The 72,089-nt window shown below is 34.4% G+C and overlaps 5 protein-coding genes across 7 annotated transcripts; 2 read left to right on the forward strand and 3 right to left on the reverse strand.

Annotated features, from left to right (window-relative positions):
• Nucleotides 1–21,180: 21,180 nt before the first annotated feature.
• LOC132270989 (receptor-like protein kinase THESEUS 1) lies at nt 21,181–27,150 on the reverse strand. Of its 2 annotated transcripts, XR_009469622.1 has the most exons (3): nt 24,306–27,150; nt 22,801–22,925; nt 21,181–21,840 (listed from the first exon to the last, which is right to left on the reverse strand). XR_009469622.1 is itself a non-coding variant. In XM_059772207.1 (2 exons), exon 1 carries the CDS (start codon nt 26,881–26,883, stop codon nt 24,316–24,318), a length of 2,568 nt encoding a protein of 855 aa, XP_059628190.1. In that variant the 5' UTR covers nt 26,884–27,150; the 3' UTR covers nt 21,181–21,840; nt 24,306–24,315. The 2 variants fall into 2 exon arrangements, 1 of the variants encoding a protein (XP_059628190.1); XM_059772207.1 differs by lacking the exon at nt 22,801–22,925.
• A 1,738-nt stretch (nt 27,151–28,888) lies between these two features.
• LOC132270990 (photosynthetic NDH subunit of lumenal location 1, chloroplastic) lies at nt 28,889–31,955 on the forward strand. Of its 2 annotated transcripts, none has more exons than XM_059772208.1 (8): nt 28,889–29,085; nt 29,193–29,289; nt 29,938–30,021; nt 30,346–30,419; nt 30,508–30,630; nt 30,737–30,808; nt 31,041–31,137; nt 31,591–31,955. In XM_059772208.1, exons 1-8 carry the CDS (start codon nt 29,032–29,034, stop codon nt 31,692–31,694), a joined length of 705 nt encoding a protein of 234 aa, XP_059628191.1. In that variant the 5' UTR covers nt 28,889–29,031; the 3' UTR covers nt 31,695–31,955. The 2 variants fall into 2 exon arrangements, with proteins under 2 accessions (XP_059628191.1, XP_059628192.1); XM_059772209.1 differs by having other exon boundaries at nt 29,211–29,289.
• A 758-nt stretch (nt 31,956–32,713) lies between these two features.
• On the reverse strand, nt 32,714–48,024 carry LOC132270988 (ABC transporter B family member 6-like). Its single transcript, XM_059772206.1, has 11 exons — nt 47,364–48,024; nt 41,784–41,838; nt 41,506–41,681; nt 41,178–41,378; nt 38,801–39,060; nt 38,408–38,718; nt 38,060–38,283; nt 37,608–37,948; nt 36,490–37,280; nt 36,057–36,298; nt 32,714–34,503 (listed from the first exon to the last, which is right to left on the reverse strand). The coding sequence occupies exons 1-11, from the start codon at nt 47,733–47,735 to the stop codon at nt 33,277–33,279; spliced, it is 4,200 nt and encodes a 1,399-aa protein (XP_059628189.1). The 5' UTR covers nt 47,736–48,024; the 3' UTR covers nt 32,714–33,276.
• Nucleotides 48,025–51,492: 3,468 nt separating this feature from the next.
• Nucleotides 51,493–54,363, reverse strand: LOC132270992 (large ribosomal subunit protein uL23-like). The gene is made up of 4 exons (XM_059772210.1): nt 54,304–54,363; nt 53,989–54,026; nt 52,224–52,590; nt 51,493–51,796 (listed from the first exon to the last, which is right to left on the reverse strand). Exons 2-4 carry the CDS (start codon nt 53,999–54,001, stop codon nt 51,712–51,714), a joined length of 465 nt encoding a protein of 154 aa, XP_059628193.1. The 5' UTR covers nt 54,002–54,026; nt 54,304–54,363; the 3' UTR covers nt 51,493–51,711.
• An 11,393-nt stretch (nt 54,364–65,756) lies between these two features.
• LOC132270993 (metal tolerance protein 11) lies at nt 65,757–71,135 on the forward strand. Its single transcript, XM_059772211.1, has 6 exons — nt 65,757–66,093; nt 67,065–67,174; nt 67,295–67,540; nt 69,515–69,595; nt 69,816–70,049; nt 70,671–71,135. Exons 1-6 carry the CDS (start codon nt 65,922–65,924, stop codon nt 71,016–71,018), a joined length of 1,191 nt encoding a protein of 396 aa, XP_059628194.1. The 5' UTR covers nt 65,757–65,921; the 3' UTR covers nt 71,019–71,135.
• Nucleotides 71,136–72,089: the final 954 nt, after the last annotated feature.

Genomic DNA, 72,089 nt, shown 5'->3' on the forward strand with positions numbered 1-72,089 from the left:
CTGACGTTGAACATTTTTTTTGGGTGGTAAAAGGAGAACAGCTTATTAGCCTTTAATACTTTCACCGACCCAACAAGGACCGTCTGATAATGGTTGTTTGGTTTGGAAGAAAAATCATTTTCCTGACAAGGACTGTCTGATAATGGTTGTTTGGTCTGGAAGAAAAATCATTTTCCTGAAGGAAAATGCGAATCATTATGAGAAAAAAGTTAAAATGAATGAATTGAGGAGCGAGAAGTCTCTCGTACCATCTTTTTGATGGTGGCCCTTTTGTCGTAACGTTAGACAGGGTCGATTTTATGTGGAATTTAGTCAAAAAAATATCTACTTTTAATCCAATGTTGATTCGATTTCAAAAACCATTTTTGTAATTCGAATTATGGACAAATGTACAATCATTGGAGCTAAATTTGAGTTTTAGTTTATTATATTGAAATTCAGATTCACCTCTGTGGTGATTTTAGTGTTATATGAATATGACAAATATATATATATTCCGGTTCAATTTGGATTGATCCAATTTTATAGAATTCTAAAGATTCTGCAAAGTGAATCTGAATAGTGGACTCCGGTTAAGCTTTCACTTTTTTACTTTTACTTTCTTTAAACTTAAAATCATAATTTTCATTCTTAAAGTTAAAATATGAAATAGAATTATCTTCATCAACTTTTCATGCTTTCAATATTTTCAAAGCAAGAAATTAAAAACCAAGTTCATTAATTATAATTTTGATTTTGTATGTACAAAATTTCTTTAATCCTTCTCTCTCATTTCTGTGAGTCACCAGAATTGAACTCAAATTCACTATCAATATGGCCCCTGCCCACCACCACCCAAAACCTCCATTACCAACACTTAAACCAATTTGTACCAAACAAATCACAAAAACACTGCAACCCTTAAAAAATAATAATAAAAAAAATAAAAAATAAAAAATCAGTAGCAGAGAGCTACCGTCGCCGACCGCCAAGTGCAAACACTACCACCTCTACCCAAAACCTCCATCACCACCACCCATCTCCGCCTACTACAAAACTCAAACCATCAACACCCTAGCCGCCACTACCCAAGTCCTAATCCAAGGAACAAAAACCAAACCCACCACCGGAATTACATAGTCACAACATCTCCGTCCTCGAAATTGTTGGTTGTTGTCACCAGAATTGTGAATCCTTCGTCGCTAGAATCTGTATAATCGTGGTCATCGGAGCCTGAAATCACCATCTTCATAAATTAAACCAATGAAGAACAAGTCTTTATGTTGATTTTAAACAGAGAGAAAAGAAGGGTGGGTGACTGATGGGGTAGAGAGAGATAGGAGGAGGGGTGAAAATTGATGGTCTGCGACGAGTTTTTTTTTTTTTTTGTGATAAATGATGCAACAGTAAAGAAAGTAATTTCAGTCAACAGTGTATAAAATGGAGAAAGTAAGGATTTCTTACCTTCTCTTCTCTTCACAAAATTAGAAAATACTTTCTTAAAATTAAAAAGTAAAAATATTTTATTAAACATAATTTTTAATTTTAATTCTCAATTTTATGAATTGATAGTTGTTACTAAACCGGCCCTAAAACTGAACCAAATTGTAACTTGTGATATGATATGATGTGGACTCTGATTTTGAAGAGACCCATTCTTCTTGAGAGACATGTGAAGAATTACGTAGTACATAAAAAGATAGGGCCCAAAAATGATGAGCAGACTCATGGGTGTTAGGAGCTATATTATAGGTGCAATGATAAAGTTTTTTTTTTTTTTTTTCATAAATTAAAGCAATTTTCATTAAGTAAAAAACTGTACAAAAGTTGGGCTTGGCCCATAAGAAAAAACAAGCCCAAGGCTGCAATACAGGTCCAAACTAGGACATACATAAATCAAGATAACCACCACTAACTGCCGTTAATGGAGCATCAATACAATCCGGTGAAAACAAAGGAGGGCTACGTCTTGATGTCTCAATCCGGCGGCCGAGGAGGAGGCCTACAGCATGAAGGAGATAAATTCTAATCCATGAGAATCAATTTCGCCGAAGCGCATTCTCTCAGACAACCTAACTTCAGAATACCTGCTATTGTGGAGCAAAATTTCGCACAAACGACTCTCTGGGATGATTTGTGTCCTTTGAAAATTCGAGCATTTCTCTCTTCCCAGGTATGGTATACCAAAGCCGATATGCATAATTTCTTATGCAGGTTAGTTGGGGTATTTGCTTTCCATTTAGTGCTGATCCACATTATAAGATTCTCCCAATTTGTAATTGTTGTGTGAACGTTACTCTTGTATTTGATAAAACGCCATAGAGAGGAGGTGAAGTTGCAATTAAAAAATAGATGATCATGAGACTCACTTGATATGTTGCAGAGGGAGCAAATGTTATGGTGTTTAGCCATAGATTTACTGTCAAGTGTTGATAGTTTGCATTGAGCAGCCAGCCAAAGATTGAATTTCATTCTTGGTATGGTTGGAGAATGCCAAACAAGGTTGTGCCATGGGACAATAGGAAGGTCACCTACCATGTGTGCCACAGTGTGTCTGAATGAGTAATTGCCATTAGGTGAGACTGTCTACTTCTTACTGTCACTTCTAAAAGGGCATGAAGGTGGTAGGGCGAGCAATTCAGGGATTGCACTAATAAGAGAGGGGGGGAATGACCAGTTGTTGTCGACAATGAATGTATCTATAGTTGTTGTACCATTGAAACCAGCTGCAGTGAGTAGATGAAGTGGAAATCTTGAACTTAAAGGACCCCCTGGAGCCCAATTGTCCCACCAGAAGGAAGTGTTAACACCATTGCCTATAGAGTACTTTATGAGTTGTCTAGCATGGTGCCTTAGTTGGAGGATTTTCCTCCAACTCCAAGAGCATGGCTGAGGGTAGTTCAATGACCATAGGTTTCTGGACTTCAGTAAATAAGAGTGGCACCACCTTACCCACAATCTATTTGTATCTTCTTTGAGAATGTCCCAAATGAATCTGATTATTCCAGCCTTGTTTGCAATCTCCAAATTGGGGATCCCCAAACCACCTGTAGATTTAGGATTACACACCATACTCCAAGCTACCTTTGAACCTAAAGACTTCATTTCTGGCCCTGACCACAGAAATCTCCTAAAAATCTTGTTGAGTTCATCAATTACTCCCTTAGGCAGAATGAAGATGTTGCACCAGTAGTTTTGAGTTGACACCAATACTGAATTTATCAATTGGAGTCTACCTGCATATGAGAGAGATCTGGAAGTCCAGTTAGTGATTCTGTGAGTGATTCCGCATACCAATAAACTGTAATGCTGAGACTTCAAATTTGTAGAGATCAATGGCACTCCAAGGTATCTCACTGGTAGTGTGCCTGATTGAATACCTAGCAATGTAGAAATTTGATGTTGTGTGTGGTCATTTACACCAGAAAATAAACCTCACTCTTTGATAGGTTGATGTCTAGGCCTGACATAGAGCAGAAAAGATCAAGAGCTGATTTGAGGACTAAGACTGATGTAATATCTCCATGGAAAAATAGTAACAGGTCATCTGCATAAGACAAATGAGTGATTTTATGTTCTCTGTGTGATACCCCTCGATTCTAGAGCCACAGGTGATCAAGTCCGAGCACAGATCCGAGGGATATCAGACAATTAATATGTAACCAAGCAAGAATAAAACTAAATTAAGAATAAAATAATAATGCGCTGAAAGAAACTAAAATGAAAATCCTCGAACCTTAAATAATAAATTAATATAATTTAAATCCGTACAACTCGGGAATCCACCTAGTGGACCCCTAATTCCAAAACTTTAAATAAATTTACAAAATTAAAATCCAAAACCAAAATAGAAAGGAAATCCTATGTAACCGGAAGAGTGAGTGACTGTATCTGCATCAACACGATCAAACTCTAAGCCTGGTACTGGCGAATACCTGAAAAATAGAAGTGGGTCAGGCCCACATGCAAATTCCAATCTACTACAATCCGTACATAAACCCGATACGTAGATACATCCTTGATAGCTCGGCAATATCTACAATAGTCCATATATATATACACACTATAGGATGCTCACTAGCCTATAACATAGTTCAGCCTGGGTAGAAGGTGACATATAAAACACGCTTTTCAGCAGCCAAGTGCCTAGACCTACCAGGGAACATTAGTTATATCTAGCTACCCAACCTTTACAATATATGCACCCTAACCGTGGTCAAGAGACTCAAGCTCATATCACGGTACCATAAATATATATATAAATTCCTTCCTAATGCAGAAAGATAAAACAAACATCCGTTATGTCGTTCAACTGTTTTAGTTGACAGGATATGCATCCATGTAGGATTTAACTGTTTTAGTTAATCCATTCCATATGTATAAAGGGGTAGGACTTAACTTTTTGATCTAATCCATCCTTGATATGTCACCGTCCCATATCGGTACATATAATGCAAATGATCCACCAGTGATGCACATTCATTAGAACATCAAGTATATCCATGAACCAGCATAATAGAAAACAGGTATTATTAAGATCCTATTATGCATCCAGTATATGATTATAATCATAAAACTCCTGTTAAATTGTTATAGTACTGTTAAACAATTTAAATTATCCACATCCATTCAATTGACAAAACAGAAACTAAATCAGTTCATCAATTAACAACCATAGCAGGGTATAATGATTATCAGACTTATGAACTGAGCACAAAATACCATTCAACCCAAACCATACCCTCATACAAGTTCATAAAAATCATTAAAACAAAGACTAGTAATGCAAACCTCCTTAACCCCCTGACGGCATAAAAATTTATGTTTGCATCATATGACGTCTTTTTAATCCTCCAACTTAAAACCTGTGCTTGATATAGTATAACACAGAGAAGTCAAACTGTACCTCATATAAGTCCCCAGTGGTACAATATACTAGCCCATTTAACTAGTGACAACAACCCAGTAGTTAGAACTTCCTCCGCTCCTCACAGCATGCAACTATATATATTTAAAATTACATGTCAACCACAACCACAACCCAACCAACCCTCTTGAGATTCATATATATCCTAGATATAATTGCTATAAAATCCCAACAATATCCGTTATATCAGTTCATTGAATTTGCGGAAACAACTAGCCTTTCCGTCTCCCTTCATTTCTTCCGGACATCATACACATTAATAATGTTTATGTTCATGATGCCCCTTAGAATTAAACCCTAGCATAAATGCAGAACAAACCTTGGCAGAATGTGAAAAACTGCGTTTTTCCTTCTCCACTTCCACAAAACGTGTGCTTTGTTTAAAAAAACCCTACACAGACGTCTACCTTATACTTATAGAGTTTTCCTAAACCCTAGGTTCATTCAAGTCCAACTCACAATTCTAACTGGCCCATCCAATTAACGCAGAAACCTACGACGGTTATAATATAAAACCCTAATTTATACTGTAATTAAAACCCTAGTTAGATGTATTTACCTAATTACCCTATTCACCATTAAATACTTAACAAATAATCTAATTGAACAAAATAATAATTAGTAAACCCAATTAAACCAAATAAGACACACATAAAATAAGACACACATAGAATAATTAAACCAATTACACTTAAACCATTAATGCCAATTAAATAATTAAAACACTAACAAGTAATTCCAATCAAATAACTAAATCAATTACACTTAAACCATTAATGCCAATTAAATAATTAAAACACTAACAAGTAATTCCAATCAAATAACTAAAAATAAATATCATTTAAATAAATTAAATCATCACAAAAGAAAACAATTAAGTACCTAATAAAAAAAATAATGACACATAATCAAATAAAATGCACTTAAATAATAAATTAAATACCATTAAATACCAGAAATATCCTTTTTAAAATTAGGGGTATTACATGCCCCTTGATACCAACTGTGATACCCCTCGGATCCGAGACACGGGTTGATCAGGCCCAGGCCCAAACCCGAGGCAATATCAAACAATTAATATTTTATAATGAACACGGAATACAAAATAAACTAAGAAATGAAATTAAAGCTGGAAGGAACTAAAAATAGAATTCGCAAAATATTATAATTATTAAAATCCATCAAACTCAAACTCCAACACTCCATTAGTTTACAACTTGGGAATCCATCTCTAGTGGACCCCTATTAAACATCCAAACGGAAGATAGAACAACTGTAATAAACGTCCAGAAATAAAACTATAGAGAGAGCCCTACATCGTCGGAAGAGTGAATAGAGACCTCTGCTCAGCACGAACACGTCTAAGCCTGGAACTGTCGTGTACCTAAAAAATAGAAGTGGGTCAGGCCCACGCGCAAGTTCTATACTACTACAATCCAAACAGAGGCCCGATACGCATGTACATCCTAAACAATTCAACAATAGCTAATAGTCCGTAAATATATATATAGTCACACTAAAGGACTCCCACTGGACTACAGGCCGGTCTCAATCTGAATAGAGATAACATGCTAAAACGCACACGAAGTGGGCATATGTACCTATACCTAAACAGGGTACACCTCCAACCATCGTAGCCAGCTACACATCCCGATGCATATACGCTCCCTAGCCATCGGTCCTGAGGCTCAACCTCATACCGAGGCACCATAACAGTACATATATAAAATCCATCCAAAATCCCTGGTATTGCCGCTCAACAAGTAGTTGCCATGACAATACAAATCCACGGGACTTAACTTTTAGTTAATCCCATCCTTATTCCAAGTAGGTGGGTAATGGTATTGTTTTAAAAACCAAACCCATCCTTAGTATGCCACCATCCCATACCGGTGCCTACTTTCCAATCCTCCAGTAGTCAAAAATACCAATAAATCAAGTATATATCAACTAAATTCCAACATCCAACATTCAATGTTAGCAATGATAAAATAAGCATTGATAAACAGGGTCACAACAACAACATATACTTGCCCAGTTTAAGTTGTTCCCTTTAGTCTGATATAAAGACAGAATTAATTAAAACTTCTATTTAACACCTCACAAATGACATACAGATATGTAGGGTAGGTATCACAAAATCCTAACCTCCACAGTTGATACTAACTGTGATAATGTAAGCATCAAAACAATATTCACAGTATGTATGTAGACATACTCGAATTATAGTGTTCCACAAAACCGATCTACTATTAAACTCAAATCCTCCTAGTATTTAAGTTCCAACAGTTGCTATTGCAGAAGTTAAGATAGCTATCATCTAGACCCATCCTTCCAATAATTTATATTAGCAGTGGTAAGGAAAAACGTGAACCACAGAACCACAATGCATCCACAAACATGCTTAGTCGAGGTTGAACAAGCATACAACACTACTGTAACTACCAGTTTCATAGCAAAACAGATATCATTTTAGTTTGGTTTAATCTTCATTAATCCTGGAATCATTTAAGAGTGCAAAGAGTATGAAGCCTAAGGGAAAGAGTAAGGATAGAATCTTGCCTCAGAAACTTTTGTTCAAAGTTTCAACGTCGTCTTCTTAAAAAATCCCGGCGAGTTCCAAAACCAGGTTACTATTCACGGGTACGAAACACTATTCCCGAACTCAAAATCTGATCTGCACCGTTCAGATTGTGTCACACTGAGTCATAAACCTATCCTCCAAATTTCAACTCGATCGGACCACGGACAAAGCGGGATCGGATGTTTGATGAAATCTGGGCATAATGGAAAAAACCTGTGCGACCCAGTTACTGTTCACGAGTACGAATCACTGTTCCCGAGGTCAAACTCTGATCTCCACCGTTCAGATTGTGCGTCCCTGAGTCGTGAACCTTTCCTCCAAAATTCAGCTCGATCGGACCACGGACGAAGCGGGATCGAATGTTTGATGAAATCTGGACAGAATGGAAAACAAACCTGTGCGACCCAGTTACTGTTCACGAGTACGAATCACTGTTCCCGAGGTCAAACTCTGAGCTTCACCGTTAAGATTGTGCGTCACTGAGTCGTGAACCTCTCCTCCAAAATTCAGTTCGATCGGACCACGGACGAAGCGGGATCGAAGCTTTGATCAAACCTTGGCAGAATGTGAAAAACTGCGTTTTTCCTTCTCCACTTCCACAAAACGTGTGCTTTGTTTAAAAAAAAACCCTACACAAACGTCTACCTTATACTTATAGAGTTTTCCTAAACCCTAGGTTCATTTAAGTCCAACTCACAATCCTAACCGGCCCATCCAATTAACGTAGAAACCTACGACGGCTATAATATAAAACCCTAAGTTATACTGTAATTAAAACCCTAATTAGATGTATTTACCTAATTACCCTATTCACCATTAAATACTTAACAAATAATCTAATTGAACAAAATAATAATTAGTAAACCCAATTAAACCAAATAAGACACACATACAATAAGACACATATAGAATAATTAAACCAATTACACTTAAACCATTAATGCCAATTAAATAATTAAAACACTAACAAGTAATTCCAATCAAATAACTAAACCAATTACACTTAAACCATTAATGCCAATTAAATAATTAAAACACTAACAAGTAATTCCAATCAAATAACTAAAAATAAATATCATTTAAATAAATTAAATCACCACAAAAGAAATAAATCAAATCACCACAAAAGAAAACAATTAAGCACCTAATAAAACAAATAATGACACATAATCAAATAAAATGCACTTAAATAATAAAGTAACTAAAAATTAAATCACCACAAAAGAAAACAATTAAGCACCTGATAAAAAAAATAATGACACATAATCAAATAAAATGCACTTAAATAATAAATTAAATACCATTAAATACCAGGAATATCCTTTTTAAAATTAGGGGTATTACATTCTTCCCCCCTAACAAAAGGAATTCCGTCCTCGGAATTTACTCTTACCTTCGTCCAATATTTCAGGAAACCGTGAGCGAATGACATCCTCTCGTTCCCAAGTGGACTCAGACTCATTGTGATGACTCCACTGAACACGAACCAAAGGAATAACCTTATTACGAAGAATCTGATCTCGTCGGTCGACAATACGACACGGTGGCTCTAAATAAGTTGCATCCGGCTGCAACGCAATCTCCCCAACATCGATATGCTGATACCGATCCTCATCTCGAAGAAATTTCCGCAATATGGAAACATGAAACACGTTGTGGACGCGATCCAAAGTATCCGAAAGTGCCAACCGATAAGCAACAACTCCAATGCGATCCGTAATCATGAATGGACCAACAAATCGCGGTAACAACTTCCCTTTCTTCCCAAAGCGCATAACACCCTTCATAGGAGACACTTTGAGTAGAACCTGATCCCCAACCTGAAACTCCAAAGCCTGAGTACGACGATCAGCATAGCTCTTCTGCCTACTTTGGGCAGTACGCATGCGATCTCGAATAAGAGCAATCTTTTCAGAGGTATCCTTGATGAACTCAGGACCTAAGAATCGATTCTCTCCAACCTCCATCCAACAAACAGGTGACCGACACGGTCGACCGTACAATGCCTCAAATGGTGCCATACCAATAGTCTTCTGGAAACTATTGTTATAAGCAAACTCCACAAGTGGCAAATATTCCTCCCAGTGGCCTTTGAAATCCAGAACACACGACCGAAGCATATCTTCCATAATCTGATTCACCCTCTCAGTCTGTCCGTCAATCTGAGGATGATAAACAGTACTAAGGTGTAACTCCGTACCTAAAGCCTGCTGAAAACTCTTCCAAAATCCAAATACAAAGCTCGAATCCCTGTCCGATATAGTAGACAATGGAATGCCATGTAGCTTCACAATCTCTGAAATGTAAAGCCTCGCCAACTGCTCCGAAGTGTAGTCAGTGCAAATAGGTAAGAAATGAGCTGACTTGGTCAACCTATCCACAATGACCCATATGGAATTATGCCCCTTGAAAGAATTTGGCAACCCTTCCACAAAATCCATAGATATGCTCTCCCATTTCCACTCCGGAATTGGTAGTGGCTATAGAGCTCCTGGCGGCCTCTGATGATCAATCTTAACCATCTGACAAGTACTACATTGAGAAACAAAAAGAGCAATGTCCCTCTTCATACCTGCCTACCAAAACTGCCGCTTCATATCTTGATACATCTTATCGCCTCCTGGATGAACAGAGAACTCAGAGTGATGAGTCTCAGTCATCACATCCTTCCTCAAATTATCAGCAGAAGGTACCACTAACCGTCCCTTGTACCTTAAACCTCCATCAGCCCCAACATAGTAGAATGGAACCTCTCCGGAAGCTATCTCTGCGACCTTGTCGACACACTACTGATCGGTGAGTTGTGCTTGTAAAACCTTGCGAATGATGGAAGGTGTAACCACCATGCAAGCCATAAAAGCATCCGATAACTCATCCACACTCTTTAAAGCATTCCACTCAGTAGTGAATAGAGCAGAAAGACTACCAACAGGTCGGCGACTGAGTGCATCCGCCACTACATTCGCTTTCCCTGGATGGTACTGTATAGAAAAATGATAGTCTTTTACAAACTCCAACCACCTGCGCTGTCTCATATTTAGCTCCTGCTGAGTGAACAAGTACTGCAGACTCTTGTGATCACTGAATAATCTGAAGGACTCACCCAACAGATAATGCTTCAAAATACGCAAGGCGAAGACCACTGCTGCCAACTCCAAATCATGTGTTGTATAATTAAGCTCATGAGGCTTAAGTTTCCGAGATCCATAAGAAATCGGTCGCTCCTCCTGCATCAATACACATCCAAGACCTTGCAACGAAGCATCCGTGTAAACAAGATACTCTATCCCGCTCTGCGGAATAGCCAGAACCGGTGCAGAAGTCAGCTTCCTTTTCAGCTCATCAAAAGCTCGCTGACAGTGTTCATCCCACACGAACCGTACACCCTTCTTGGTCAGATGAGTGAGTGGTCCTACTATCTTGGAGAACTCCTGGATGAATCTCCTGTAATATCCTGCCAGACCGAGAACACTCCGAATCTCAGTAGGTGATGTAGGCTGTCCCCACTCAACCACCGTTGAAACCTTGGCCGGATCCACTGCTATCCCCTTTTCTGACACCACGTGACCCAGAAATTTCACCTCCCGCTGCAAAAATTCACATTTCTCGAACTTGGCATATAACTGGTGCTCACGGAGCGTCTGCAAGATTATGTGAAGATGTCTAGCATGATCGTCCTCTGACCGAGAATAGATCAAGATGCCATCAATAAAGACAATAACAAACTGATCCAAATAAGCCCGGAAAACTCTATTCATTAAGTCCATGAATACTGCAGGTGCATTAGTCGTCCCAAACGGCATAACTCGAAACTCATAAGAACCATATCGCGTGAGAAATGCTGTCTTAGGAATATCCTGCTCCCTGACCCTCAGCTGATGATACCCAGAACGTAGATCAATCTTGGAGAAATATGTGGCTCCCCTTAACTGATCAAACAAGTCATCAATCTTGGGCAAAGAATACTTGTTACGAATCGTAACCTTGTCCAAAACCGATCTAGTGTCAAACTCAAATCCTCCTAGTATTTAAGTTCCAACAGTTGCTATTACAGAAGTTAAGATAGCTATCATCTAGACCCATCCTTCCAATAATTTATACTAGAAATGGTAAGGAAAAACGTGAACCACAAAACCACAATGCATCCACAAACATGCTTAGTCTAAGTGGAACAAGCATACAACACTACTGTAACTACCAGTTTCATAGCAAAACAGATATCATTTTAGTTTGGTTTAATTTTCATTAATCCTGGAATCATTTAAAAGTGCAAAGAGTATGAAGCCTAAGGGAAAGAGTAAGGATAGAATCTTGCCTCAGAAACTTTTGTTCAAAGTTTCAACGTCGTCTTCTTAAAAAATCCCGGCGAGTTCCAAAACCCGGTTACTGTTCACGGGTATGAAACACTATTCCCGAACTCAAAATCTGATCTCCACCGTTCAGATTGTGCGACACTGAGTCATGAACCTATCCTCCAAATTTCAGCTCAATTGGACCACGGACGAAGGGGATCGGATGTTTGATGAAATCTGGGCAGAATGGAAAAAAAAACCTGTGCGACCCAGTTACTGTTCACGAGTACGAATCACTGTTCCCGAGGTCAAACTCTGATCTCCACCGTTCAGATTATGCGTCACTGAGTCGTGAACCTCTCCTCCAAAATCCAGCTCGATCGGACCACGGACGAAGCGGGATCGAAGCTTTAACAAACCTTGGCAGAATGTGAAAAATTACGTTTTTCCTTCTCCACTTCCACAAAACGTGTGCTTTGTTTAAAAAAACCCTACACAGACGTCTACCTTATACTTATAGAGTTTTCCTAAACCCTAGGTTCATTTAAGTCCAACTCACAATCCTAACCGGCCCATCCAATTAACGTAGAAACCTACGACGGCTATAATATAAAACCCTAATTTATACTGTAATTAAAACCCTAGTTAGATGTATTTATCTAATTACCCTATTCACCATTAAATACTTAACAAATAATCTAATTGAATAAAATAATAATTAGTAAACCCAATTAAACCAAATAAGACACACATAAAATAAGACACACATAGAATAATTAAACCAATTACACTTAAACCATTAATGCCAATTAAATAATTAAAACACTAACAAGTAATAACAATCAAATAACTAAATCAATTACACTTAAACCATTAATGCCAATTAAATAATTAAAACACTAACAAATAATTCCAATCAAATAACTAAAAATAAATATCATTTAAATAAATTAAATCATCACAAAAGAAAACAATTAAGCACCTAATAAAAAAAATAATGACACATAATCAAATAAAATGCACTTAAATAATAAATTAAATACCATTAAATACCAGAAATATCCTTTTTAAAATTAGGGGTATTACATGCCCCTTGATACCAACTGTGATACCCCTCAGATCCGAGACACGGGTTGATCAGGCTCAGGCCCAAACCCGAAGGAATATCAAACAATTAATATTTTATAATGAACACGGAATACAAAATAAACTAAGAAATGAAATTAAAGCTGAAAGGAACTAAAAATAGAATCCGCAAAATATTATAATTATTAAAATCCATCAAACCCAAACTCCAACACTCCATCAGTTTACAACTTGGGAATCCATCTCTAGTGGACCCCTATTAAACATCCAAACGGAAGATAGAACAACTGTAATAAACGTCCAGAAATAAAACTATAGAGAGAGCCCTATATCGTCGGAAGAGTGAATAGAGACCTCTACTCAGCACGAACACGTCTAAGCCTGGAACTGTCGTGTACCTGAAAAATAGAAGTGGGTCAGGCCCACGCGCAAGTTCTATACTACTACAATCCAAACAGAGGCCCGATACGCATGTACATCCTAAACAATTCAACAATAGCTAATAGTCCGTAAATATATATATAGTCACACTAAAGGACTCCCACTGGACTACAGGCCGGTCTCAACCTGAATAGAGATAACATGCTAAAACGCACACGAAGTGGGCATATGTACCTATACCTAAACAGGGTACACCTCCAACCATCGTAGCCAGCTACACATCCCGATGCATATACGCTCCCTAGCCATCGGTCCTGAGGCTCAACCTCATACCGAGGCACCATAACAGTACATATATAAAATCCATCCAAAATCCCTGGTATTGCCGCTCAACAAGTAGTTGCCATGACAATACAAATCCACGGGACTTAACTTTTAGTTAATCCCATCCTTATTCCAAGTAGGTGGGTAATGGTATTGTTTTAAAAACCAAACCCATCCTTAGTATGCCACCATCCCATACCGGTGCCTACTTTCCAATCCTCCAGTAGTCAAAAATACCAATAAATCAAGTATATATCAACTAAATTCCAACATCCAACATTCAATGTTAGCAATGATAAAATAAGCATTGATAAACAGGGTCACAACAACAACATATACTTGCCCAGTTTAAGTTGTTCCCTTTAGTCTGATATAAAGACAGAATTAATTAAAACTTCCATTTAACACCTCACAAATGACATACAGATATGTAGGGTATGTATCACAAAATCCTAACCTCCACAGTTGATACTAACTGTGATAATGTAAGTATCAAAACAATATTCACAGTATGTATGTAGACATGCTCAAATTATAGTGTTCCACAAAACCGATCTAGTGTTAAACTCAAATCCTCCTAGTATTTAAGTTCCAACAGTTGCTATTACAGAAGTTAAGATAGCTATCATCTAGACCCATCCTTCCAATAATTTATACTAGCAGTGGTAAGGAAAAACGTGAACCACAGAACCACAATGCATCCACAAACATGCTTAGTCTAGGTTGAACAAGCATACAACACTACTGTAACTACCAGTTTCATAGCAAAACAGATATCATTTTAGTTTGGTTTAATCTTCATTAATCCTGAAATCATTTAAGAGTGCAAAGAGTTTGAAGCTTAAGGGAAAGAGTAAGGATAGAATCTTGCCTCAGAAACTTTTGTTCAAAGTTTCAATGTCGTCTTCTTAAAAAATCCCGGCGAGTTCCAAAACTCAATTACTGTTCACGGGTACGAAACACTATTCCCGAACTCAAAATCTGATCTCCACCGTTCAGATTGTGCGACACTGAGTCATGAACCTATCCTCCAAATTTCAGCTCGATCGGACCACGGACGAAGCGGGATCGGATGTTTGATGAAATCTGGGCAGAATGAAAAAAACCTGTGCAACCCAGTTACTGTTCACGAGTACGAATCACTGTTCCCGAGGTCAAACTCTAATCTTCACCGTTCAGATTGTGCGTCACTGAGTCATGAACCTCTCCTCCAAAATTCAGCTCGATCGGACCACGGATGAAGCGGGATCGGATGTTTGATGAAATCTGGGCAGAATGGAAAAAAAAACCTGTGCGACCCAGTTACTGTTCACGAGTACGAATCACTGTTCCCGAGGTCAAACTCTGATCTCCACCATTCAGATTGTGTGTCACTGAGTCGTGAACCTTTCCTCTAAAATTCAGCTCGATCGGACCACGGACGAAGCGGGATCGGAGCTTTGATCAAACCTTGGCAGAATGTGAAAAACTGCGTTTTCCTTCTCCACTTCCACAAAACGTGTGCTTTGTTTAAAAAAAAACCCTACACAGACGTCTACCTTATACTTATAGAGTTTTCCTAAACCCTAGATTCATTTAAGTCCAACTCACAATCCTAACCGGCCCATCCAATTAACGTAGAAACCTACGACGGCTATAATATAAAACCCTAATTAATACTGTAATTAAAACCCTAGTTAGATGTATTTACCTAATTACCCTATTCACCATTAAATACTTAACAAATAATCTAATTGAACAAAATAATAATTAGTAAACCCAATTAAACCAAATAAGACACACATACAATAAGACACACATAGAATAATTAAACCAATTACACTTAAACCATTAATGTCAATTAAATAATTAAAACACTAACAAGTAATTCCAATCAAATAACTAAACCAAATACACTTAAACCATTAATGCCAATTAAATAATTAAAACACTAACAAGTAATTCCAATCAAATAACTAAAAATAAATATCATTTAAATAAATTAAATCACCACAAAAGAAATAAATTAAATCACCACAAAAGAAAACAATTAAGCACCTAATAAAAAAAATAATGACACATAATCAAATAAAATGCACTTAAATAATAAAGTAACTAAAAATTAAATCACCACAACAGAAAACAATTAAGCACCTAATAAAAAAAATAATGACACATAATCAAATAAAATGCACTTAAATAATAAATTAAATACCATTAAATACCAGGAATATCCTTTTTTAAATTAGGGGTATTACAATATTTTAGTAGAGAAAGGCAGCTAATGATGAAGTCCCACTTCACTAAGTCAAATGCCTTCTTGAGATCCACCTTGATTGCACATCTTGCTGGTCTTCCATGCTTGTGATACCCTCTTAGTAACTCATGTGCTAGTTGTATAGAATCTGTTATCCTCCTTCTATGGACAAATGCTGACTGGGATTGGTCAATGAGGTGAGGAAATGTGGACTGTAATCTTATGGTATAAGGTGTTTACACAAGAGATAGGCCTATAGTCATGAAGTGTAGTTGGGTTTTGGCATTTTGGAACCAAGGCAATATAGGTGTTGTTTGCCTCTGCAAGTAATTTCCATTTCTAAAGAATTCTGAGATGGCCTTTATAACAGATCTCCCCACAATGTCCCAAGCTTTTTGGAAAAACAAGGCATTATAGCCATTTGGACCAGGAGCTCTGTCCTTATTTAGCTTCATCATGCAAGTCTGTATTTCCAAAATGGTTGGCATGTCTTAAAGATAAGAGTGCAAATTGGATAGGACTTCCTGAGTAATAAAAGGTGATAAAGCAGTGATTTGGTGGGTAGTAGGGGGAGAGTAACCAAGCAAGGCTTAAAAGTGGTTGACAACTTGAAATTTAATTTCCTCCACATCATGAGTTGTTCTGTGATCATCCAAAATAAGGGAAATTATCTTCTTCCTGCTATTTCTGGATGTGATTGACCTGTGCAAATAAGATGAATTACAGTCCCCAAGCTTCAGCCATGACATTCTTGACTTTTGCCTTAGAGTATCCTCTTGTAGTCTCCCCAATCTCAAGAAATCTGCTGTTAAAGCCCTTTCAATTCCTCTGAGAATAGTGTCACCAGGTGCTGCATCTAGGTCCATTTGGCAAGCTTGGAGTTCCAGTTGCACAGCATGCATTTTTAACTCTAAGTCTGTAGATTCTCTAGCACACGAAGTTCTTAGGATAGGTTTAAGTAACTTGAGTTTTTGAACAACTTGGAACATTGCAGTTCCTTTGATGTAAGTGTTCCAAGCCTAAACAACTGAAGAGTGGAAATCATGGTGAGTGGTCCATGCATTAAAGAACCTGAAGGGTATATGCCTCTTTGGTGAGTTGAGGTCAATTGTAACCAAGATAGGGCTATGATCAGAGATGCCTGGGGTGAGGAAATTGCATTCTGAGATTGGAAATGAGGATGTCCACCTTTGGTTTACCAAAGCCCTGTTGAGTTTCTTTGCAATGCAAGCTTCTCCCATACTTTTGTTGGAGAATACCACAGAATTTTAGGTCCTCCAATTCTGCAGATTGAAGACACTCCTTGAAATCTGTCATAGCTGATGACCATTTCCTTGAACCACCATATTTCTCTCCTATATTGGGAATGGCATTGAAATCCCCCATTAACAGCCATGGAGAATCTACAAAGATGACTGAATGGTGGATTATATCATCCCACAGGATTTGTCTTTCATTGGCACAATTAGCAGCACAGATGAAAGTAGTAAAAAATGAGGTATGTTGACCAATAACTGAGATGGAGCAATGGATTGCTTGTCTATTGCAGCTAAGAACTGAGAGATTAACATTGTTTGAGTTCCACATAATCCATATTCTTCCTAATTCAGAGAAAGAATAGTTGTCTGTAATAGACCAATTAGGGGCAATAAGTCTGTGGATAGCTGCCACATTCAGCTTAGCTACCTTAGTCTCCACTATGGAAACAATATCAAGTTTTCTCTCAAAGATTAATTTCTTAATCTTTAATTGTTTAAAGGGTTGGTTCAACCCTCTAATATTTCATGTGAGGAGAGAAATCATGAGAAAGATGGAGAAAAATGACCTCCAAGATGCTTTGAGTCAACTGAGTAACCCTCTGGCATCAACCCAGGTTTGGCATTCTCTTTCGTCCTTGCAATTTTCTTCAAGCTTCTTGCTGTCATGTTCCTTTTATGAACTGGCTGGATGCTGCAACCAAGATCACTGAGTGAAGATAGTGGTTGAAAGTAAGGGGATGTGGTCCACTTGGCATGAGTTGGAGAAACTGTTGCTGCAAAAGTCTTATTGCATCCCTCAACTATAGGCTCAAAAAACTTGGAGTTCATGTTCTTCTTCTTTTGTGGGACTGTAGTTGGAGATGAGTAGTGTGGGACTGGTATTTTGGATGTGGTATGCTTGTAGGAGGAGGGAGTTATGGTTGTTGATGGGGAGAAATTAAGTTTCCTACTACATAGAGGGGAATGTGGTGATAGAGGGGGAGAATTATATGACTGTGAATCTGAGATGAAATTGCTGACCTTTGTATTGTTTGAGGAGAGAGATTGATTTGATGGTGATGGTAATGGTGATGATGAGTTGAGGTTATTTGTTGTATTTGTGTTGTTGGTGTCTTGTGCTTGGTATTGTAATGGGGAGAATTGGTTTGAGGTTGAGTGGTTATTTATGATTGGAGTGTTGGGTTTAGTAATAATGGTTATGCCTTTGTTTTCTTTTCTTCCTTACTGTTACCCATTCAGAAGCTGGTTGGATTGCAGGGCTGTGGTCCTTTGTGCATGGTGAAGTTATTGTCCCTTTTCTGTGAGTGGGGTTAATGTAGTTGAGAGGGCAATTGGCATCTGAATGATTGAGTTGCCTACATTTTCCACAGTTCTTTGGTAACCATTGATACTCAATCCTGATATCCACAAAGGACGAGTCATCCATTTTGAGTTGGATTTCATGTTTGAGAGGCTTGTTAAGATTTAAGTTGATGCAGATTCTGGCGAACTTCAGCTTTGTTATTGCTTCAGTGGTTTCATTAACATAAAGTGGCTCTCCAACAGCACTTGCAATGTGACTTAAACCCTTAGCAGTCCAATAGTTAGGTGGTATATTGTAGAACTTGGTCTAAATTGGTAGACTGCCTAAGTGAGATGGATGTGATTGGTTTAGTTGGTTCTATTTCAATAATGAAAAAGGGTGTCAGCTAATGACCATGGACCATGAGACAGAACAGTGTTAACCTCTATAGAGCTCTTGAATCTGAAGATGAAAGTGTTGTTCTCCCCTTGGATGGTATTGGTTAAGCCGAATGATTTCCACAATTTTGTTGCAGCAGTCTGCACCACCTTGTAAGGAAGTTTCTTATGAATTGAGAACCCAACCAAGTGATACGAGCTCCAGAATTTTAGTCCTTCATCAACCACTTCTTTAGGTGGTTCAATCACATTTGAGGTTTCAGTGGTCGGAGCAATGTATTCAAACTTCATCTTGTTGGTACCTTATTGCACTACATTTGACCAAGACTTTGCCTGGGGATAGTGGTTGTGGTTTAATTGGTTTTCAGATTGTCTGTATGTGTGGGTAATAGGGAGTGGTTGAGCTGATACAGTACCTGTGTTATCCATAGGTATTGCATGTGAGGGTAAAGTAACTGATTTGTCTGTTGGTAAAACATATGGTGGTTGAGCTGTTACAGTACCTGTATTGTCCATTGGTTGCTTGGATGTTTGTGGTAATGTAGTGGTTGGGGTGGCTTGGATGTATGTGGTAGGTTGTAAGAGGTGATCAGTAGGTTGGAGGTTTGAGGTAAGTTGTAAACCTTGGTCAATGGTATTTCTATGTTTGACTGCAGCCATACTTTTTTTGGCTTTGGCCTGCAAAGATGATGTGACTACAGCATTACTAGCTAGATTCAAATTTGAATTTGGATTCAAACCTAGTCCCACCATGTTAGTGCCTTCTGTGCCGTTGGAGGAGGAGGTGGTGGTTGTTAGTGGCTATTGTAGGTGGCTAACCTGTAGCTTAACCTTGTCAAGTTTAGCTTGTAGCTTTGCATTGATCTTCTTCTGGTTGTTGTACATTTCCATAACTTTCCCCAAGTTCTCATCCTTCCACTCAAGTTGTTCCTGTAATCTATCAATTTGGTGAGCTGGAGATAAGTAAAGCAGAGGGTTGAAATTTCTAGGAAGGTTACCTGTAAAAGAAGCTTGCTGCGATGGCTTGGATTTACTTCTGTTTTTGCAGTGGGTTGCTGATTGGCTTTATTGGTTTTATGGTGGGAGAAGGAAAATGTATGTGTGGCTGTCCAGATAATGAGGAAATCTATGTGTGAGAGGAGATTGCAGATGATGCTTTCTTTAGGATAATTTTAGGAGTTGTCTGTTGTGCTGGTTGGGTATTTTGGTTACATAGCACTTGTCTGTTGTTTGATTTTGGAGCATATTTTGGTTTGTAAGAGGATTTAGGGAGGATTGGTGGGGTGGTATTGCGATGAATCAGTGAAACAAATGGTGGTTTGAGATGATTTGCAATTAGGTTTTTCAGAGATGGAGGTTTCTGCAGGTTGAGAGGTTTCATGGTTTTTTTTGCTTTGAAACTTGACATTGATAAGGTTAAACGGATTCTTGAAGGAAATGATGATTACAATGATAAAGTTGCTCACTTATAACTTAAAAGTCCTGAGTTTGAAATTGAAAATATCTTGGCCTACACACTTTTCAGAAGTAACATGGCACGAGCCTGTTGCCTGGACTGCCATTTTTTTAAGAATGACCCTCCAAATAAATTGTGAGAGCCATTTGACTTGAATAATGGACTTTTTTTTTTCTTTTTTTTTTTTTGAAAGTTAAAGTAGAATGAGGCCCATCAACACAGCATACAATAACCCAATCACAAAACAGAGCCCAACCCCACAACAGAGGCATTTCTAGTCTTGGGCATTCTAGATTACCCATGTCTAAGCCTCAGTTGACTAATGGACTTTAATACTTCACATTAGCATTTTCTGAAATTATGGGACAATATGCTCCAGATAAAGGTTTTGTTTGTTTGGATGTAAAATATATATTCTTTTTTTTTTTATAGTGTTTGGTTATTGTAAAATATTTAAGAAGAAAAAATATATTAAAACCTAAAGGAAATAACTTACTCATCAATTTTCGGCAATTTATTTTACACGCTCGACCTTTGTCAAATATAGAAAAAATAAAAATATATATAATTTGCCTAAAAATAATGAAAAATCTTTTCCGAGACGAACAGAAGTGATTAATATTGTATAAATAGTATATAAAATTTCAAGAACTAGGTCCTAACAGTGACTTGCTATGTTGAGACAGTGAAGGATTGCATGCAATTTGGTGCATAATATAGAATGAGGGCCTATGTCACACTTCTTTGAAAAAGGCATTGTGTCGGTGGTGTCTTGCTCATTGGGCCGTTTCCAATCAAAAAACTCTCATGTGGGGTCAAAAACGGACACTTCGGGATTAGCTCAAAAAATCTGTCAGCATGTCAGTTTGCCCCTCGGCGGTCCAAACGGGCATAAAGGGTTCGGCAATCAGTTCTACATCACATTCAAACCACATAAAACTATGTCTTTATCCCGATTAAAAAGGGCAAAGCACAAGAGCCCAGTAGGAGTTGATAAAAACATCATAGTAGGAATTCTTCCTGATTTCTTGATAACTACTTACTACAGCACCAAACACAGCCTATTTTTTAAAATTCCCGATTTAGCAATAAGTCAATCAAGAACATTATACTTTGAGATTTGAACATTTTTTCTCCTTCATATAATGTTACGACCCTAAACTGAAACCAATTTAAATAAAAAATAAAAAATTCGGCATTACCTCTACTAAAAATGGTCCTACGCCAACTTGCTTAAATGCATAAAAAAAAAAAAATGCAATGGCCACTCTTGGACATTCAAAATTTATCTAACCTATACCAGCACACAATGCAAATAATATAAAACATTCCCAAAACAACAACATCAACAACCTCCTCAAAATAGCTCATCACCATCAACCCATTCGTCCAGAATAAAGGAGTACTTGTCTTGTACATAATCCCATGCTCACATACTAGAATTTTACTCCAATTTCATCTACTTACAGTCCATGAATATAATTACAATAACAAGAGTCCATAAGTCTCCGTACAGAATACAATATACTAAGTTTTACAAAAAAATAGTGAGACTTGGATACAAAAATAGCAAAATGATCTTCTAATCCAAATTAGGCATGTGATGGAATGTCATCCGCCACTTCTTTCCCATATCCTGAAAAATATTAAAATAATAGGATGAGCATAAAGCTCAGTAGTTGGTGCCTAAGACACACCTCTTGTGACCCCGTGAATCCAAACAATAAATAAAAATAGGAAGCGAGGTCATACTATGCCGAGAAGGAATACAACATTAATTCCAATTCCAAAATAACAATGTCGTGCCATGATATGTGATGCCATGAATGTCGCTCCCCATTTTCAAAATCCAAATCCATCACTTTTCAAATTGTTAATATAACCCGTCCGTTTGTGACTCCGCCGTGACACGAGAGAAGGATTGGCCACTGTCCCTGACCGTTGGTACCTCCGCGGCATCATTTGGGGCCCAGATAACTCAACCACGCTAAGGCGATCTCCATAATTCCCTCTAGGTTATATTAACACCACGGCCCTTTGGTACCTCCGCGGCGACCGAGTTTTCATAAAAATCCCTTTAATCAAAACTTTGTGCCAAAATCCCTTTTTTCCTTTCAAAACAATTTTTCCCTTTTCATGCCCAATGTTATGCATGAATGTCTCATATATCTCAATGTTGTACAAATAGAAAAATTCATGTTCATCAAGTTATTATTCAATAATATACGTACTTTACAACATAAAAATTTCTAAAATTATATTTTATATTTTCTAATCACCAAACTAGCACTAAAGGCACAAATGGCTTAAATTAATCAACAATTAACATGCTTCGTAAGAAATTTATTTATTTATTATTATTTTTTAATTCATGTTTTATCATCACATAAACATAACAATTTAAGACCATGGGCATGAAAATTCATCAATTAAGCATGCTTTCATTATCATATATCATATAAAGCATAGTCACACCTTTTCACATAGCAAGTAAATAAATTTGCATGAAATTTCACAATTTAAGCATGCTAAAACACAAATTTTTTTTGAAATTAACTCACAAAAGACCAAGAATATGTGGATTAGAGACCCCTACCTCAGTCTAAGCCAAAAGTCCCAATTTGTGCCTTAGATCACGAATTCCCTAGAGTGCTTCAAATTAGAAATTGCTCCGAGCAATTTGTAGATCTCGTCGTGAACTTCAATTTGCCGCAAACGGCACTTAAAAATACCACATATTGAAGAAGAAATCAAGGTTTAAGCTTTGAAGCAAAAGAAAAAGAAATAGAAAAAAAGAATTTGAGAGGTGAGAGAGAGATACCAACGGGGAGAGAGAATTGTGAGACCTATAATGGTCTCTTAGCCTTAAGTTTGATATTGGTGGGTCCCATTTCCTTTTTCTTTTATTTTACTTATCATTTTATCCCCCCCCCCCCCAACACACACACACACACACACACACACACACACTCTCATATACACAACCACATAAATTACATTAAATGAAATGCATGAAATGCTAATAGACCCAACAACCCCCCCCCCCTCCCCACACACACACACACACACACACACACACACACACATTCATATACACAACCACATAAATTACATTAAATGAAATGCATGAAATGCTAATGGACTCAACAAAATCCCCGTACATAACAATTCCGGTAACGGGTCCCACACCGGACTGTCCGACCAGAAAAACGAAAAAAATGCGAAAATGACCATCCTTACATTTCAAAAAATCCTCGACTCAATGAAATGTCCCAAACAACTCTTAAACACAACCGGCATACTCCATAGTGTCCGGTACAAAAAAAAAAAAATTGACAAAAGACGAAAATGCCCTTGCTACAACAAAATTCCCGAAAAAATGAAAAATGGCAAAATTTGGAAACATCACGCATAAGCACTAAACATGTATATCAGATCAAAATCACCCTAAAGGTTACTGGAAATTACTTAGTCATATTTCCTTTGTATACTTCTGCTTACAAACATTAGGACAATTATTAGAGTGTCTTCCACACAAAGCCTTTGAATCTAATACACCAAGAGCACCCATAATGAATTAGACAAAACCACTACTCTAAACAACTAATTCACCGGGGAAGAGCAAAAGCACTCACTGCAAAATCTGCATTTATATGTTTAGCTCGTGAGCATACTCAGTTGCTGATATTTGCTGTTACTAATACAAACTTCGATATTGATTATGTCCTGACTAGATATTGATCAAGATTCCGATGATATGAAAAGCTTTTAGTTTGTTCGTATGTTTTAGGAAATTACAGGATTAAGGAGCAAGGACCATTGGATTTGGATGATCTAGTGAAATTAACAGAATTTTACAACCTTATTTGTGTGTGCTCACATTTAAAGTAACTTGCATACTAATCAGCAAAAAAGGAAATTGAAGGAGGCTTTAGAAGACTCAAATCATTAATGTGGCAAGTTTATCATGATGCAATAAGAGAAAGTTTTAGCATATATGAAAGTGATCTAAAAATCTTTTTTTTTGGGAAGCAATTGCTAAACATTCTTCGCAAGATGGATAAACAAGGCCTACGTTGTTAGAGCTATGGACAAGCTTACCACGTTGGAGCTATCTTCCCTTTGGATTTATCAGCTGTGAGAACACCCCAGTCGTTGTCGTCGTCATTGTTGCTGTTACATCAGATTCCTGATCGCTAACAGTGTCAACACCATTCCCATTAGCAGGCTCAATGTAGGGGATCAAATCAGGGATTTCTGGAATATGGTTGGCGCTATTCCCATCTGCAATACTTTGCATAGAAGCCTCTTGCAGCTGAAGAGCATACTCCAAATTCCACAAAACATCTCCCATTGATGGCCTCTCAGTCCCATATTCAGCCAAACACTTCTCAGCTGTTTCGCCAAATATTCTTAGAGAATCAAGGGTAACAGATCCTGCAAGATGGGGATCTATTATCTGCTCTAGTTGGCCCTTCTTTTGCCAATTCATAGCCCATTCAGCTATGTTAACTTGCTCTCTAGGGAGAGCAGGGTTAATAGCAGGCCGAGCACACAAAACCTCCATTAGTACTACCCCAAAGGAATATACATCAGATTTCTCTGTGAGTTGCTGTCGACGAAAGTACTCAGGATCAAGGTACCCGAAACTTCCCTTCACTACAGTACTTACATGGGTTTGATCTAGAGTTGGCCCTAGCTTAGATAATCCAAAATCTGCCACTTTTGCTGTGAGATTTTCATCAAGCAGTATGTTGGTTGTCTTAACATCGCGATGGATGATACTCTCTTCTGCTCCAGTATGAAGATAGTGCAATCCTTTTGCAGCTCCGGTGCAAATTTCAAGCCTTTGTTTCCAAGTGAGAGGGAGAAGATCTGATCCATATAAGTTTTTCCTAAGGGGACCACCAGCCATGAACTCATAAACGAGGATCATTTCATTAAGTTCTTCACAGTAGCCTATAAGAGAAACCAGGTGTCTGTGGCGAAGCTTAGTTAGCATCTCAATTTCTGTCCTGAATTCAACCAGTCCTTGTTGGGATCTTGGGTTTGCACGCTTTATAGCAACCACAACCCCATTTTCTAGTACTCCTCTATAAACTTTTCCAAATCCACCCACACCCAAGACCAAACTCTCATCAAAGTTCTTTGTCGCTTCACAAATTTCTGAGAAAGCTAGAATGCGGCCCCCAAGAGAAGGTGTAATTGAAGTGAAACTGCCAGCTGAAGCTCTGGTATCTGAATTCCCCACGTGGGTAGGTAGCGGGAACCAGGATGAAGGTTGACGCTTTGGCCTCTTCTGACGGCAAAAACAGAGAATAAAAACTGCTGAGCAAAGTACCAAAGCTGCAAAACCTCCTAAAAGAGAAAACAGCAGTAGCATCACATGCTTGTCATTCTTTGGGGCCTTGGAAACAATGTTGTATGCACTAAAATTCCCATCAAGGCTATCACAAGGATTGCTCATTTTCATTATCTCCAAACCGTTCAGAATTGCATTTGTTGGGAGATCCCTTAGATCAGGAGGACCAACTTGAACTAAAATCTGATGTGAACCCATCGAAACATTGACAACAAAGTCTATGAAGTAAGCTGCTGATAGTGCCATTGTCTTGCTTGAGATATCAAAAGACTCAATTGCCAATTGGTTATTAATGTAGATATTGAAAACTAAACTATTAAGAGCCACACTAACAATGTCACAGAAATGCATCCTAATAAGGTAAGAAAAGCCTTCATCAACTTCAAACGCCCATGAAATGTTAAACTTCTGATCAGAGACATTTGCATCTGCCATTTCTTGGGCAGTAGCATAAACCAAATTTGGGGCAATTTCAACAGACACCCCAGCAGGGTACTTGACTAAACTCAAGTCAGTGGAAACATTTCGAGCAGTAGCAGCATTCACAAGAAAAGGTTTATCTGATTCCCATATCCTCCACAATATGTCATTCTTCGGAGTCAGAAGTGGACCACCCATGTTAATTCTATAAGCCGTATCAAAAGCTACATGGGTTGGGATATCAACTGCTGCCCCCAGTGGTATCGGAACTGCACTAGAAGGGAACTGTCCATTGGGCACAAATGCAATCTCTATTCCATTGATGAATGCAATTGAACCATCCCAAGGAGACAATGTGAGTACCAACTTTTTCGAACTCAAACCACCCACTTCAATTACATATTCCTTGATGAGAGGGTATTTTTTGCCCATTTTCGAAAAGGAGAACCCATGAAGCAGAGTAATTCCATTGGCCACAACAGAAAAAACTGCAGATTCCAAGTTGTATTGACTATTCTCAACTGGGTAAAAGTGTAATCGTAGCCAATGGCGACCAATTTGCTTAGTGCTAATTGTATATGTTGAAGTTCTAGTAAAAACCCGGGCAGAAGTGTAAAGTTTTGACACACCCAATTCAGTATTTGAAACCACAATGTAGGAATTAGCGGATAAACTAGCAATAGAATTCCCAGAATCAGGTTCAAAAACCCTACCATCATCTAGTTTCATAGCTTCACCTTCCCCACAATAAATTAATGAACTGTCTACAGGAATAGCAGAAGTACAAACAACTGAATTTAAACAAACATATAGAAGGCAGAGAAAACACAACCCATTTGTATCACCCATTTCTTCAATCACATATGATACAAAATTAAGCAAAAGTAACATATACATTGTAGAAAAGAACAACCCATTTTGAAATAATCATCAATTCATTCTCAAAAACCATGAAATTCCTCATAGCAATATAATTCAAGTGTAGATTTAATAAGAAAATGCATACCTAGTAATGCAATCCATTTTCAGAGAGATGGGTATATGAGCAGGGTGAGTTCTCACTCAGAAAGGTAAAGGGGATAGTTTTGGAGTTGTGGATGGTAATGATTGATGTTGGTGAAGCTGCACCTTCCATCATATGGTCTGTGATTCTTTGAACAAGAACTGACTCATGACATTATATTTTAATTAAATTTACTACTTGGGGAAATGTGATAACTGACAAAAGTTGGAGCATAGTGATTAACCATAAATTAATTAGATAATTATTTTAAAATTAAAAATTTTAAACGAAATGAGGAGCCTAATGTACCCTGCTTGATAACTCAGCGGGTTTGTTCCTAAAATAAATTTTAAAGTGTGAGATTTTAACTCTCAACATTTATTAATTTAATTTATAATATTTTTTAAAGTGTCAGATTTTAATTCTCAGTATTTATTAATTTAATTTTTAATATTTTTTATCTTAAAATAAAACTATATATTCTGTATTTAATTGAGTGTATCCAAATCCGACTTCCTATTCCATTAGAATTCTTTGATTTTAATATCACTACTCTAACTAATTTTAAAATTATTGAACCAAAGGATTAGGGGTATTGATCGGTCAACAGATTAATTGACAAATTTGAGGAGTACAAACTACAAAGTAACTACTTTTCTTTACTACGTGGGGAAATGTGATAACTAACAAAAGTTGATGTCTAGTGATTAACCATTAATTAATTAGATAATTATTTTAAAATTCAAGAATTTGAACGAAATAAGGAATATAATACATTTATTAAGGACTTTGTATCTAGTGATATCTTCTCTATCTTTTAAATAGACTGTGAGAGTTGGAATTTCTTAAAAAGTAAAATGAGTGTAAAAGTAGTATGTGAGTTTTTGCGAATGATAAAAATTAAATATATATATATATATATATAAGGTATAATATACATCTGTATTAAATTGAGTGTAATCAAATTCGAGTATTCTGACTTCTTATTTCATTAGAATTCTTCAACCTTAATATCATTCCTCTAATAAATTTTATAATTATTTTACCAACGGATTAGGGGTCTTTGATTGGTCAACAGATTAATCGACAAATTTGTGGAGTACAAACTACAAAGTGATTACTTTTATTTCCTGTAATGGCATAGGTGGGTTATGTAGTCTGTACCACGTGATGGTCCTTTATCAAACACAACGAGTTCTGCTTTTATCATGATTTATTTAGGGCAGAAGATTCGAAGTCCTGTAAAGTGTAAATGCAGTGCTATTATTTTGATAATACAATATCAATATATGCACTTACTTATATAAAAATATATATATATACAGTATCGTTATTTTGAAGTTTTTTTTTTTTCACTCGTTACTTTGAAGTTACATTCTCAAACTAATAGTTAAAATTTTGATAATACAATATCAATATTTGAACTTACTTATATAAAAAAAAAAAAACACAGTATTATCTAGTTTGAAGTTGCGGTCTCAAAATAGTAGTGTTAAATTTTGGACTTCGGTTTTGCTTAGATTTTTTGAACTTTTATCGAAAAATGAACCAAAGGGTCCAACCCAATAAACACTATGGCAGTTATTCAATAACAACGTTGTAGTAATAAATATGCACACATCTATATAATCACTTGGTTCAAAATTTAGTTTTAGATCCACATCAATTCCCAAGGAACATAAACATTTGTATACTAATATACCAAAATTTCAAAGAAGTCCAACTGCTTGGATTGAATTAGGCCCAAGCGGGGTGGATCTTCAAGGAGGTCATAAAATTTCCATTCCTAAAAGGACAGAATTTAGTGGGCTGAACTAAAAGCCCATTATCCATTTCTTTCACGTGCCTCCCACGTGTGCAAGTTCTCCCACTAATCATAAAATTGTCTCTCTTATCCACACTACAAGAAATAATGGGAGGAAAAAAAAGAAGAAAAACGAGACACCCACATGACCAAAAGCTCTCAAACCAGTCCGAAAGTGAGAACAAGACTAATCCATATCTATTTAACAAAGAGGTAGAGCTGATTCTCAGAGGCAGAGATGGCAATTTCATCACTCTCACTCAGCTTGGCCTCAACAACTCTATCTAATGGGGTCAGTCCAACTATACAATATTTTCTTCATTACACATATATATATATATATATATATATCATATGTATTTATTGCTGTCAATTAATCATGAGCTGTAATGTATTCAGTCATTCATAAATTTTCAGATAAATGTACCTCGGCCTAGTGCATTTTCTTCACATAATATTGTCACTTGCTCAAGAGACAAAACCTTCAATGAAGAAAGTAAGATGCTCGTCTTAACAACTTCCATATGTGTGTGTGTGCGCGCGCGCGCGCGTGTATATATATATATGTGTGTGTGTGTGTGTATAGCTCAACTGGGTACTGCCATTTTGTATTTGAGAGATACCCAAATCGATTTTGACCTAAGAGTGGGTTTTATGGTGAAAAAATGATGTAGATTTCTGTGGAATTTAATTGTAGACATATATGGCTTGTTTGGTTCAATTTTCTGATTTTTCGGTTAGTACAAAATTTTATTTGGTTGACATTTTCTGAAAACTCAACCTTTTTCACTTTTATTTTTTCTGAAAGGTTTTTTGTTTTATGAGTTCTTGAAAACTGTTTTATAAATCTTAACCAAACAGGGGTGTGTTGTTAGGTTTTAGTTTTTGGCTTGATGATTGTCATCTTCATGGTTAACTTTCAATAATAATACATATGGGGAAACTATTATTAACTTTGTGCCATTGTATTTGGACTGATTATTTTAATTTTTTTTTTTTTTTTTTTTAATTATTACTATGTTAAAATGTAGTAGTAAATTGGAACAATAATGTTGGTTAAGCTTAAGATTGAATCTACAATGTAATTTCTTATAACCTAATTAAGTTTTTGATAATTGTTGTGATAACATATGACAATTCTCAGGAAGTTGCAATAGAAGGCCATTACTGTTCGGAGTAGGGGCATTAGCTTTGAGTTTATTCCCGGCAAATTCCATTTTTGCTGAAGGTATCATGGTTTGTAGTTAAATTTATGCATAATGTGTGACTTTTGGAGCAATGTTATATATCAATTACTTCGCCTATAAAATAGAAATCAATTAATTTCGTGTAAAAATAGAGCAACCCTTTTAATTAATGTCATTCAAGATGGACATTTGAGATGGGGCATTCTTGAAGATACAATTCTCCGATCATCTATAATTACATAAAACCGAGTTCATGAAGAATGGCACTTCCATTAATAAATAATCATTCAATAGACTCCCAAATTGTTCATGCCTAATTTATCTTCTGAACTGTGTATACCCTTTGCATATTCTTTATGATGTAGAAATGCCGAAGAACTATGCAGCTTTTGTTGACTCATCAGATGGCTACTCATACTATTACCCCTCAGATTGGAGGGTAAGTTGCCCTTAAAACAGAAGCCTCAATTTAACTTGCATAAGAACCTTGGCTCAACTAGAGAGAATTTACAATGTGTCTTGTTTAGGAATTTGATTTCAGAGGTCACGATTCGGCATTTAAGGACCGATATTTGCAGTTACAAAATGTTAGACTGAGCTTCCTCCCAACTGATAAGAAGGACATACATGATTTAGGTCCAATGGAAGAGGTGAATACTGTAATTGTTTCTTCTTCTTCTTTTCCGTTCTTCTCGGTTCTGATTTTTTTTATTTTTTTTAATTTTATGATCTGTGACCAGTTTCATTGCTTTGAAGGTTGTTTTGAATTTGGTGAGACATATTTACTCTGCACCAACTCAGAGAGCAACTGTATTTGATATGCAGGAGGTTAGTATCTTCTCACTTGTGTTACTCAAGAACGTCTGTGTTAGGTATGGGTATATATATGTTCATGTGTTGGACATGTCAAATCTCCAAACAGAATGACACATGGACACTGTTAAATATTAATTTTATTAAAATTTTCACTTAAATTTATATTTCGTATCCATGTCCGAGTATTGTGACAACTTTGAGCAATATAAAACAAGTTTATCTTATGGAATTCTACTGTCTGCAGAAAACCATTGATGGGAAAAACTACTACACCTTTGAGTATGTGCTGACATCTCCGAACTTTGCGCGAGCAGCATTTGCTACCATAGCAATTGGAAATGGTATGATTTCATAACATCCCAAACTATTACTTTCATGTATTTAGGCTACAACCGTGTGTTGTCATATGCTTCTGGTGTTATTATTTCTCATTGATGTGTGTTTTCAATGTAACATATTGATACATGCTCGTGCTAGCAAATGTACACACACATAGGAAATTACTCACTAAAAGTTGTAGTTAATTATAATGTTTGCAACCAAAAAAACTATGAAAGTACCACCTAACTTGGAGATGTTTGAAACATTTCCGATCAATTTTTGTTATACGTGACAATTATTGAGATATCACTTAAGAGAAGAGAGACTTTATTTTATTTATAACTGACTAAGAGTCCTTATTGAATATTATCTATTTGAGTCCACAAAACCGATCAAGCATTGTGGCATTACTCTTTCTTAATTTACTCCCTACCAACTCACAGTTGAAATTTGGAATTTTGGAATTTGGGTAGGGAGATACTACACGCTAATCGTGGGTGCAAACGAAAGGCGGTGGAGAAGAGTCCGCAACAAGCTCAAAGTGGTGGCAGACTCCTTCAAGGTGCTTGACATCTGATATGCTAATATTGCTGCTGCATAAGTTGCAGAATCTCTCACGTCAAAGTTGTGATCTCTCTTTTTCTCGGGAAACAAACAGTCACTGAATTTTGTATATAACCACAGCTTATCCATCTAAAACACTAGACACCATATTGGTTGATGGATCTGAAACCACTCATTGATTTGTGAATTATGAAGCTGTAATGCTAAGAAGGCATGCATTGTATGCTAGTAGTAGCTTCAGCTAATGAAAAATCCAAGGAACGGTCATGAAACACCATAATGGGCTTTACCATGCTGGGCTTTCCCTCATTGGAAGAGTACCATCTCACACTTCCGTAAGTAGGGATGTATGGGAAACCCTCCCACCACCAATGCAAATCTTTTCCCAAACCCAATTCGGGGCGTCTCGCATTGAATCAAGACAAGTTTGGAGCCCGATATGTATATTTTTTTAAGAAAAACCATTCGAACTAAAATAAATTTTGTTAATTTTTTGTAGTTTAGTAAAATATTTAATAATCACAATAACAAAAATGTTAGTTAAAATTTAAAGCAATCATAAAAAATAGAGGAAAAAACAAATTACTGTTAATAAAATAATTTTTATTTATATACTATTGATTATTAATAAGGAGGGGTTCGGGGCTTTGCGTGTTTCAAATCCACTCTCTTTCCAAACCCACCCCACCGCTAACCCGATTACTTTCCAAACCCACCCCACCGATTACGATTATGATGATCCCAAACCTGTGCCAGTAGGGGGACTGGACGGGACGAAACGAAATGGGTTAAATTGACATCACTATTCATAAGCAAACACTACATTTAAAAAAAAAAAAAAAAATTCATTGGAAATGCATTATTTGGATTCTCTAAATTTTTCCTGTTCAAGAGAAGTGAGAACATTATTTGTTTGGGATTGAAAAAGGTTTCAACTCGAAAAATTAGTGTGAGCCTAACGCAACTTAGGTTGCCAATGGGTGATGCAGTGAACTGACAAATTATCTATCTATATATATACCGAAACAAGTCTGAATAAATGCCTCAACTTTCTCCTCTTTCAAACCTTACACTGCTTTTACAAACGTAAGAAAAATATACAGCAAGAAAATTAGCAACAACGGACCAGAGAGGGAGTTACAGAAGCTCTCATTCGCCACACAGCCAAATAAAAAATTAAAAAAAAAAACCACCTCGGGAAGACTACAGTTAATTCCATTCCACACTATAATCATAACAAATCAATATACCATAGAGGCAATGCACAATCTTAATCTATTGATGCTTGCCTCCAAAAGAATATGCATCTAACCCAGAGAGATAGGCTAACTGAACTATGAAAAACCCTATTGTCTCAGACCTACATTTTGCACAATGTCATTGCCAAAGCCACCACCTGTCAGTGAAAGCTGCTGCCGCCGTCAACACTCACCCAGCCATATAAACATCGTCACAAAGTGTCATCGTTCTTATCTGTCTCACGTGTTAACTCCTACCAACTGATATTCTAGAACCGGCAGCCACCAACATTTCCGCCAAGTTATGGCAGATTTCCAGTGGACCAAACATAAAATACAATCAATCACAAGCCCCGTCTAAACAAGTCTGTGTTGATGACGCTTCCCAAAGTGAGGTTGCATCAAACGAACATACAAGCCATTCTTGGCTACTAATGAATCATGGGTCCCTTCCTCAACGATTCGCCCTCCATTAAGTACAACAATGTTGTCAACATGCTTCATCATAGCAGCTCTATGAGCTATCAGAATGGTTGTTTTGTTTCCCATGACCAATGTATCAAGAGAATCCTGCACCACTCGGCTTGACTCAGACTCAATGGATGAGCTTGCTTCATCCAATAACAAAATGGGCGCATTCTTAAGCACGACCCGAGCAATAGCAATTCTTTGTTTCTGTCCTGGGGTTAGATCCACACCCCTCATCCCCACATGTGTGTCATAACCATGAGGCAAGCTGCTGATGAAATGATGTGCATTTGCAATTCTTGCTGCCTCTTTCATCTCTGCTTCACTTGCATTATGTCTTGCATATATAATATTTTCCCGTATGGTTGTCGAGAAAATAATTGGTTCCTGCTGAACAAGACCCATGTGGTTCCTCAACCATCTCAAGTTATAAAGTTTCAAATCACGACCATCCAGTAAAACCTGACCAGCAACCGGCTCATAAAATCTCTCTATCAAAGATATTATAGTGCTCTTTCCAGACCCTGAAACCCCCACCACAGCTACAGTTTGTCCACCATTGACTTTAAGACTGAAATTGCTCAATACCAACACTTCTGGACGAGTAGGGTAAGAAAAATCAATATTTTTTAACTCGATACTTCCATAAACATTAGGGGGTTTCAATGCCGAGTTGTCATCTGGCTCAATCTTAGGCACTCTATCTATAATTTCAAACACTGAAGTAAGAGATTTTCGCCGTTTGAGTATATATGGAGCCAAGCCAAAAGGTTCCACAAGTGCAAATGTTGCAAACGAAAACACCATGTATTCTTTGAGAGCCGTTGGTGGAGTCATGTAGTTATTTTTAACAGAGAGCGCAGTGCACCAGAGAAGAAGGGCATTACAGGCAAAAAGAAGAAACTGTGAAAAGCCAAAGCCAAAACCAATAGCCATTCCATGAAAGAAGCTCTGCTTGAATATTTTCAGTAGTTGCAATCTGTAGAGCTCCATAACCTTGTTACCAGCACAAAATGCCACAACAGTGTAAATATTTCTGACTGCATCCTCAAGGACCAAAGATGCCTTTCTGTGCATCTCCTGTATGCCCTTTGAGAATCCAGCAAGCCACAATTTCTGCAGAATTTAAATTGGTAGCTACTCAGGAATCTGGGGAATAGGATCATATAAATTATAGTACTTCTTTTTCAGAATGAAAATATGGAAGCAATACATAGAAATAAGGCTTCATCACTTGGGAATTCTTACACACACACAAACAAAAGTATTTGACTGGCAGAAATTCCTTAAAAACAGGAATTAGTAAATGATGAGAAAAAACGAAACATCCAAGATAACTAAATAGCTTTTTTTAAAATCAATAAAATGTATTAGAAAGTGTTCAAAAGGGGAACGCATCCCAAGAGAAAAAGATAACTAAATAACTAAATACCAACAGGCCAGTGGCCTAGCGGTACCAAGCTCCTACTTCTCAAAGTGAGGTCAGGGGTTCGAGCCTCCATGGAGGCATGTGTGTGTGAGTACCAACTAGGAAAGAAAAAAAAAAGATAACTAAATAGCTGACTAAAGGTTCACATAGAGTTAGTGATCGTTCAGGAAAATAAAGCTGCAGTAGATGGATTAAACTGTAGCACATATCGATAGTAAAACTTAGAGGACAACTGGACAAATAAGAATGTGATTTATTCTAGCACATCTATATACTAAACAGGTTACTATTTGTGAAATAATGCCTCTTAAGGATAAGCTGAAGCAAGAAATTCCTATATATCATTTCGCAAGGCTCATTACTATTCAGTAGTTTTTTTATTATTATTACTTTAATATGGCTTCACCAAAAAGACAAAATCCTTCCATAAAAATCTCAACTACATACATTTTAATTTTGGTATAAGTTTTATGTTGCGGGGACGCTTCAAAAATGTGTTAAGTAACCGTGTCCCATACGACACTCGTACATCTAGTTAGACATGCAGCACTAGCAAGTGTATCCAACAATTCAAAGTTATTATATAATTATTTCCTTTACAATATTGCTTCAAAACAAGTGAAGTGCGAAACAATAAAAAAAAATTATTAAATAGTATGTGAATATTTAATCATGTACTCATGCCCTTGGGTTTGGAAATTCAATGCATCAAACAAACACATAATTGTACCTGACACACATATAGCAGAGAAGCCCAGTAAAATGATGAATTTCAGGTTGTCTAATTTTATAAAACTATGCACTAGATCTCAGAGAAAAAGTCCTATTTCTCTTTTGTTGAACAACTAAAATAAAATAAACAAAAGAACTTCTATGAAAAAATCGGATTATTCCGCTTTAGGAGAAGAAAATAATTGCATTGATAAGTTCGCAAATTCTTAGATGCGGAAAATAGGTCATGATAATGTATGGGAAGCAAAGAATTGGGAACGGGTAGGACGTTTCTCAATCATTGAGATAGTATATTTCAAGGGACTCTAAAATTCATAATTGGGAACTCTAAAAGCTCTGAGTCCCCATTAGTACAATGGAGAATAAGCATTATAAACCAGATGTAATAAATAGTTATCAACAGATTTTTTAGGTTCATTAGTAAACTGAAAAGGCATCTGGGAAGCACTCACTCCAGATGCATATTTGCATTGACTCTGTATTGAAATTATATAGAAAAGCTACAAACCTGTGCAACAGCAGAAACAGTAAGAATGGGTAGGGTTGCCAAAGCCACTAGTGCTAATCGCCACTGCAGCAACATCCCAATAAGAACAGCCACAAGAACAGCTGCACTATCTTGTATAAATATAGAAAGCCGGTTGCTAAAAGCAGCTCTCACAAAAGTAGCATCATTTGCTAAACGCATTGATAAGGTGTCTGCACTGTTGTCCTCTTCATCAAACCATCCAACTTCATTGCGCAACATTGCTGTTACAGTTAAGGAATCAGATATTAACCACACTAAAAGAAGCTTATGCACTCACACCTAAGTAGAATTAGGTACACAGAACGCATCAAATTAAAATAACGACAGCTTATTCAATCACAATAGATAGGTGTACGTAAAATGAATATGTTAAACTAAGGGAAAAAATTGTACTCGGGAAGGAGTAACAAACCTGAAAACATCATTCTCCTTACTCGTTCAGTCATTTTCTCCCCCATTATACCGAAATAGAAGTGCTGCAGGAAATTAGCAACCACTGTCACAATACCCATGCAAGCAATGATCAGGCACCATTTGTCTACTTCGTCCCTTAGGCGAGGACCTTCATGAAGGTAATATTCTGTAACTATCAGTGCAATAACATAAGCAAGAATTGGATTAAAAGACCCAAAGATGGCGGCACCAGTGCTTCCTAAAACAGCATAAAGCCACTCTGCAAAGCTAAGTTCTACAAGCCTCCAAAATGATGGTGCTTCCATATGTTTTCTACCCTTTGCTTCCTTCATTGTCATTGGCATGTCATCAGACTGGCTGTATGGTCTACTAAAAGTTTGTGAATGAGAACGTTCATTTTTGGGATCAGATGTCAAGAGTGGTGAGATGGGGGATTCAGGATCTGAAGCATTGGATGTTTGTCTGTGCACAGACTGAACATCAATTTTTGGTAATTCCGGTAGCCTCATCTCAAAACTATCTTGCCTTTTTATTGATGGTTCCTTATCTGTCACATCCAAGGGTACACCATTTTCCACCATTTGCTCTGGTGGTGGGCTCTGCATTCTCGGTGATTCTTGTGAGTTGAAGGTAGCATCTTGAGGCCGAAATACATGAAGGCCAGAAACTCTCTGAAGAGATGGTGATTTGACCATTTTAGGGGACGACGGTTCTTGGAAGCTGTGGCTTGCTGATGAATCTTCTTCAATCTGGAAAGCTGTAGTTTCCTTGTAGTTCCTTATTGGCATCCTGAATAAAGATATAAAACACATAAAAGAAGTACCCAAGTAATAATTTTTAATTATTGCTAATTATCAAAAAAACAAATTCCAATTACTAGTAAAAAACAATAATGTTGTGTGGGAACCTGGATTTGGCACCTTGAAATTAGAATTGAAGGAAAATAAGTTTAAAGTTTGAATTTATTTTCCTCAGGCACCAATTACATGCTTTCAAATGTAATGAGAATAAATATCTTAACGAAACATCTAGAATGCAAAACCTTAATAACACTTGGAAACCATACAAGATAATTTACCATGCTCAACAAAAGCATAAGTTTGCTCTTTATATTACCTCCTTGGAAGTTTTGCCGCTTCTTCACATCTAAGAAGCTCTGCATATAAGCCATCTGTGGTTATTAGTTCATCATGTGTACCCATTTCAACTAGTTGGCCCTCCTCCATCACTGCAATGTAATCAGCATTTCTTATAAGACTAAGCCTTCGAGCAATAATTATGGTTGATCGTCCTAACATCAGGAGATCTAAAGCCTCTTGAACAGCTCTTTCAGCCTCAAAATCAAGTCCACCAGTAACCTCATCAAGAAGAAGAATTGAGGGATTAGAAAGCACAGCCCTTGCCACGGATAGTTTTATTTTCTGTTCTTCTGTCAATGCTAAACCAGCCCTACCCACCTGCATGTGAAAGAACTATAAGGGAAATTGCCAATGGCAAAATAAAATGACAAAAACGGAAGACAGTAGGCAACAAAGATTTAGGTAGATATTTTCTCTTTCAGAATTTACCTGTGTCTCATATCCTTTCTCAAATGAGCTGATAAATGTATGTGCATGTGCGATTTTAGCAGCTTCTTCGATCTGGTCCAAAGTGCAGTCTGACCGCCCATAAGCAATATTGTCTCTAACACTCAAACTTAACAAGGCAGGCTCCTGTGTGACTAAACCAATTTGGCTTCTTAGCCATTCCAGTTTTAGGTTCTTGATATTTTCTCCATCCAAAAGGACTTCTCCTGCACCAGAAAACAGAAAAATAGTCGGAATCTGATAGAGCAGGATCTCCATGGGTTTAAGTAAAAACTTAAATCAGAAAACATGTGTAACCACTGTGAAGGGAAATTAATGTGCTCATAATACCTAATGTAGGATCATAAAACCGTTCCATGAGTGGTATAATACTGCTTTTACCAGATCCATTTCTGCCAACAAGTGCCACAGCCTTTTTAGCAGGTACAGTGAGGTAAAACCCACTCAAGATAGGAATTTCAGGACGAGATAGATAGCTAAAATATACATTTCGAAACTCGATGTTTCCTTGTACAGAAACTAGGGTGGTTCCATCATGACTAACAGCAGAGGATGAACGGCTTATCATCTCAAAAAGTCTATAAGCAGCAATTCTTCCTTGCTCAAATGAATAGAAGTTTGTTGCCGCTTGATTCAACCCACTATGAGTGACAGAAGAAATCATAGATAAGTAACATAGTAAAAATCATATGCATGACAAGGAAGCGAGAAAGAGTTGCTTACAGGCCACTTAATATGACAGCAAATAGGGCTGTAACGATTTCACCTCCATGAGCTTTTTTATGAGTAATCAGAAACCTTCCAACCCAAAGTTGCAAAGCACAAGAACAAATTGCAAGCCCATAAGTAAATCCAAGTCCGAGTCCTTGTACAAGACTTATCAATATACCATATCTCAGTGTCGCTTGTAAAGAAGTAGCATAAGAATACTTGGCCAATGTTTCATTTGTAAATGCATATAAGGTTCTAATAAAAGAGACTGCCTGCAATTAAAAAGAAACGCATTTCATCATAGAATCATTATTAAGAAACTACCTAATAATGACAAGGAAGCCATATACCTATCAACATGAAAACTATGTTTACCATGTTTGACACTTGTATTGACATTTCCAGAGAAACCCACCATAAATATGCACCCACAGATGTTAAATTCAACGTTTCTTCTCAATGACTGCATACACATGTGCTCTTCTAGAACTACATAATACCACAAATAAAACATACAAACACCCAAATATATCCAAGTTACCATGTGTGAATTCCATAAGTGATATGAATACAATGAGAAATAAGGAAACTTGGGGGACTCGGACATGGAGGTACTCTAGGACTCAACAAAATTCAGTGGCATAATTAGTACTTTATAATGGTCTCATAGGATATTTCACAAGTTAACTTTTAATAACTCCCGAAACCATTTGAATTGTGTCGGACTAACTGAATCAATGGTGGAGTTTCAGTGAAGTAATGGTGGTGACCATCTGGTTTTGTCATCGCATATTCCATGGCAGACCGTTCTATCAATAAATAAATAAATACTAACTTTTAACTTCCACAAACTCGTCCGGGACAAGATAACCCTTTAGAAATAAGATGTTGGTGAATACACTCAAAGAAATTGGATTGATCTTGTAACATTCATTGCAATTGACCCTAGACCGCTAGGTAAATCAATTTTCTCAATCAAGAATGAGCAACACCATGTAGGGTTGGGGGAGAAACGATCCCCTATTGCCAAAAAACCTCTTCTGGCCTTCCATTCCCCCACTCAACATGTACTAGTTTATGTAAATATTTAATGAATTTCCAAACTAAAGAAGTCACTTTTGGAAAATAAACTATGCGTTCCTGCTATCTTCAAGTGATAACTGATAAGCAAGTAAGCGAGACAGAAAAACAGCCAAAGGTAAGAGAGCAGGAAAACAAAATGTGAAATTCCTTGCTTACAGAATGAAAGGCTAAAAAAAAAGGAATCAGCGGAGAGATTCGTGTTTAAAGAAAGGTTTTGGCATCCGAATCAGATCTGAAACTTCCTAAGCATACCTAACCTAGTGGTTTGCACTCCATTAGATCTCAAATCCCAGCAATATACTCAGAACCCACGTCTGAAGAAAAAGAAAACGCCATCCCTCTGACTGATCAACTCCAACACCCAACTCTGAGCAACCCTATTATCAGACAGTTAAGAAGCACGAACACTAATAAAGAAGAGCTGTGTTCCTGCTGCATGTGTCAGGCACCAACATTCTCAGACACTTGTCTTACACACTTTACACTATTTATAATTAAAAAAAATCCCATCATATCCATGTTGTGTCGTGTCCGTATCTTATGTTCGTATCCATAGACACCTACACGTCTTACACATTTTTGGCAAATCTATAATTTAAAACTTTTCCATCATATATCCATGTTGTGTGTGTCCATATCTTATGCCTGTGTCTATACTTTTGAGTTCGATGTCACATCACTCTCTCACTAGTGCAATTATTGCTCTTCGTTACATATGGCCCAATCATCTTAGTTAATTTTCTCATTTTACCTCCGATGAATATTTTTTTATTAAGTATATCTCCAACGAGTATAATTTCAACAATTTCACGAGTATATTCATTCCCAACTCGATCCTTTCTTGTCTTACCACAAATCCATCTATATATCAATATTTCAACCTCACTCATTTTGTCTTTATGGCTGATGTAATAAGTGGTTTCAATTTATCTTTCCGTTTTTAAGGTTCACATATGTCAAAAGCACTCCTCCACTTAAACAAGCATATGGATGGACCGATGGACACAAGAACGATATGCTTCTTAAACAAACATTCATTCTCATAAAAAAAACTATTTAATTCAAGCACATAAAAAGCTGCAAACGGACTGAATTTTTAAAGCAGTGCTCTGAATGTTGCATTTAAAGCAGCCATTGAGCACTCTGAACTTTTAACACTAAATTTGTACAGAGAGCAATATTTTGCATACGACCCTTTGAGAAATCCCAGGTAAATCACCAAAAGTGTAAACCAAAACCAGTAGCCCATAACAGTTAGCATAATCAAAGGGTACAAAGAGTAAATAAGAGAGAAGGTGAAAGAAACCTGTTCAGCAATGCTTGCTGCTTCAGCATATGCATCTTGAATATTTTCAGCGAGCCTATGAAGAAATATATTTGATATTCCTCCTGCAGCAACAATGAATGGACCAGTGGCTAAAGTTATCAAGGCAATCTGCCAACAATTGACAAATCCAATGATAAGGCCACCGAAGAAGGTAGCCATGTTATGAATATAATTTCCAACCTGTCATGTCAAAGGCCCATCGTTAAACAAGACATTTTCATGGAGAGAAACCAATTTAGAAAACAGACAACTTTTGCAAAGAAACATATATCCCATTTTTAAGGCAACATTTTAGATTTCAACATACTTTTTCACTGAGTGCAGACTGGATGAGTAGCACATCACTTAATACTTGGCTCACGATATCTCCATTATTCCCATAGGTATCAAAAAAGCTCATGTCCTGATTAAGTAATACTTGAACATATTTTGACCTGATCACAGCAGTCTGTCGTTCTCCGGTAATAATCCAACAGGAGACCTCTATTACATAAAATGAGTTAGTAATGCTGGCTGCAAAGGAACATCATCCATGAGAGAGCACGACAAATGGAAATATAGTTATTGAACAAACATTCAGCTTACCAATCCAACCAAATGCAAAAACGCCAACAGCAATATACACAATGGACAAAGAAAGCTGCAAAAATAACAAAATATAGTTAATTACCAACATACTCAAAAAGAAAGAGACAATCAACTTCATCTTGAAACTTTCATGAATGAAAAGTTTTAAAAATAAAAATTAAAATTAAAACACACCCCCACACACAATGTAGCAGCATAGTATCCTTTGCACATTCTATCTTTTTCATATGATCAAATTCAAGGAAAAAAAATTTTGATAAGTCAAATTCAAGGAAATCTAATGTCAAAATTAAGCTTTCCCTTCTTCTACTTTATTGTCTGTGTAAAAATAAAGAGGTGGGATGAAAATGGGTGGTACTTGATTGTAGGGTATCGAGACGAGAATCTTTACTTTACAGTCAAAAGAGAATGAAGAAAAAGGCAGTTAAAATGCTTCCCACCAATAATTATTAAAATCTAGTTTGTAAAGGGTAAGAAAATTAAAATAACAAATTCAATATTCTGTAGCATTTATGAAAAAAAACAAATAAACCTTATGCCCAAGATTTAGAGAAACCCTAGCAGTGGCGCAGCGCATCCAGTATTCTAGAAACATTTGGATCTGGAATTGGTCCAAAATAAAAATTGATAAGAAAATCTTGGGACCTAAAACCTGTGATTGTTCCATGAAGGAAGCTTCTTCAGAGATGACTAATTATTTCACTGTTTCCTATTACCGTACAAATTTCTCAACTCATAGAACAAACATTAAAGTCGTAAGAAAGTCCTGCTAACCAGAAAGGCCTTCCTTCCAGTATGCTATTTCAGATCAAGGACTTCGGAATCACAATTTTGGTGACATACCTGCTCAACTTACCACTTGTTTTGTGCCTTGTTTGGTGTATGTTGGGTCATTGCCGTATTCCACAAAGAGCATGCTCAAAGTTTGGAGAGGATGTACAGTGGGGAAGCAAGCCTGAGATGCTTGAAGGCCTGCTTCCCTTTGCTTGTGATGGGGCCTATGAAGAGAGAGGAATAGGAGATCTTTTGATGAGGAGACCCCTATTTGGGGGCTTAAATTCTCTACACTTAGTTCTTTATTTTATTGGGTTCATGATCAGAATAGTAAATCTGCGGAGATATTATTTTTCTAGATAGTTTTCATGAATAAAGATAAAATAAAAAGATATATATATATATATATATAAATCCTATTATTTTGAAAATCACTTGCCAATATCGATTCGACCCGAACCTTGAAGAGGACTCAAACCTCCATGCTCTTTAGCACGAGATTTTGAGTCTCTCGTGTCTACCATTTCATTTGAATTTTTTTTGGATAGCTTGAGGGTATAGTGGTTTTTTGGGGCTTTTGTGCAGCTATAATTGGGATGTGCTCCCCTTTTGTGTGCCTACTGCCTTCCAATGAAACTATATTTATCAATTGTGCAACTAAAAACCTTACCACCCTGGATTTCAAATACCTCCATTCACCTTATTATTTGAATTCACAAATGTAAGGCTCTCAAATCAATCTATGCATCTTATTAAAATATAAATTTAAGTTAAACTCCTTAAATAACTGAACATAAATCTATTCATTTGAAATCCCTCAATCCCAATAGAACCCTAATGATATTGATTTGAGTCTACCATTGATTTTATTCTTGCACGAGACTAACAACTTTCTTTTAGGAAACTCCAACATTCAACCATCAAAATTCAACTTCATCAATTAGGTTTTTCTTCTTGGAAATTAAACCCAAAAAAAATTTATTTTGATTCCTCAACTAAAGTCATTTCATCCTAAATCAAAGCCGACTAAAAATTGGTTTTCGACAATTCAACCAAATCCACGGCCCCAAATATTTAGGAATTAGAGAAATTTGACACCAAGACACACACCAATATTCAACACTTGCAACTGAGTTCATGCAATGCATACACCCACCTAATCAGTAAGTTGACCAACCAATCAAGAAACACCTATGACGCCTGAGCCCTAAATCTCTGTGAGCTGTACACTTCATATCCCATTGTCAACTTATTCAAAAAGTAAAAATATCCAGTAAACATGTTACCATTCAATTCATTGACAGGAAACTCAACAAAAATTAAGTCAAAAATCATAATCCCAACTATTTTAGATAGGTTACGTCAATCCTATTTCGTATTCCACTCCATTTAGAGCTAAAAATTCAATGAAACCAGAGAATTTATATCTTTCCCTGTGATCGCCATCCATGTAAATTTAGTCCTCCAATCCTTCCATTTCCTTAACGATTAGCTCAACTTCTACCATTTCTTCACTTTTCCTCACTTGTGCAATTGTTGGAGTTTGCTACATATGATCAAATCATCTTGCCCTGGTTTCTCCCTTTTCATTTCTAATTTCTTACAAAGATATTCATTTACAATTATTCTTCAGACCTCCGTCTCAACATCTACACTTAACCAATCTCATCTTGTTAACATGTTATTTCGTCATCGTGCAATATTTCGTTTCATAAGAATAGTTTTTTTTTTCCTCTCGAAAGTTCAAACAAACACGCACACACCCATAATATTACCCCTGGCAGGGCTCAAACACTCAACCTCCCCAGGGGAGGAGAGATCGTACCATCCGGGCTAATGTCCATTGGCATAGGCATAGTTGGTCGTCAAATAGAATTTACCATTCAATCACCAAAAGTACTGCACCACTTAACACATCATATAGTAATTATATGAGTAACATCAACCTCGGTATCTCCCTCCCTATGCATAATCAAGCCTTGATAATAGAATTGCTTGCTTTTAGAAACTTCTTTATTTCAAGCTTCAAAATGGGTTGTGCTTGCGTTCTCAGGCTATAACTAGTGTTAAGTAACTAGTATCAGCTATCACGGTCGTGAAATTTTTTCAAGACTTGAAAAAAATGATCAAATTGAAACAATAGGAAAGTTTTAACTCCGTTACAACTTTTTTAAGTCACTTTATATTTATTTTTTATGTGATACAATATATATTGATATATGCATAATACGAAATATGTTTATATTACACACATATATTAGAAGTTTAGTAAAAATTTCAACACATATAAATTAATATCGAGTTTGGAAGACTTTGAACATAAATTTCCTGAAAAATCTCGAATTTTCTGTATCCTAACTTGTGGTTTGGTGGAAGTTTGGTTCTCTCTCTATTTAGGTGAATTAGGTCTTAAGCTTTGGAAAAAATAATATGGGAAACCTAAAAATGGGAATTTCACACCCACACCAAAAGTGAAAGCCGTCTTGGCTGAGTCAGGCCAAGACATTAGTTATTTTTTCCTAGCCAAACTAAACCTGACCCAGACTCAACTAATTTGGGCAGAGTTGACCGAGTTTTGGAACATTGTTTATCCTCGATCTTTATGAAATCTCCATTTGTATTCTTAATTTAGCTAAAGTTACATTTCATATATCCAGTTTAGTCTTACTTACCTTAAACTTTCTTAATTATAAAACAAACCTCTAGTTTAGCACTTTTCTATTTCAGCTCATCAGTTAAAACAATATTATCAGCAAAAAGCACAGATGTCACACTGATCCTAAATGTATCTAAGCAATGCATCGATAACCAATGCATAAATATACAAGCTTAATACTTATCCCTCGCGTAAGTAACTAAGATTAAATATTCACTTGTTTATCCTACAAGTTATGTTTATCCAATTAAGTGTGTTTAATTACGCAATTTGAATATCATTTAAAAAGGTAAGCACCACCTAAAATGGAGTAAAATTTTAAGTGACACAGAATGCTTAAAATTCAAAAAGATATCAAAAAATCTTTATTTTTAATTACCACTTAAAAACTTCGGCACTTACAAATTTCGGCTCTTAAAATTTTCAGTACTTAATTTTAAGTTTTATCAAACTAAAACTTAACTTTCATTCATGTTCCCAGAAAGTAAATAGCATATGTTACTCAATTTTTTTTGACATAAACCAAAATTGACTTTCCAACATTGTTGTTTTATATCCTAGTAATTGCTACTCAGTCACTCTCTTCTATATTTATAGTATAAATTCGGAAACTAATACAATGTTAAGTATATCCTTTCTGTTATATATGAATACAAATATACTTTTTTTGCCACTAATTAAGGAATTTCTCAGTTAAAAAGATCTTACTGTTTATTTTGTTATAAATACATAAACCCTTTTCAATAATCGGGGTGTCCAGGACTTTGCCCCGACTAATCCACGGGAGCCGTGCAAGGCGACCCCCACATAGATCGGGTAAGGCTCGGACTATGTCCGCGGTCGTAGCCCCAAGGAATTGCACGCAACTAGGAGAAATCGAACTTGAGACCTAAAGCTTCATGAGGCTCCAGGCCCAAGTCTTTTTTCACAGTAATGCATTGAAGATTATCTGAAAACTCAATTATATATATACATATATATAATAAAAAAAACTTATCAAAAAATATATATAATAAAGACTGTTAAAGCTTTTTGAAAACTGATTTCTATTTTCTAACTTATTGATAATTGTTTTCAGAAAACTGAATCAAAAGGACCCTTAGCATCTGCCACCAAGTACACTGAATCTTTCAAGAAAACAAAAACTTCTTTGATTTTTTAATCTTCACAAACGTCCTAATTTCAAAGACCCGCCTTTAAATTTTTAGTCTAACAAAATGCTTTTCCTGGGCATATTTTTTCTATGTCAAACTGGATATAATTCACCTAGCTCTTCAGCCTTTCATTTACCACCCATTGCCACTAGCAACCCTCCATTTAAATTAAAGTGAAACAAGGAATAGCTTCCATATCCACCTAACACCACCCAAGCATAGCCAATCCTACTTTCATCGAAGCTCTCAGCAACCAATGAATTCCAGAGTTCACATGTGGTGTAGGCATGAAGCAAAAAAATAATAATCCACCTCCTTACTACGTCACACTCAACAAACCACAAAGGCAAAGATGCTCATATTCTAACAAACCCTAAAGAAATCAAACTAGGCACCCTTTTATTTTGGAAAACATAGCAATAGCATTTCAAGATTTATTTGTTATCCTACATGGATTCTCTTGAAAATTCAACCACAATTTTCAACGGCAACGTAAACTATCACCCAACTATGTACACTTTCACCTTCGAGTAATCGACATATATGATAAGCTTGCTTCTCATCTTTCCCATTCTAACCAAATATCAAAAGAAAATTTAGTAATATCATGAATATTGTTAGGTAGCTTATATAAGAAATACACACTTTCTTCATTAAGGCGCCAGTAGTCTAAAGCAATAAAACATTTATACTCTCAAATTATCCACATTACACCCAAAAAACCCCAGGGATTCTGATCACAAGACTCATCCTCAGGTGGCAGCTTCATTCTCCTACTAACTAAATAAAATGCTTCTAAATTATTAAAAAAAAAAACATATCTGGCTCACAAAGTTAATAGAACAGTACTCAATAAGTGCAGTGTACTATATACATACCCCAACTGATCGCAACGTTCACTACTTGATCAAAAAGAGATCATTTACTTAAAAAAAAAAAAAAAAAAAGTTTACTAGACAAAGAAAATTTTGAAATTAAGGTCTCTGAAACTACCTCTTTGAACCTGTGAAACAGTAAATCGGGTTCGTCCTCCTGATGGTGTAACAAGTGTATAATCTTCGCAAAGTAATGCAAGTAAACGACGAGCGAACACCCGTGAGCCGCCGCGGCCAGCGATCCGACGACCATCAACACCCAATCCAACTGATCGGCGTAGGCGAACAGCCTCGAGAACGGCACCGTCGCGGGCGGCGGCTCGATCTCCTCCGCCTCCTCCATCTCCTCCTCCACTTCCACCGGTACCGCGTCGCTACTCGGCTCAAGGTACGGCGACGGAGACTCCGGCGGTTCCGACACCTCTGACACCGGCGTCAGTGGCTGTATATGCGGCGGAGACCAGCCGAACAATCCCCTCGATATCATCATTTTCGCAACACAAACCCCTCTAAACCCTCTCTCAAAACCCTAGAACATCAAGAAGAATAGATTAAAGAAGAATTGAGTGGAAAAATAGGGCCAAGTGATGTAGATAGACAAAGAAGAGAGAGAAATCTCTCTGATCCTTTCTCGAATTTTGGTTCTCTCTTTCTGCTTTGTTCTTAGTTTTGTGTGACTAAGCAGAAAAGAACCGTCGTCGCGACTGGGTGGAATCGCTGACTCGGTCAAAGAAGGCGGAGAGGAGAGAGAGTTGACTCGGTAACGAATGTTCTTCTTCTTGTTGTTATTGTTGAGTCATATCAATAAGCGGCGTCTGGTTTGGGGTGTTTTTGGTAATTTGAAGGAGATGGTGGACAGGTGTCTGATGGTGAGAGGATGATTGGAAACATTGTAAATGTGAGAAAATGTTGGATCGTGTTTCTTCTATATTTCTATCTTTGCTGTTTAATTATACCCTTTTTTGGGAGACAATCCAGCACTGGCTAGGGTCCATCATTGTGAGTGCTGCTTTTTACAGTCCATTCCAATTCATACGCTCAGTCGCCTTTTGGACATGGCTTTGTTTATTACTCTATATAATTGATTATGACAGGGCAACTTATTTATTAATTTGCAAGCCCAAAAAAAACCTTGAATGTCCAAACTTTTCAAGTTTCAATTCAAATGTATGTGAATTATAAGGCGGATAGCTAAGACACGAGATTCTGGTGGTTGCGGTATTTTGAAAGGGCAGTTTAGTTCAGTGTACGATACTTTTTTAAATAAAACGAATTGTTTATTAATAGTTCGGTTCAGTTTATTTAAAGTTTAATTCAAATTTATTCGTTAAGCAAACGAGTTAAGCTTCAGTTTCATTTCATGGCTCGTTTAGTAAACAAATTGATCTTAAATATTAGACTCAATTTTGTGTAGGCTTGTGAAAATAGAGTCGTATATGTTCATAAAAATAAACTAGTATAAAGCTTATAAACACATTCATAATACATAAATTTGTATAAGTTTATGAATGTAGACCGATGAACATATTTATGAACACAGACTTAATGAACAAGTCAAACAATCTTGAACACGTATTAATCTCAAATCAAGCCCAAACCCATTTTTTCCAACTCGTCACGATTCCGAACTCATTTTTTCTAGTTCGTCACGATCCAAAGTCAGAATTGAGCCCACAAACGAATGAGCTGAGCCCGAACAGACTCTCAATTTAGCTTGATTTATTTACAGCCCTACTCCCTTGTATATTATAAAAAACAAAATGAAAAGAGTATTAAGAAGTTTGTGCTAAGTCAAAAATGGATTAAGCCATTTCCCCTTTTAGACGGAGAAAGTCCTTGGATTGTCCATTCGTCTCCGCTTCATCAACTGCTCTTTTTGACGAAAAAACAACAACAACAAAAAGTAATCTTTCCATTATTCAAAATAAAGTTACCCTTCTCGTGTTAAATTAGAGCAATATTACACATAATGGAATGGAATTTGTGCGACTTGAATCAGTGGAGAGAGTGCATTCCAGAGAAGGAATGTTACTACATTACTCAAGGCAATTTCAGTCGGTAATTAAAAAAAAAAATTTTTTTTTTTTTTTTTTTTTGGCAAGAGTTAAGGGTTAATTGAAAAACAAAAGAATAATGATACGTTTGGTGTGCATTAATGGAATAGAGTGGAATGTCTATTCTAACCATTTCTTTGTTTGGTATGTAACTTTAGGTGGAAATGGTCATTCCATTGGAATGAAAATTTATTACTGGAAATGAAAATCCATTGCAAAACTAAACTTATGGAATGGTCATTCCATTCCCAAATAATTTATTTTAAAAAATCGACTTCTCAAAACACCCTCATATGCCAAGTCTAAAAACCATCATTACCTTCCACCACAATTATCTCCGCCACTACCACCACTATTACCTTCCATCACCACCGACTTTCACCATCGCCCACCATTTTCCACCACCACCGCCGCCACCTCCTTTTACCACCTCTACAGCCACCGTTTGCCGCAACCACCGCCGCCGCCTTTCACCACCGCTACCGCCACCACCTTCCACCACCACCACCGCCGCCATCGCCTTTCACCACTGCTACCACCATCCACCACCACTACTGTTACCGCCTTTCACTACCACCACCACCTTCCACCATCGCCACCGCCACAGCCCTACACCACCACCGCCGCCTTCCACCACCACCATCGCCTTCTACCACCTTCCATCATCACCACCACCACCACCACTACCTTCCGCCATCGCCACCACCACCTTCCACCACCGCCATCACCACCTTCCACCACCGCTACCGCCTTCCATCACCACCACCGCCGCCTTCCACCACCAGTATAGTCACACCACTGTCTCCTTCCACCACAATCACCACACTACTGACACCGCCTTCCACCAACACCAATGCCACCTTCCACCACCACTGCTACCACCAATTTCTACCATTGCCACCACCGCCGCCTTCCAACACCACCACCGCCTTCCAACACCACCACCTACACTACTAACGTTTTCCACCGTCCACCACCGCCACTGCCACCAATTATTTTAAAAAAATTATTAGAGAATATCATTTTGTAAATTTAATTTAATTTATTTGTTACTATGAGGGATATTTTGGATAATTCAATTAGAAATGTATTTCATTCTAAATTTTAAATTGGTCCAACCAATAGAATGGTTATTATCATTCTATTCCTACACATTTCATATTCACAACCAAAGACTACACATTTCATATTTACAACTAAACGGTAGAATGAGAATGTCCATTTCATTCCATTCCTGCTCAGTAGCGGGCGGATATTTTTAGGAGTTGTTAAGCAAGAGAGATAATTGTGTTTTCTTCTTAATCAAATCATAATCAGCTCTGAAGGCTACTTACAAACAACATGGAAATTTTGAAGAAGAAATATTTTTTCAATTAAGGAAAATTAATTATAAGGTCGAATTCAAGATTTTGGGTCCAACGGAGGATAGGGTGCGAGTCATTAATTAATATCCTCTTTCGATAATTTTAACCAACATTGAATCATTTAAACAAAAATCATAAGAAGTCCCAACATAAAAAACATACGTTACACAAATCAATGGATGCGAACATGACCCACTTTTATCACAATCCAATAATGTAAGCAGCGTGCAATCTTGTGAAGAAGTGACCCACTTCTATCACAATACGCGTGAACCATGCATGTAAATGGCTTGTATCTGTTGGTTATGTAATACCGCGAAATATCAATGGTCACTTCTTAGAGAAACCAATCCACCACCACCACCAGAGTAGTCACCCCGTCCCACCTCCTAGAGAAAAAACACTATAATCCACCACCAGAGTAGGTCGCACCTCATAGAGAAACCCCATAATCCACCACCAGAGTAGGTCACCCCGTCCCACTTGCACGGGACAACTACCGGATAAACTCCCACATGCTCAATGTTGATGATCAGCTGTAACTTAGTTCACTGCAGCAATGAAAAGACTAACAAGACTAAGGCTATTTCAAAATCCAGCAAGCTTTAGAGTAAAATTCAGACTGAAGAAGTCTGCATCACCAACAAAAACCAATTTGCTCAGCCTAGGGCTATAACCTCTGATTCGGAGCAAAATCACATACACAAAACCACACACAGGAGAGCAGTTTCAAATCGTTTTCTAGATTAACTATGAAAAATAATTATTTTTTCCTTAAAAAATACTACCACAGAAACAATTGAAATGGAATATGCAAAAGGGGAAAAGATAACGCAATGCATCATGACCATTTATAACAATTGGTGTAGGTAAATGCTCAAGTTCCTCCCATTCCAAAAGTTGAATTAGCAATAACTCTAATACACTCAAAATTACTAATTGAATAAAACAGTCACAGTATTTAAGGCAAGCATAACTAGCAAAACTTTCAATAGTACTGATAAATCAATCAACTTTGATCAAGGTAAAATGATCATTTGATCAACTTTTAGATGATTCCGATCTTGTTGGCCACATCCAAAGCATCATAGTCTGGAGTCAACCGAACATATGCCTTCTTCGTTCCATCAGGCCTACATCAGAAGAACACAAGGTGGGTTATTCAGTTCAGAAACTATATTTTTTTTTAGATTTCTCAATAAAACATAAAGTTGAAATTGATGAACCCCATATAACAATTGCACTGGCAAACAAAAAAAGGGAAGTGCAAAACTAAATCTTAAATGATATGTTGACGAACACTACCGTCTAAAAATACCCAAACCAATATTTAAGTTGAGTAAAAGGCTTATCTAGATTGCATAACGGAAATTTGAAAAAAAAAGAGTCATTTTCCATAAAAACAATTCCAAGATTTAGTGGCAGAATCAATCTAAACTGACATCAAACCTTTTTCTAAAAGCTACATAGCTAGTAACACGTCCTTGTACTCAATATGCAGTGAAGTGTGTAAAACATTTCTAAGAAAGACAAATAAATGTGTCCATCACTGATGATTACCTGATCAAAGTGTTCACTTTCTTGGTCTGAATGTCATACATCTTCTTCACTGCATCCTTTATCTTTTTCTTGTCAGCACGGATGTCAACGATGAAAACCAGGGTGTTGTTATCCTCAATCTTCTTCATTGCAGACTCAGTGGTCAGTGGATATTTGAGTATTTGATAGTGGTCTAGTTTGTTTCTTGGAGGAGCACTGATGCGTGGATACTTGGGGTTCCTATCCTTCTTAAGTGTTCTCGGCCTGTGAAAGGTAACCGATGTTCTGATCTTCTTAGCTTTCTTCTTGAAGGTTGATGAACCACCTTTCACAGCCTTGGCAGCCTTCACGGCCTGTGCCTTTGGATCGGCCTTTTTTGTACCGTCAGCTGTAAAGAGTGATATGAACGTTCAATAGGTAAAGCAGCAGGATCAAAACAAGGATGCCATGTTAGTGAAAAATTGAGTTTAAAAGAAAAGGGAAATTGTGGGTTGGGGGGGGGGGGGGGGGGGGGGGGGGGGGGAAGAATTAGGTTTGCAAAAAACCAAACAATTCAATATTCAACGCTCAATATCCCACCCAAGCAATAAAAAATGGAAGGACCAGTCAGAAACCTACAATCTACTAATTAAAATGGCGCACCAATAATGGCGAACCATAAGTCTATACCATTGTTCAGCCAGACCAATATCTTTTCAAATGAAGTAATTGATAACTGATGATGCAATTTCTTTATGCATTATTGTCGCCCCACTCCCCCCCCCCCCGGCGGCGGGAAGAGAGAGAGAGAGAGATTCAAATCCACCACCCATATTCTAATCCCATGTACAAACTTGACAATCTCAATTAGATGTAAAGGATTTAGAGTTTTTTGAGTTGGGTAAACTAGCACTAAGAAAGCCTTTCTTTTCACCAATTGAATTTTACATGGGCATGTTAATTGGTGTCCACACTTCTCAAATTCCAAGACGTTTGCATATATGTATATAGGTGTTACTTTTTAACCACCACCACTTAAATTACTGAAATGGGAGAATGGGAAAATAAACAAATATTGAAATAAATAACTTGTTAAATGAAAGTGAAAATATCTTTCTCTAACCATATCTTTTTTTAGTTGTGTGTGTGTGTTTACCGTTTACCAATTTGTCAGGGAAGTTCAACGCTTCCCTTATACCTTTGTACAATCCACATTGTGATTGTATGGGAAGTCAAAAGAACAGTGCTAACAGGTCTCAGGTTACAATTTTTGCTAGCCAAAAAAAAATCTCGCATGAAAATTGGGACACCAAAAGAGGAAAAGAACTCCATAATATTGTCTGTGCTAGAAGATACCAAAGTACTGAATCCAATCACATCTGATAGTTACGGTGCAAAGACGACTAATTTAAAGAAAAACAAATTAATTCACCCATCAGGTAACACTACTTACTCGTTAGCATGCCACAAACAATAAGTTGCAATTTCACAGAGATGAAAATAAACCTACATTCAAGTTTAAGAACGCTATTGGCTGAAGACTAATTTAACGAAAAACACATTAATTCACCCATTAGCTAACACTTCTTAATCCTTAGCATGCCACAAACAGCAAGTCGTAATTTCACAGAAATGAACATAAACCTACATTCAAGCTTAAGAACACCAAATCACCCACTACTCATGAAATCAAACATATGCATATATTCAACAAATAAAAAGCTCACAAATACATATGCATATCATCTCTGTGTACCAAATAGACTAAAATAACATAACAAATAAAAAGTTGTTACCGCACACATACCTTTAGGAGCCATTGATTATCACCCAAACAAGCCAAACCTATTTTAAACCAGACACATTCAAAATGAACTTCGTTAGTCCTTTAATTGAAAAGGCTTGAAAATCCACTAAACCATGATTACTGTACTTTGGGAATTCCTAAATAATGAGGGGAAAAACCAATTTGAACTATAGATCTAAATATACAGATATCTAGAAACAGATATATGTGTGTGTGTGTATAATACATATATATATATATATATATATATTGTTATGCTTGTAATTTGAAGTGATTTTTAGCTTAGCTTGGCTCAAAACCCTAAAAGAAACTGACCTTTGAGAGGAAGCGGAGTGCAGATTGGTTGCTGCGGCCAACGACGACTAGGGTTCTCAAATGAAGGAGATGTAAAGTTATATAAGGGCGGAATTACCAAAAGGGCCTGCCTATTTTGAATATGGGCCGAGCCACCGTGACAAACACAGTCATATTGGGCCGTATGGCTCATATTAGTCGGCTTAGATTATTGAATTTCACTTGTTAATTGTGTTAAGTTGTTAGTAATGGCATCACAAATAAGAATCGATTAAATTTTAAAAAATCACATTGAAAAGAAAAAAAAATTGGCTACACAATTTGACTATTAAGTTAAAAGTGATTATCATTTTTCTCTTCTTTTAAAATATTCTTAAAAAATGTTGGTCATGAATGCGTCAAATATCTCAACATATAAAATCCTAAAAAATTGAACTTAATTATACATAAATATGAATTTTTATTTATATACATTTTTTGAATAATAAAAATAACTTTTGTTCATTTATAATAATTACTCTTGTGTAATCTAGAGCATCGGTATGAAGAGCCACTTTTGGATCTTCATTTAAATTTTTTTTTTCATTTTTTGAAAACTGACGCAAATTGGATCTTCAATGTGTACAGTAGGTATCTGGGCCAGTCTGGCCCAATCAAATACACTAAATATAGGAACCCAACCCATTTAACAAGAATAAAAGCCCAATGGAAAACAGAGGGCAAATAATAGTGAATATAGACTTGAGGTCCATCCCGAAATCAACACCCAACTGTTTTAGAGCAAGCCCCAAATCATTCTTTATTTAAATTGGTCAGTCTAACTAGTTGGGATGGTGTTGATTTTGGTAATAACTGTTATAAGTTTGAAAATTTGAGTGGTTAATTAAAAGTATTATTTTAAACATATATATATATCTATATCTATATTATTATTAAATGTGCAAAGTGTTTCAGTGTTTGAGTATTTATTTATTTATATAAAAAAATATTTATTAATTGACATAAAAATAGTTTTTGTAGAAATAGTTTCTATAAAACTTTAAAAATTACCTAATAAAATCAATCACATTTTATATAAAACTCTTATTTTTAGTTATTTTTTATGGATAATTATAGTTTCTATAAAACTCTAAAAATTACCTAACAAAATCAATCACATTCTATATAAAACTCTTATTATCACATTCTATATAAAACTTTTATTTTTAGTTATTTTTTATGGATAATTATAGTTTCTATAAAATCTAAAAATTACCTAATAAAATCAATCACATCCTATATAAAACTCTTATTTTTACTTATTTTTTATAGATAATTATCACAATATAACCGGCCCGGCCCAATTATGATTATGTCATTATCAGAAAAGGACACGTGTCATCATCCTATTCATCCAAGAAGCCTATAAATAGAGGCATGGAGGAAGGAGGAAGGGGTACAGATATTGAGAATTCTAGAAATCCAGAGTAAAATACAGAAGCTCGCCAAAGAGTTTCAGTATTTCAGTATTTATTTATTTATATAAAAAATATTTATTAATTGAGTTGAATTTCAGAGTAAAATATAAAAACTCTGTCAAGAGTTTTCAGTATTTATTTATTTATATAAAAAAATATTTATTAATTGAGATATAAAAAGAGTTTTTATTTATATTATTATTAGATGTGTTTAAATTTGGTATAAAATTCTACACAAATTACCAATTCATCATGAGTTTTTTAATAAAAGGAAACCTAATTAGACAAGTATTATTAATATAAAAAATCATTTATTAACTGATACAAAATGAGGTTTTTAAAGAGTTTTTAAAACACAAATTACCTATTTATTTATTTATTTTGAATTTTTGTACTAAAAGTAAATCTAATTAGACAAGAATTATTAAAATAAAAAATATTTATTAATTAATATAAAAAGAGTTTATATTAAACTCTAACACAAATTACCTGTTTATTTATTTACTAAAAGTTTTTTAATAAAAGAAAATCTAATTTACCTAATAAAACCAATCACATTTTATATAAAACTCTTATTTTTAGTTTTTTTTTATGGATAATTATAATTTTTATAAAAATCTAAAAATTACCTAATAAAATCAATCATATTCTATATAAAACTATTATTTTTAGTTATTTTTTATAGATAATTATCACAATATAACCGACCCGGCCCAGTTATGATTATGTCATTATCAGACAATGACACATGTTATCCTATCCATCCAAGAAACCTATAAATAGAGGCATGGAGGAAGGAGGAAGGGGGAAGAGGTAGAGAAATTGAGAATTCTAGAATCTAGATTTTCAGAGTAAAATACAGAAGTTCTGCCAAAGAGTTTTAGTATTTATTTATTTATATAAAAAAATATTTATTAATTGATATAAAAAGAGTTGAATTCCAGAGTAAAATACAAAAGCTCTGTCAAAGAGTTTGAGTATTTCAATATTTATTTATTTATATAAAAAAAATTTATTAATTGATATAAAAAGAGTTTTTATCTATATTATTATTAGTTTTGTAAAGAGTTTCAGTATTTATTTATTTATGTAAAAAAATATTTCTTAAATAATATGATAAAACACAAAAATCTACGTAATAAAATTTAAATTAACCTATTTATCTATTTATTAATATCAAATTTTTAATAAAATAAATCTAATTAGACAAGAATTATTAATATAAAAAATATTTATTAATTGATATATAAAAGAAAATAATTTTTTTATAACTCTACTATGAGTTTCTTAATAAAATTAAATCTAATTAGACAAGTATATATTTAAAGAAAATAAAATAATTTCTATAAAACTCTATTACAAATTACCTATTTTATTTTCCATAAAACTCTATGAACAGAGTTTCTATAAAACTCTAACACAAATTACCTGCTTATCTATTTATTATGAGTTTTTTAATAAAAAGAAACCTAATTAAACAAGTATTATTAATATAAAAATTTATTTATCAACCGATACAAAAAAAGGTTTTAAAAGAATTTTTCAAAAACTCTAACACAAATTACCTATTTATCTATTTATTATGAGTTTTTTAATGAAACTAAATGTAATTAGATAATAATTATTAAAAAATATATATTTATTAATTGATATAAAAAGAGTTTTTAAAAGAGTTTATATTAAACTCTAACACAAATTACCTATTTATTTATTATAATTTTTTTAATAAAAGAAAATCTAAGTAGACAAGAATTATTAATATAAAAAATATTTTTAATTGATATAAAAAATAAAATAATTTTTCAAAAATTCTTCCACAAATTACCTTTTATTATGAGTTTTTTTTTTTTTTTTTTTCATAAAAGCTAATCTAATTAGATAGGAATTATTGAAATATAAAAATAGTTATTAATTCATGTAAAAAGAGTTTTAAAATATTTTCTATCATACTCTAACACGAATTACAAATTACAATTTTTTAATAAAAGAAAATCTAATTTTCAGAGTAAAATACAGAAGTTCTACCAAACTGTTTCAGTATTTATTTAATTATACAAAAAAATATTTATTAATTAATATAAAAAAAAGATTTTATCTATACTACTATGAAATATACAAATAGTTTCAGTATTTAAGTATCTATTTACAAAAAAATATATTTATTAATTGATATGAAAAGTATATATTTATTTTTTTAAAACAAAAAAAAAAAACTCTATCAAACTCCAAAATCGATCTAATAAAATTTAAATTAACATATTTATCTATTTATTATTATGAATTTTTTAATAAAATAAAATTGAATTAGACAAGAATTCTTAATATATAAAATACTTATTAATTAATATATAAAATAATATAATTTTTCTAAAGCTCTACCACAAATTAACTTTTATTATGAGTTTCTTAATAAAATTAAATTTAATTAGATAAGGATATATTTAAAGAAAATAAAATATTAAATGTGCAAAGAGTTTCAGTATTTTTGTATTTATTTATTTATATAAAAAATATTTATTAATTTATATGAAAAAAGTTTTTATAAAAATAAATAAATAAAAGAAAAAAAAAACTCTATAAAACTCTAAAATCTACCTAATAAAATTCAAATTAACCTATTTATCTATTTATTATTATGAATTTTTTAATAAAAGTAAATCTAAAGTTTCAGTATTTATTTATTTATTTTAAAAAATATTTATTAATTGATATGAAAAGAGTTTTTATGGAAAAAAAAACTTCTATAAAACTCTAAAATCTACCTAATAAAATTCAAATTAACCTATTTATTATTATGAATTTTTTAATAAAAGAAAACCAAATTTTCTGAGTATAATACAGAAGTTGTGCCAAGGTGTTTAAGTATTTATTTATTTATATAAAAAAATATTTATTAATTAATATAAAAAAGTTTTTATGTATAGTAGTATTACATGTGCAAAGAGTTTCAGTATTTAACTATCTATTTTTATAAATAAAAAAAATTATTAATTGATATGCAAAGAGTTTTTACAAAAAATAAAAAAAAAATGTCAATCAATTTCTAAAATCTATCTAATAAAATTTAAGTTAATCTATTTATTATTATGAATTTTTTAATAAAAGAAAATCTAATTAGACTAGAATTATTAATATAAAAAATATTTATTAATTGATATATAAAATGAAACAATTTTTCTAAAATTCTACCACAAATTAACTTTTATTATGAGTTTCTTAATAAAATTAAATCTAATTAAACAAGGATATACTTAAAGAAAATAAAATAATTTTTTTAAAACTCTATCACAAATCACAAATTTTATTTTCAATAAAACTCTATCACAGCAGACAAAGATATAATATTTAAAAAGTTTCTATAAAATTTTAACTCAAATTTTCTATTTATATATTTATTAAGTGTTTTTTAATAAAAGGAGATCTAATTAGACAAGAATTATTTATATAAATAATTATTTATTAATTGATCTAAAAAGAGTTTTTAAAAGAGTTTCTATAAAACTATATCACAAATTATCTATTTAACTATTTATTATGAGTTTTTTTTAATAAAAGAAAATATAATTAGACAAGCATTATTAAGATAAAAAAATATTTATTAATTAATATAAAAAAAGGTTTGAAAAGATTTTCTATAAAACTCTAACACAAATTACCTATTTATCTATTTATTATGAGTTTTTTTTAATAAAAGTAAATCTAATAAGACAATAATTATTAATATAAAAAAATATTTGTTGATTGATATAAAAAGTGTTTTTTAAAAAATTTCTATTAAATTGTAACACAAATTACCTATTTATTTATTATAAATAGATTTTCAGAAAATATAATAATTTCTATAAAACTCTACCACAAATTATTTATTTTATTTTCTTTAAAACTCTATCACATATAATTTGTTTCTATCTATTTATTGTGAGTTTTTTTATGAAGGAAATCTAATTAGATAACGATATATTTAAAGAAAATAAAATATTTTTTTAAAAGAGTTTATATAAAATTCTAATAAAAACTACCTATTTATGTATTTATTATGAATTTTTTAAGAAAATATAATATAACTAGACAAGAATTATTAAAATAAAAAATATTTAATAATTGATATAAAAATAAAATAATTTTTCTAAAACTCTACCACAAATTATCTTTTATTATGAGTTTTTTAATAAAAAAAAATCTAATTAGACAAGGATATATATATTTAAAGAAAATTAATAATTTATATAAAATTCTACCACAAATTACCTATTTCTAAAACTCTACCACAAATTAACTTTTATTATGAGTTTCTTAATAAAATTAAATTTAATTAGACAAGGATATATTTAAAGAAAATAAAATATTAAATGTGCAAAGAGTTTCAGTATTTTAGTATTTATTTATTTATATAAAAAATATTTATTAATTTATATGAAAAAAGTTTTCATAAAAATAAATAAATAAAAGAAAAAAAAAACTCTATAAAACTCTAAAATCTACCTAATAAAATTCAAATTAACCTATTTATCTATTTATTATTATGAATTTTTTAATAAAAGTAAATCTAAAGTTTCAGTATTTATTTATTTATTTAAAAAAATATTTATTAATTTATATGAAAAGAGTTTTTATGGAAAAAAAACTTCTATAAAACTCTAAAATCTACCTAATAAAATTTAAATTAACCTATTTATTATTAGAAATTTTTTAATAAAAGAAAACCTAATTTTCTGAGTATAATACAAATGTTGTGCCAAGGTGTTTAAGTATTTATTTATTTATATAAAAAAATATTTATTAATTAATATAAAAAAGTTTTTATGTGTAGTATTATTACATGTGCAAAGAGTTTCAGTATTTAACTATCTATTTTTATAAAAAAAAAAAAATTTATTAATTGATATGCAAAGAGTTTTTATAAAAAAAAAAAAAAAATGTCAATCAAATTCTAAAATCTATCTAATAAAATTTAAGTTAATCTATTTATCTATTTATTATTATGAATTTTTTAATAAAAGAAAATCTAATTAGACTAGAATTATTAATATAAAAAATATTTATTAATTGATATATAAAATGAAACAATTTTTCTAAAATTCTACCACAAATTAACTTTTATTATGAGTTTCTTAATAAAATTAAATCCAATTAAACAAGGATATACTTAAAGAAAATAAAATAATTTTTTTAAAACTCTATCACAAATCACAAATTTTATTTTCAATAAAACTCTATCACAGTAGACAAAGATATAATATTTAAAGAGTTTCTATAAAATTTTAACTCAAATTTTCTATTTATATATTTATTAAGTGTTTTTTTAATAAAAGGAGATCTAATTAGACAAGTATTATTAATATAAATAATTATTTATTAATTGATCTAAAATGAGTTTTTAAAAGAGTTTCTGTAAAACTATATCACAAATAACCTATTTAACTATTTATTATGAGTTTTTTTTAATAAAAGAAAATATAATTAGACAAGCATTATTAAGATAAAAAAATATTTATTGATTAATATAAAAAGAGGTTTGAAAAGAGTTTCTATAAAACTCTAACACAAATTACCTATTTATCTATTTATTATGAGTTTTTTTAATAAAGGTAAATCTAATAAGACAATAATTATTAATATAAAAAAATATTTGTTAATTGATATAAAAAGTGTTTTTTAAAAAATTTCTATTAAACTATAACACAAATTACCTATTTATTTATTATAAATAGATTTTCAGAAAATATAATAATTTCTATAAAACTCTACCACAAATTATTTATTTTATTTTCTTTAAAACTCTATCACATATAACTTGTTTCTATCTATTTATTGTGAGTTTTTTTATGAAGGAAATCTAATTAGACAACGATATATTTAAAGAAAATAAAATATTTTTTAAAAAGGGTTTATATAAAATTCTAATAAAAATTACCTATTTATGTATTTATTATGAATTTTTTAAGAAAATATAATATAGCTAGACAAGAATTATTAAAATAAAAAATATTTAATAATTGGTATAAAAAATAAAATAATTTTTCTAAAACTCTACCACAAATTATCTTTTATTATTATTTTTTTAATAAAAAAAATCTAATTAGACAAGGATATATATATTTAAAGAAAATTAATAATTTATATAAAATTCTACCACAAATTATCTATTTTATTTGCAATGAAACTATATCACATTACATAAGGATATATTTAAATAGTTTTTATAAAACTCTAACACAAATTACCAAAATTTTACCACAAATTAAGTATTTTATTTTCTTTAAAACTCTATCACGCATAACCTGTATTTATTTATTTATTATGAGTTTTCTAATAAAATAAAATATAATTAAATAAGGATATATTTAAAGAAAATAAAACAATTTCTATAACTCTATCACATTAGACAAGTATAGTTAAAGAAAATATATAATAATATAATAACAGATATAAATAAAATATAAATGTTAAAGAATTTGAACATTTCAGTATTTATTTTTTAATATAAAAAATATTTATTAATTAATACAAAAAGAGAACTCTATCATATATAAGTATATAACCCTTGTATTTATTTATTTTTTATGAGTTTTTTAATAAAAGAAAATCTAATTTTACAAAGATATATCTAAATAAAATAAAATAATTTCTATATAATTCTACCACAAATTACATATTTAAAGAAAATAAAATATAACCTAGGGTCTTCCAAAAACTACAAACTCCATATAATAAATTTTTATATCAATTTCAATCTAATGTATAATTAGTATAATTGAATTTCTATTTTAAAATTTATTTTAAAATTAATATAATTGAATTTCTATTAATATAATTACATATTGAATTTATTTAGTATAAGCATCGCACATGCCTTTTCCTAGTATATATGTATATTTGAATTGCACTTTGCAACCGTACAAAAGCAAATAAAAGTATCATTTTTATGCCTTCAATTTTGGTCTCAAATTTAGAAGCACTTCGATACTATTTAAATGATAACAAATGCTACCATACATATTTTATACTTTTACATCACTACAATACATTAACAAAAACAAAAAACACGAAGTGAAAACATTAGCCGAATATACTCTAAACAAATAATAATTTTTTTTTGTGGGGCTCACTATGACACATTAGGCTTTGGCTTGCAAAAGAGTCTTTAGCTCCCACCAGATAATCTTTGAAGAGTCAAAAAAAACTCACACACCCATTTATCATTATAAAACTTTACCCTCATCTTCTACGCTGAGATGTATACCTTCACCTTATACTTTGGGCATGTAAAAGAGAATTATTATTATTTATTTATTTTGACAAATAAAGGAGTAATGATTAATATACGGATGTAAAAGATATTTAGGCTATACAATTCTCTAATAACAAATTTATTACCCAACATAGTGTTTTGTTTGGTTTTTTTTTTAATTTTTTATTATTTATTATTATCATAATTCTCTTGAAAGTTTGGCGTAATTACCAGTTACATGCACGCCTGGACGAACACACGCACGCTTGTATTCTCCACATGCACACACACTCCACTGCACATTCTCACATGTCACGTGGATTGGCTCTTAATAGTATTTTTAAAAAGATAAGTATTAATATATATTATTTTTAATTTATAAAACTTGCATACTTTTATAAAAATTATAATCAGTTAATTAAAAAAATGCGGTAAGAGAAAACTACAATATATATATATATATATATTTAAAATTATTATGCCTATTTAATTGAAGTCTTCAAAAGTGCATATTTTTCTATAAACTCACACATCATTAGAAATTTCGAGAAGGTCAAAAAAAAAAAAAAAAAAAACACTCAAATTCCATGATTTTTAAAATTTAAAATTATCGTCGACCTATGGGGTTACATATTGAATTATAGAAGACATTGATCGAAATGTTAAAGTGCATTACATTTGTCTCAAAAAAATCAAAACTACTTTTCCAAAATTCATGACACTTTTTTGATAAATTTATTAGGATAAAAATATGAAAATATTATTTTAAAATGTGACAATCTTGTTATTTTCATTGAAGTATGAGGAAACTCAACAGTCAACACATTCCCCTAACATAACCAAACTCTCAATCTAATATATTTCAATAATGGAGAATTATTTGGAACCGGTATTAAAAAGGGTCTTTTAAAAATAATTTTAAATTTCGCATTTAATGAAAATTTTTATTTCACGATAACATAAAATACCTAAACTCAATGTTGGGGACTCCATGAATATCTACCTGAAGTCCTAATGTAAATAATTTTTTGTCACATTAATTTTATTTATTTTTTTAACCAACTAATACACAAATTACCAAGGTTTTGTAATCTAGTGTTTGAGTCTCTCTAAGAACAAAAATGAGTATGTAAGTATGTTTCTTGTCATGATTAAAAAATAATAATAATAAATAACTCACACATTCAATTTTGATAGTTGATTTATTTATTTTTAAAAAAAATTGTAAATAGGTACTTTATTTATTTAATTCTAATTTCACGTGTAATTTAATGATTAAATCAAGGTAAAATTGTTAAAGAAAATACTCCTATTGGAATATGTAAGTATATTTCTTGTCATGGTTAAAAAAAATAAAAATAAAACAACTCACATATCCATTTTTGATAGTTGATTTATTTATTTAAAAAAAAAATTGTAAATAAGGTGCTTTATTTATTTAATTATAATTTGACACAAAATACTGAATGCTAAATTGCTCTCATAATAGTCTTCAATGCACCTACTAACAAAGTACACACCGGCAGAGCTTTTTATCTCAAAAATAATTAATACCATTTAAAATCAATCTGATTCAAACGAAATCGAATTAACACGCTAGCAAGAAGAAAAGCTTCAGTGCCAATTTTCAACGATAATTTTCCACGTGGTGTCCACACCAGTCATATCTTGATCTGGTTCCACTTCAAACCAATCAGGATCCTCCACCTCAGAGATTTTTTTTCAAAATTTTAGGTAAATACCTTTTGAGTTTGTTATTTTCGTAGACGTGAACACTTGAAAAAGTGTTGTTAATACGTTACGTTAACATTCCCACCACTTGCTCACTTACTCTTTGACCAGTTATTCATTTCCCAAATCTTGCGACGCCAGCATCTGGACCCACCAAAGTGGGTCCCACATGATCCTTAGTCAAGATCAGAACAAGATGTCTATTTCGGTATTTCCTGCTATTGCCAAACCACAATGGCCTATTCCCAAAAGAAGTCGCAACACTTCAGATATTCGTACCATCTTTTTGTGACATGTTTGACCATCGTTTTTATTGCGTGTTTCGGGCTACGGGTGGTGGTATATTGTAGGGGAAGAAAATTTATTAACTAAATCTTTCTGTGTCCCCAAAAAATAAATAAATAAATAGACATCTTTTTACTTTTAATTATTTCAAAATAATTATTCTAGTTAAAAAGTTTTTTATAATCATCACATGACACACTATTACAAAGTAAACATCACGACACACTATTAAAAATTTGATAATTCATTCAGTATAATAAATTAATATTAAAATTCATCATTTAAAAAAATTAGATTCCCTAAAAGAAACATTTTTAAGAGTAATGGTTATCACCATTTGATATGGTTGTTACTATTTAAATATGAGTAATATTATATTGATGTTTCATATATTTTTGTATAATAGCAAGCATTCCACGTCCAATGACCAATTAGTTTCAAAACTATACACAGTCTTTGATCCAATGACCAGCTAAAAATGTGCTAATACATTTTAAGTAGGATGGTTAAATCACAACGTTGCAAGATTCGAAACCCCATCTAACAGCATCGATTTTAAATGGCCATTTATTATTCAATTATACAATATTTTATTACCAAATATATTTTCATATTTTTTACTTTAAATTTTTTTGCAAAAAAAAAAAAAAAAAAAAAAATTATGTTATTAAACATGCTTATAATTAAAAAAACAAAAAAAGCAGATTTCCAACGAGCCCTTGGTAAGTCCTAAAGCTGTATTGGCAATAGCAATACTCTTCTGATCACAACAAAATCAATTATTGTATTATACTATCGCTTACATTCTCTAGTACAAAAGTTCCAACGCCGTGGAATGTAAACCTCCACCAGATTTCTATTACCCAGAAAAATCCTTCAAAGTCCATTAAATCTGCGTTTTTCACTCCTTTCTCTCACTACTAAGCAACCGGAAAATGGTGGAACCGCTGGTTGTCGACGCCGATCGCCACCGTTCGGAGGAGCAACTCCTCTTGCCGGAGGCCAGCAATGGCGATCGCTCATGGCGGTTGAACTTCGACGGCTTTCAGTTCTCGGAGCGCAAGGAGAAGCCTCCTCGTGGCCTCCATCACTGTCTTGGCCTTTTAGGTATTTTTCTCAAATTCTCTACCTAATTACATTTTCAGCAGTACAGTACAGTTTATTTTCTTTTTCGTTTACTTTTCTTCAATTGTTCATCAGTGCTTCCAATTACATAATGTGTATACTTTCACACACACGCACACATAATGTATAGGAAGATCGAAGGCTTTCAATGAGTTGAGATTGCTCTACCGCGTGTTTGAGGTACTATTAATTGAGTGAAAGAAATGTGAAATGAATATAAGCTCTCCAAATGTAAAATATGGGTTTAAAAAATTCAGTGTTGAAGGCTGGTTTAGGTTAAGATTCTGTAATCACAGCAGAAGGATGATTTGATTGGATGAAGTGTGTAGTTGATTAACGACGAAATAGGTAGGCATAGATTCAAGTGGTTCACAATGGTAAATTGACTTGTTTTTTTACACCCTTTGAAACCAATACAATGGACGGTTTGAACTTGTGAATTCTCTCTCTCTTTTCATTTTGCTTCAATTTTTCAGCGACCTGTCATCAGTAATGACTCAATTCCTTCTTTCTATGCTTCTTAAATCCAAAAGGATGCAAAAAATAAAAAAAAATCTTTTTGTTAATAAACATAGGGTACTGGTAAGAAAGGTTTTTAGACATTTTGGTTCTTCAAAGTGGGAACACGCCCAAAAAGTTCCATAGAATGGTTTTCTGAGCACTTAAAAAGGTAAAATTGCTTTGACGATTCATGCTGAATCCATGAATACCAATCAGTGCATATTTAAGTTTTCCCTATTTTCAATTCTCTTGTTCTGTTTGATCAGATTTCCAGCCTTTCAGGAAGTTTAGTACAAGCTTTCCTCAAATTGATTTTTTTTACCCCCACACCCAATAGTTTGAATGGGTCATGTTAAACTACTAGACACATCATTTAGGAAATTTAAAAGTTACAATTAATATGCAGAGAGATTCCAAGAGTCCTAGTACTATTATCTTGTCCATGTATGTAGGTCCAGAAGATAATGTAGCGGAGTATTATCAGCAGCAGGTAGAAATGCTTGAAGGCTTTGATGAAATGGATGCCTTAGCAGATCGAGGTTTTATTCCTGGGATGTCAAAGGTTTATTTTGTCATCATGAACTGATTTCTCTTTCTTTGTTCTCCGTTGAAGTGGACCTGCACCTTATTTCAACCCACTGAAAAAGGCCTTGAACTGAAATGGTAACAATTTTGGTCGCAGGAGGAGAGGGAAAACTTGGCTAGAAGTGAAACAACTGCCATTAGAATTTCAAATGTTGCAAACATGATTCTTTTTGCTGCTAAAGTATATGCATCCATCAGGAGCGGGTCGTTGGCCATCATTGCATCCACATTGGACTCACTTCTTGATCTTCTATCTGGCTTTATTCTGTGGTTTACAGCATTCTCCATGCAGACGCCAAACCCATATCAATATCCTATTGGAAAGAGACGGATGCAGCCGTTGGTTAGTCCCCCTTCAATGTTTCACTTCATATGCATGCATCCAACTTGATGAATTCATTAGAGATTTCTACTTATCTGCAAAAAAATCTATAAGAAATTATCTCATTTTCTTTGTCTGCTAGGATGTACTGGTTTGATTTACTCTTACTATTTTTTTCCAATCACAATGGGTCCTTGATGGATATGACCATAGATGTAATTGTCCTTCTATATATGCTATATATATCCCCCAAGCCTTGTGGCTGGATCTATTTTATTAAGTCAAAGGACCAACCTCCTGAATCTACTACCAAATCCATTTTAAGTTTTTAACGTCACATGTTAATCTAATCTGGACTGGTTAGAGATATCTTTGTTTGGATATACACCATCTTGCTGTTGTTCCAAAGAAAAAACCATTTGGACAGAAGAGATGGATTGGTCCTCCAGCTTTGTTTGATATAAGAGCTTGTTTCTTAAGCTATTTTGGTGAATTTTTGCATTATGATTAAATGATTTGGACTGCGAAATGCTTAATGGTGATTGAGAATATAATTTGCACGAGTTGATGCTCTATAGTGTAACTGGATCTATGACCAGAGATAAGTGAGGTTGAAAACATGAGATTTCACGATGAAAGGTCCTTTTTCTTTTGGTAATCTCTCTCTTGGGTAAACCAAGGGAAATGAAAGATAGTTAATTTGTATGAGATAAAGAAAATATCTTATGTACCCATTGCAGTTATTTTTCTTACTGAACACTAGAATTACATTTTAGACCAGTGTTTCTACATCTTATTTAGTTCGATACTTTCAGCATGTCACACCACTATTATGTTTGTGTTGGTTTAACTTGTTGCTTGTAGCATGGTGGTGCGAGACCGCTTATTAGGGTGTAAGTTACCTGTTTTGGTGTGTGTAGCAGCATTAATTGGCCTGCAACTGATTGTAGTCATGGTGTGTGTTTGCTTATCTCGAACAGTTTGTAGTGGAAAACCTCGAGGTCCTCAATGACATAATCACTTGTAATCACTCACTGGAGCTTGGAGGTTTATTTGGACATTCTCCCTCCAAGTGAAAAGGGAATTCATTAAAGCTGCTTTTCAACTATTTTAGCCTCTTCGGATAATAACTAGCTAAGGCCTCCTATACTTGCGAAAGAGCATCAAATAATCTAGGCCAAACACCTCCCTAGCAGCTTTATTGAACATGATATGCCCCTACTCCTCCCTTTTTATTGCTGTCCAACCCCCACGGACTACTAACAATCCAGTAATTGTTGCAATAAAAATATACATCCAGTCTCATTAATTGATAGACTGCTCAGATCTTGGTTAAATGAGTGGTTAAATGAGTAGTACTAATTATTAGTCAGATATAATGGATCCCATTCTTTGTTGTAGGACAAGCTAAGGTTCCCCTTCTGTATCAGTATTTTGGTGGCCTGAAGTTCAAGTCGTGTTCCTTTACCTTCCCTCTTTTTCTTCTTTCAATAAATCTGTTATTGCAGCACGAACAACCTTGCTTGTTTAATTTTTCTCAATTTAACATTTTTCTGATTTCAAATATTTCAGTGTACTTAATGACATTTTGATATTTCATTGCCCTGAGTTTCAGTTTCATAGGTTTCCTCCTTTCCAATTTCTGTATTTTCATGGCTTCATGCACTTTTCATGGTGCACAGTCAGGGTGGGGCTGTATATAATTTCTATCTAATTCTGTTTTCTTTTATTTTATCATCTTCATTGTCATCATCATAATCCTCCATACCTTAATCCCACATGTACAGGGTTGACCATTAATGGTCTATTATGTCAGTTCTACTCAAATTGTGAAAATTACTGTTTATCATGATAATTTTCGGCACTTATCAGTGCTGTGAATATGGATTTTAAGTCCACTGAATTTTGAAAATTATTTTTTACCTTTTTTAGTAGTATATGAAACCCTATATTACCTTCGTGAGACTCAATTCCTACAAAAATGATGATCTGCAGGGAATTCTTGTTTTTGCTTCTGTCATGGCGACATTGGGACTGCAGATAATTTTGGAGTCTCTTCGCACACTAATGTCCGATGTAAGTGGCAGTTTAATTCAAATTGTGCTTGATAAAGTATTTTTTAATTGATAAAATTTGTATTTCTCCGTTGGGACACTAGTGGGAAGTGGGAACTAATGGTTTGATTCTTGAAGATATTAACCGATGACATGTTCTTTAACTGTATTCATGTTGTCAGATCTAAAATAAAGCAGGGAGGAAAGTTGTTCTATTAATTGATTTTTAACAACTCTTCCAGGAAGACAATTTCAACATGACCAAGGAGCAAGAGCTATGGGTTGTTGGGATTATGCTCTCTGTGACTCTCGTAAAACTCCTCCTTGCTGTGTATTGCCGCTCTTTTACCAACGAGATTGTCAAAGCTTATGCGCAGGATCACCTTTTTGATGTTATCACCAACATCATCGGCCTTATTGCTGTACTCCTTGCTAATTATATTAGTTATTGGATGGACCCTGTTGGAGCAATCATTGTGAGTGAATTCTCTTTATTCCCATGTCCTTTTATTCTTCCTTTGTATTTTTTTCTTTCTTTATTTTTAAAAAATTGTTCAGTGTCTGTAGTCAAGACTTGCATCTACACCAAAATGAATTAATGTTTTCATAGTTTTCGAAAGCATAGCACTTCCCGTTAAGATGTGGTTTAAAATAATATCAATCAACATAGATTACGATCGCATGGGATCGACCTTGGAGTTCAGAATTTAATGGGAATTTTTAGTGTTTTCATGAAAAACTGAGGGCTGTTTATTTTATATGGACATAAGTGATTGCACTGGTGTATTGAATTATATCTAACTTCCCCTTTGAAAGCCCCAGCATAATCTTGATGCAATTCAGGTGATTGTAAGTTTGTCACATCTGAGCGTGTGGCTCTTTTTTTGTCATGATTGCCGAGCATCAACCAGACTCGGCATCTTTTTACATTATTGATATAATTTGTGAATGAGTGGTGTTTTGTTCAAATCTTCGTTGGAGAAGACTGCTTCATTCTTTTTTTCCTTCCTAGTTTGGAGAGACCACTTCATTCTCCGGTCCTATTTTTTGTGACATTCACCTGGACTTCTAAACATGCGAACTTTTACATATTGCAGTTGGCCCTGTACACTATCCGCACATGGTCACTAACAGTATTGGAGAATGTGAACTCCCTTGTTGGAAGATCCGCCGCACCAGAATATCTGCAGAAGCTCACATACCTCTGTTGGAACCACCACAAGGCCATAAGGCACATCGACACAGTCCGGGCTTACACCTTTGGTTCTCACTACTTTGTGGAGGTCGACATCGTCCTGCCACAGCATATGCCCTTGCGAGAAGCTCATGACATCGGGGAAGCCTTGCAGGAGAAGCTTGAGCACCTACCTGAGATAGAACGCGCCTTTGTCCACCTCGATTACGAGTACAGTCACAAGCCTGAGCATGCTCAAGCACACCTCTAGTTACAAAATATGGTAACTGTTTGTCTGTGCCTATTATTTATTTTCTTCCTATGTTAAACTTTTTGTTATATACTTCGAATTAATCAATATCAAGGATTGCTTTTAGACGGGCAAAAATAGTATGGAAATAGTTACAAGAAAACAAACTAGATCCTCTGTAACAACACTAGAAATGGAGTCGGCGTGAACCAAACTGGAGGAGAAAAACATGAGTTCATGTCCGTCGGAAAGAAAGACTGGATGCTTCCATCTTCCACGTTAAACACGCCCAATCACGACAAGGTTTCGGACCATCATAAGTGAACATTATGATCCAAAAATTGTCATCCGTAAAATAAATGCAGTTTCCTTTAAACCCTCCCGAAAAGAGGCTAGCAGAGAGGGAAATGCCCCCGTTGGTGCCTACAAACAGCATCTGATCACCCAAACTGTCAACTTTAATCCAACCACAACCGTAACCACTTAAAACTAACTTATCGGCATCTTTGGGAAATTTCAAGTATCTAGTCACCATTAACAGCTCCCCACAAGATTCCGCCAAATAAATCAACTCACCATCCCTCAGTAAAAGTCGAGCATGGACTTCAGGACAGGGCATGTATGGGGATACAACTCAATAAGCCAAAGTTCATAATGATCGGTGACAGCATACAACCGATCTCTGAACAATATCATGTCCTCAAAAAAACACTCCTAGCTGCTCGATCCTGAAGCCAGTCCAGGCTTCATCCCCTGGTCTGCAAAAGCACAAATGGATGCAATTGTCAGCCATGGAGTTACCACTACCCTCCTGGACCTTGCAATGACGGGAGTCTCTTAATAATATGGCCCTGCGTATGTAGGATGGACCATGCAACCAACACAAGGTACCATGGAAGTAAAGAAAGGTGTGACGACAAAAGGCAAGTCAAGTCTGGGATGGAAGCTGGATCTGAAGCCTCGAGAATGGATTCAAAAGGAAGTTGTCTCCGGTCTCATTTGCCATTATCAACCATCCCCAGGAGGAACCACAACACCTACACCCACGAACCTCGGGCAGCTTCAGCTTGAAAATTTTTCCATGGTCGAGAC

This window comes from Cornus florida, unplaced genomic scaffold (assembly GCF_030987335.1).
Source record: "Cornus florida cultivar Cherokee Brave unplaced genomic scaffold, ASM3098733v1 CherokeeBrave_3.0.0_Hap2_Chr08, whole genome shotgun sequence".
In the NCBI taxonomy this organism is placed as follows: Eukaryota; Viridiplantae; Streptophyta; class Magnoliopsida; order Cornales; family Cornaceae; genus Cornus; species Cornus florida.

What these genes read in the sequence shown, in the direction of transcription:
- LOC132270989 (XM_059772207.1), bottom strand. Translation starts at nt 26,883, where the DNA reads ATGTATATGTTACTTTTGCTTAATTTTGTATCATATGTGATTGAAGAA.
- LOC132270990 (XM_059772208.1), top strand. Translation starts at nt 29,032, where the DNA reads ATGGCAATTTCATCACTCTCACTCAGCTTGGCCTCAACAACTCTATCT. An exon ending in CAAAACCTTCAATGAAGAAA is followed by an intron (nt 29,290 to 29,937) that starts GTAAGATGCTCG and finishes GACAATTCTCAG; the next exon opens with GAAGTTGCAATAGAAGGCCA. An exon ending in TACCATAGCAATTGGAAATG is followed by an intron (nt 31,138 to 31,590) that starts GTATGATTTCAT and finishes GAATTTGGGTAG; the next exon opens with GGAGATACTACACGCTAATC.
- LOC132270988 (XM_059772206.1), bottom strand. Translation starts at nt 47,735, where the DNA reads ATGATGATATCGAGGGGATTGTTCGGCTGGTCTCCGCCGCATATACAG. An exon ending in AGTCTGCACTCAGTGAAAAA is followed by an intron (nt 41,379 to 41,505) that starts GTATGTTGAAAT and finishes TTGACATGACAG; the next exon opens with GTTGGAAATTATATTCATAA. An exon ending in GCGGCAAAACTTCCAAGGAG is followed by an intron (nt 37,281 to 37,607) that starts GTAATATAAAGA and finishes ATCTTTATTCAG; the next exon opens with GATGCCAATAAGGAACTACA.
- LOC132270992 (XM_059772210.1), bottom strand. An exon ending in AAAGTGAACACTTTGATCAG is followed by an intron (nt 51,797 to 52,223) that starts GTAATCATCAGT and finishes CTTCTGATGTAG; the next exon opens with GCCTGATGGAACGAAGAAGG.
- LOC132270993 (XM_059772211.1), top strand. Translation starts at nt 65,922, where the DNA reads ATGGTGGAACCGCTGGTTGTCGACGCCGATCGCCACCGTTCGGAGGAG. An exon ending in TTATTCCTGGGATGTCAAAG is followed by an intron (nt 67,175 to 67,294) that starts GTTTATTTTGTC and finishes TTTTGGTCGCAG; the next exon opens with GAGGAGAGGGAAAACTTGGC. An exon ending in ACCCTGTTGGAGCAATCATT is followed by an intron (nt 70,050 to 70,670) that starts GTGAGTGAATTC and finishes TACATATTGCAG; the next exon opens with TTGGCCCTGTACACTATCCG.